Here is a 72,089-nt window from a genome sequence, read left to right as displayed (position 1 = left end):
GTTACAATTAAAGGGAAGGAAAAATGGTTATCCAGTTATAAATTTACCCTTATCACTGGCCTGAGAGAGACCAACTTTCTTCAAGGAAAACTCCTCTAAAAGGGTCCAGGTGTCTGTTTTCCCATCATCCGAAATTAAGGCTTGGTAGGCCACCTCCTCCTCATCAGATAATCTGATGCTACCTGGACTCCCATCTGACACTTTGCAAAAGGGCCTACGGAAGAGTGTGGCCCAATCACCCCCAGCCCAGGTCAGCCTCACAAACTCGTCCCTCCATTTAGGATTATTCTCAACTATGGAATTACTATCGAAGATATGAGGGATTTTGGGCCGTTGACGAATTAAAACCCAACCTGGTTGACTCATGGCGCTATTATAGAATTGGAAAACTTTCCTAAAGACGGCTACGGAAAGAGGAAAATTGTTTCTAAGACAAAGGACCATAAAACATATAATGTTCCTCCAAGCGTTAGGAGGGAGTTGACAAGGGTTAATTTGTACATCTGCAAGTAAGCGAGGAATAAATTCATGGAATGGGAACCTGAGACCCGCGGTCAGGGCTCCTCGATAGATAAACAAAGTATCCCCCTCCCAATTACAAGTCCTATCCCCAGGGGTGGCTGGAGTAATCCTAAGGTGGGGTGGAAGTCTGTACAGGGTGTTCATAGACTCTATCCTACCATCTAACTCATGAAAGGTGTTACCATGATTATACGAATCTAACTCAGATAGAGAGGGATATTCATCACCCCTCGAGTTAATCATATCAAGTAGGGAAGTATATAGAGATTGAATTTGAATGTTTGTACCTCTCTTAGAGACATTCATCTTCTGCAAACGAGCCAAGTCATGATCCGCCATTGATATGCTTCGGTTGAAGGCTTGAAACCCAGAAAAACCTGAGAAAGGTGGAGCTGCGGTGGCTGAGGTCGCCGGAAATCGCCTTCTCAAAGGGAGAGAACTCTAGAGAGGTTTATGAGAGAAAATGAGAGATGTTAGGTGAAATGAGGATTCTCACTTCACACTACACTTATATAGGCGAAAAGCTCAGGATACGAGGCGTTTCTAGGCCCATTTAGCCAGGCCCAACCTAAAAGCCCATCAACCAGAAATATCATGAATAATCTAGAAACTCCTGTGGAATTTGAAAGGTCAAAAATCGACCAAAGTTTTAAATTGGTTCGATCAGAGTCCTGATCGATGTAGAAGAGAGTCCTGATCGATATCTCATTCGAACAGGAGGGAAGAAATCCCCTAAGTTCGATCAGAGTCCTGATCGATGCAGAAGAGAGTCCTGATCGATATCTCATTCGAACAGGAGGGAAGAAATCCCCTAAGTTCGATCAGAGTCCTGATCGACCCAGAAGAGAGTCCTGATCGATATCTCATTCGAACAGGAGGGAAGAAATCCCCTAAGATCGATCAGAGTCCTGATCGACACAGAAGAGAGTCCTGATCGATATTCTATTCGATCAGAATGGTAGAAAGCCACTTAATTCGATCAGAATCCTGATCGAAATCGATCAAGAATCCTGGTCGATTAAGCCCATGTATCAGTCGACTAGGGTGTCACTTTGAAGGCCAATTCGATCAGAGTCTTGATCGAAATCGATCAGGAATCCTGTCGACCAGAATGTAAGTTCCTGAGCTAATTCGATCAGAATCCTGATCGAAATCGGTTAAGAATCCTGATCGATTTTGTATACATCCTGATCGATTTTTTATACATCCTGATCGATTTTAAGGCAGAAAATTAGGGGAAAATCCAGAAATTAAGGATAAATCCCAGAAAATTAGGGAAAAACCCAGAAAATTAGGGAAAATCCAGAAATTAAGGATAAATCCCAGAAAATTAGGATAAATCCCAGAAAATAAGGGAAAATCCAGAAAATTAGGGACAAATCCCAGAAAATTAGGGGAAAATCCAGAAATAAAGGAAAAATTGTTGTAAATGTGTAGGTCGCTCCACACTTTACACAAAAACGAAACTCTGTAAGGGAATGAATAGACTTAACTTCTGCAAAACCTAATCAATGTTTCCCAAAAGTTGGGGGGCAAATGATAGGGATAAATAAATCCTGATTGTATAAATAAATATTGCAAGGTGTGGGCTGCTAGGCCCAATAAGAAGATATATGACATTCAGACCAAGAAGGTCAACACATTGATCAGGCCAGATGGACCAGATCAGGCCTGATGGAACAAAGAAGGCCCAAAAACCCTGATTATTTATTAATTTCATAATTAATAAATAAAGGAGGAAAACAGCTATTAAGATAAGTCCTAGTGGGGATATAAATCCTTGTAGATTGGCCTCAAGGGGACCCTAAAGGATAAGGAATCAGTTTCCTACTATCTAGGACTCCAAAGTCCATTCTAATTATGAGACTTACCCACCAAGTTTCCTATACCAAGTCCAATTCAAGGACTCTCAACATCTATATAAGGGGTCTCACCCCACAAATCAGAACTATGTTTTTTGGCTTGATTCTCTAATTCACAGAGATACGTAGGCATCTCGTAAAGGCAGAGTTGAGCTATGAAACACGAGAGCAGCCATTAAAGGCCTTGAGCTCCCGAATCTTAGTAATAAATATAGCAAATAATAACCTTAGTTTTTTATCCATAACAGGAGGTAAAGAGTTTATATTCTTATTCTTCCTGTAAAAAGAAGCAAGATGGTTAGAGTTTCCACAATTATAACATTTCTTTCTAGGAGCATTAGGAACAGGCATATAATTATTGCTTTTATTCACACCTTCCTTTCCATTCCTATTTTTCCTAGCTGCCTTTACCTTGTTGACATTCCTTATTTCTTTCAGCTTATGCTTCAGCTGCTTCTTTGTCATTAAGCCCATATTAACTTCAGCTGGTGTATCCTCTTCTAATTTGTCAGAAGTTGACTTTTCCTTAACTTCTGCTATAGACTCTTTCATCTTTTCAGAATCAGACTTTACAGTTTTAGCTACAAACTTAACAGGATTCACCTTTGGTTTAGCAGTCTGTTTAACAACACTTGGCTCAATTTGTTCAGTTCCTTTTTCACTTTTATCAACTCCATAACCTAAGCCCTCTTTCCAGTTTCCACTACTTAATAAATTCTGAGTTATTCTACCAGAGTTAGTCCAAGTCCTGATAATCTCTCTTTCCTTTTCTAACTCAGTTTTTGGAGATTGTTTCAATTTTAGCACTTCATCTCTAACATAAAAAGCATCATCTCTTTCTTTCTAAGTTTGATGGAACTTAACTAACTCATTTTCTAAATAGTCATTCCTTTTCTTATAAGCAAGATTTTCAGAAGTTAATCTTTCACATGTTAAAGTTTGATCTTTGTAACTAATAAACATGGTTTTAAGATATAATCTCAACTCAGTAATATTACCAGTATGAAAAGCATAAGTTGTTTGAGGTACCTTCAATTCAGCAGTTTCAGGGATGCCATCAGCATTTGCCATTAAAGCATAATTCACCTTATCTTCAGAATCTGAAGAGTCTGTCTAGCTTTTCTTCTTTGTGACAAGTGCCTTGCCTTTGTCATTCTTTCCTTTCTTGCAGTCAGGAGATATGTGGCCTCTTTCACCACAATTATAGCATTTGACATTTGAGTTGTCTCCTCTGTCAGACTTCGCACTTTTGCCTTCATACTTTCTGAACCCTTTCTTATTAGTACTTCCACATTTATTGGAAAACTTCTTTCCCCTTCTGAATTTCCTGTAGGCTATCTTTGTGATACCCTTCACCATAAGAGCACACAATTTCATCATCTCTTCATCAACATCTATTTCAAGTAAACTTTCAGTTTCTGAATCATCATCATCAGAACTTGATGATTCTGAATCAGACTATATGATGAGAGCCTTTCCTTTGCCTTTCTTTGAGACAGCCACTTTGGGAGATTCCTCCTCAGCCTTAAGAGAAACTGTCCTTGACTTTCTCCCATGCCTCTTGCTCCTTTGATCCATCTCAAATTCATAAGTCTTGAGCATATCATAAATTTCATCAAGAGTAATTTTATCAAGAGCATAGTTGTCTCTTATAGTAGTAGACTTCAAATCCCAACTTTCAGGAAGAGCTAAAAGGAATTTTAGATTTAAATCTTCAAGATCATATTCCTTGTCCACCAGTGCCAGATCATTCAAGAGTTTAACAAACCTGTCATATAAGTCATTTAATGACTCATAAGCTTTTGAGTCAAAGTGTTCATACTCTTGAGTGAGTATAGTCCTTCTGTTCTTCTTGATTGCATCAGTTCCCTGACATCTTATCTCCAAATCATCCCATATCTCCTTTGCAGTCTTGCAATGAATTACCATGTTTGACATGACATTATCAATGGCACTATGCAGCAAATGCCTTATCTTTGCATCCTTGGCAATAGATGAGATATCTTCAGCTATATACTCACTTTTCTCCTTTGGTATGGTCTTTGCTAGCTGATGTGCAACTACAACAGAGAGCTTGGTTGGCTTATGTGGTCCTTCATTAATTCCGTCAAGGTATTCTGGATCTGTAGCTTCCAGAAACATAGCCATCTTCACTTTCCATATGGGATACTCAGAAGGTCTCAGTATGGGAACCCTAATAGTCTCATATCGACTGTGGATTTGAGTGTTTTTAGTTTCTTCAGTTTTGGTGGGCTTGGTTGGATTTTCTGCTTCTTCAGACATGATTTTTTGGATCTTTACTGTATGTGTGTTAACAGATAGGCTCTTATACCAATTGTTAGGTCACACAACACTGTAGAAGGGGGTTGAATACAGTATTTAATACAATCAAATTGATTTCAAACACAAGTAACATTAAAGATATATATTCAATATAATAAACACTGTTACAAGGGAAATGTTCTCTCTCAGTGATGAACAAATATCATGAGAGCTGTTAGGTTACAATGTATGATCTTCTCGATAATGATAACATATATAGTGTAAACCTATGTTTGTGTTTATATAGTACACAGTTACAAGATAACTTCTAATTAATATGGAATATAATTCTGTCTCTTAAAATATATCAATCAGATATCTTATACAAGTCTTCTTATCTTCTAACTCTTTCCATGCATATCTTCTTTTGTATTAGTCTCGATCTTCTTTCCTGTAAATCAGCTTCCTTCCTTAACTGTAAGTCCTCCCGTACTTAAGTTCTGATATCTATCTTCTGATATTTATCTTCTGATAAGCTAAGTTCTGATATCCTTAAGTTCTGACTTCCAGTAAGTACTGATTCCAGTAAGTACTGATATTTCATGTTTGTTAAGATCTAAAAACTAAACATGAAACATATTAGACATGACATCTCAAATATATCTAACATATCATGATTACATAAGGAAAGTAAGATGGTTAAAATTACCTATGAATCATGTATATCACATACATGAACCTATGCTAGCATGACAAGTTCTAAACCCTTAAATTCACTTTCACTTCATTAAAGATTAACACACTATCTTATAAGTTCGCGACGCGCATAAGACGAATAAGTGCAACCAATACTAGGTTATCATACAATCACCACACATTAAGGCATCGAAACGTATTAACTAAAGAAATCCATTAATAAATCCGTTAGAACCCCACGATAACGATTAGCCCATAATCGGACTCATCATCAACGTGGGTTCCGATGAAAACATGGTATAATAAATGTAGTATTTATACTTAAATAAATAATAAACCAAGTAAGAAAAAAAAGTGAAGGTTCCAGAATTAGAAAACTAGCATCCAAAGTTACAACTTAAAACAAAGAATCACAAGAATAAACTAGATCTTCTTCGCCTTGGTTGAATTGTGCTCTACGGTCTTCTTACACCTTCTCCTTAAGCTCTGGTACGCCTCCTTATGAAAAATGAGCATAAGTTATGTATATATAGCAGCCCATGCAGAGTAGAAGTCCCACGGATCAAAATTCCATAAGAAATAGGATTTTATTTCCCGACCTGGCGCGGCCGCGCGCTATTTCAGTAGGAGCGCACTGACATTCTGCCATCCTGGCACGGCCGCGCGCTTCTTCAGCGCGGGCTCGCCGTGTCTCTGTAGATATTTTCTGACTTCTTCTTTTCTTGCTGAATTGAGTTGGTCTTTTCACGAGCTTTTATTCTAGACACCATCCTAACACCAAACAAGCATCAAAACCATGCTAATGTACCTATATTCCTGATAAATGCCTGAAACGCAAAAACACGTTAAAAACAACTCGAGTACAAAACATCATTTCAAAGCTTTATGGACCGTTATAAAGTGTCATAAATGCCACTCAACATACCCCAAAACTTGAATCGATGCTTGTCCTCAAGCATATACAGACTCAGAGAACAAGAAATAAAAAAGCATGAATGCAAACTACATGAATGCAACGATCCCCATAGAATAACTAAACTAATCAACAAGCAACATCTCAACAAATGCAGTTATTCGCACAAAGATCAATCAACCCCACAAATCAACTTACAAGCCAGAAATGTGCGTGTGTGCAAATGCTTACAGATATACCATCGCAACTAGATCAATAATCATGACTCACTACTCATTAGAGCAATCGCAAGGTTATAAATAGAATGAAAGCTAGACTCAAAATAACTTATAACACTTCTATTCTTATATCAGAATTTTACATGGATTCATGCTTTTATTCTCAACACAAAATGACACAAATATGTTTATTTGACCGTGCAATCAGTGAGGTCCACAAAAGACTTATACAATAATACCCATGTAGCGAGCGTTAGGTTAGCGGATCCCAGACTATAAAAAGCCTTAGATCACTAGGCACAAAGTCCCCTAAGAACTTAATAACTCGAGTATTAAAGAGCCCACTCGTGATCAATTATGCATAAACACATATTTTTTTTCTTTCTTGTTTTTTACTTTTTTCTCTTTTTTTTTCTTTTTTTTCATAAATTTCTGAACGAGTGCGTTTCGCTCCATCTCGTTCAACCCTAGACTACTCATATAAAATGAGCCAGCTACTAGCCATTTGACACCTAGCCATAACAACTAGCAATGAAATTCAATTTTCTCCAATTTTTAAATATCCTTGTTATTTTATTATTAAGAGAATATCCTAAATTCAAAATATAAACAAGCGATTAAACTTCGACAAACAAATAAACCATGACCATGATCTAGCCCTCCAGCAACCTATAAGACTTAGTGAAATACAATTGTCTCTAGCATGCAAATCAACTCAATAAGACTTAACATCACTAAACACGACATCACTACACTAGCATCAATATCATAAATCAATCGGCAAAATCATCTAAGGGATCATGTTATTATATAATGCATGAAACTATATGAATAAACTATCAATAAAAACTACAAAAATAAAAAACTACTACATGGAAAATATGCAACTACATGAACTAAACTAGCATGATTATGTAACTATATGCGACTCACACAAAACACATAAATACTTAACTACTACCCCCAAACTTAATACCTTCACTATCCTCAGTGAAGGTAATAACAAGAAATCGGGCATACCTAATTAGAACCGGAATCATCACCCTCGAGGGGTGGAGTGTCAGGAATGTCTGGAGGCGGAAACACTGAGTCCTCACCGAATACAGGCCACTGAATGTCAATTCATGTGGCTCTGAAAGCAGTCCCCAATGCCTAGGTGAGGTCATGTGCAAACCTGCTATGAATGCCATGCATCGCATCCATCCTCCTAGCTAAACGCTTATACTACGTCGTACTCAAACCAGCACTGCCCTGTGCTTCCTCCTCCTGCTGCTGCTGTGATCCCGAAGGACCAGCCTCCTCTCCCAATTGAGCTCTCCAAGCTGCTCGACGAGCCTGCGAAGTCCCACCAACATATGTCTGATCCACTGGCCTTCCACCTAGAAGATGGTCATATGAATAACCAAGCCCCTTAGGATCGGGCTTCCCACCATACCACTCTGTCATGTTCAACAGCATCGAACTATCAATTGGAGCACTAGGGAGCTGCAACTGCTCATGTGGGGGCCAACGAACGCCAACCGCCACGCATAACTTCATCACAATGGATGCATATGGTATCAAACCTGTAGTACTCCCTCACAAAAACCTCAGAATAACCTGATGGATCACCATCCCAAGATCCACATAGTCTCCCTGCAGAATACCCTACAACAAACACGCACGCTTCACAGTAATCTCATGCACGTGAGAAGATGACATGATATTAGCATAAATAAAAGAATTCCATACACGTGCAAACCTGTTCATGCACGAAGTAGGGAAGGCCTTGACCATCTCAACTTCAATTTTCCAGGAAAAAATACGGAGATGAGAGTTAAATAACAGATATCGTTGTCCCGACACAAATGACTTGAGAACTAAACCCCTATCGTGCCACCTCTTGACTTTCTTCTTGTACATTTTATTGTTTTTATAAGCTTGAAGCCGAAATTCGTTGAGTTCATTCAATTGAAGCATTCTCTTCTTACCAGCTACATCTAAATCAAGGTTCAACTTCTTCAAAGCCCAATATGCTTTATGCTCGAGCTCCACAGGCAAATGACACCCCTTACCATAAACCAACTGAAATGGCGACATTTCCAACGGAGTCTTGTATGCTGTCCTATACGCCCAAACAGCTTCATCAAGCTTCAAAGACCAATCCTTCCATGATGGAAACACAACTTTCTCTAAAATGCGCTTGATCTCCTTGTTTGACACATCAGCTTGACCATTAGTCTGAGGATGGTAGGCTGTTGCAATACGATGATTCATATTATATCTTTACATCATGGCAGTGAACTCGCGATTGCAAAAATGTGATCCCTCATCACTGACTATGACTCTTGGAGTCCTAAATCGTTTGAATATCTTCTTATAAAGAAAATTAAGTACAACCTTCGCATCATTTATCGGAAAAACCTTGACTTCAACCCATTTCGACACATAATCGACCGCCAACAAGATATACTGGTTATTGCAAGATGAGACAAACAGACCCATGAAGTCGATTCCCCAAACATCGAAGACCTCAACCTCGAGAAGCACATTAAGGGGCATCTCATCCCTCTTGGACATATTACCACACGCTGGCATCGATCACACTTCAAAACAAAGTAATGTACATCCTTAAATAATGTAGGCCAGAAGAATTCTGCTTGAAGGACCCGAGCTGCTGTCTTCTCTCCACCATAGTGGCCTCCATAAATAGTCGAATGACAGTCTCACAAGATCCCCTCATTTCGCTGTACGGAATACATCTCCTGGTGATTTGGTCAGCTCCTTGCCTAAACAAATATGGTTCATTCCACATGTACCACTTCACCTCATGAAGAAACTTCTTCCTTTGAGCGTACGACAAGTCTAGAGGCATGATATTACTCACAAGGTAGTTCACAATGTTTGCAAATCATGGTTCTTCCTCTTGCACTCCAAACAACTGCTCATCGAGAAAAGACTCATTTATCAATGTCTTATCTTGTGATGTTGCACTTAGATCTTACAAACATGAGAGATGATCATCGACTTGATTCTCAGTACCTTTTCTGTCCTTGATCTCTAATTCAAACTTCTGAAGCAAAAGAACCCATCTAATCAATCTAGGCTTCGAGTCCTTCTTCGAGACGAGATATCAAATTGCAGCGTGATCAGTGAAAACTGTCACCTTCGTCCCACGTAAATAAGATCGAAATTTCTCAAAACCGTAGACGATGGCCAGAAGTTCTTTCTCAGTAGTAGTATAATTCAGTTGAGCACCATTGAGGGTCTTAGTACCATAGTAGACCACATGAAATATGTTGTTCTTTCTCTGCTCAAGAACTACTCCAACCGCATAGTCGCTTGCATCACACATCATCTCAAAAGGTTCATTCTAATCAGGTGCAGTTATGATAGGTGCCTTGATTAAACTCTTCTTCAAGAACTCAAAAGCAGCTAGGCACTTATCATCAAACTTATAACGCCCTCCAAACCCGGGGTCTAGATTTGGGGGTCACTGACCGATAAACCAAAATATAATAGACACAGCGGAATAAGATAATATATATGTCCCCTTAATTGCAACTGGATCGATCACAGGTTATAGTATGAAACATGCACTAAAACAAACCAAGTATTATTACAAGCCATAAGTCTATTCAGTTATACAAACTATTTAAATTTTATTACAAACCTCTAGACTACTCAAGCGTCCCAAAATAGTCTAACTGGAAATATACCAACTATTTACAAGTACACCTCTCCTGGTGAAACCTGGATCTCAAGCTTGATCTGGTTTAGCTGAAAGATCAGAATAATAAACAAGTATGAGCGAAGAAATGCTCAGCAAGCAGTATATAGTTTATAAGTGAACATAAATAACAATATCCGAGTAAAACCAGAAGCTGATATAAACTTTAACGTTTAAGCGACATTTTACCAAAACACAATTATGCACTATGATGTTCCTGATGATCAATCATGAAACATCACCGCAATACCGCAACCATACCGTAAATATAGGTATCAATATCCCGCAGCCATACCGTACCTATTGGATATCCATAAAAGGCATATACTCGCCTTGCAAGATATTACACTTTCGTATAATAGCTCACGCTAGACCGGTGCCTCGGCCTCTTACGCTAACCAATAATCAATTCACAAAATAATTTTTTTTATCAAAGGAGTCGTATCAATGACATCCTTATATATTTAACTCCTTATTTCATATGGTTCAGAGTTATCTCAACAACCGATGGCGAAATAACTAGAACAATTAGTTATTCGCTAATCTCAACTCAATGTTCCACTGTATAGAGTAATTTGTAGCGATATGTAAAAATGTTTAACTATTCTGAACTTAGAATAATATAGAAACTAATATAATAGATTTCAGAATCAATATCACTTGAATGATAAGTGAGGATATAGATACTTGTATAACGGGATTCATAATAAACATCACTTGAAAAATAAGTTAAGGTTGGGATACTTGCCTGGTATGTCAATAACTTTTTATTATAACTCTGGCATATATCTGCTGGCTATCAATTCCCTCTAACAATGAACTGCGCTCCTTGCAACTCAATTCTTTAAACAAAAGGACTATCTTAATTGATAGATTCAAACTTAATTGACGTAACTATATGTCTTGACATCTACCCGATCATTTATAACTAATTATGGCATTTTAAAACTATAAACAGATAGCATGCATATCACATAACACGTAATCATGTTATTCATATAACACGTAATCATATACTTCATGCAACACATAAATCTGATAATCAACAGATAGGTCTCAGTACATTTAGAATTGAAATCAGGTCAATAACAGTGTTTATTGATCAGATAGCGACTCAGAATGATACACACTTCAAATGACATTGAATTACAAAAGAAATTAGGCCTCAAAAGTATTTTTATTAAAAGCATAATATTTTTCTGAGTCTATACGCATTCATTTCGTATTATACGAACGAACAGTGTATTTATTACGAATATAATAAGAATAAATAGGAATAAATCAATTAATAATAATATTAATTGATTTTTAAATACCAAAATATAATTTTTAAAAGTTTAAAAGTGATTTTTAGGAATTATTTGAAATAATTATAAATAATTTATATTATATTTAACTAATTATAAATAAAATTAATTGATTAAATGATTTAATCAATTAATTAGATCTATAAATAATTAACTAAAAGAAATCATAAATAATTAAATCAAATTAGATTTTAAAAATAATAAAATAAACTAATTATTGGAATTTAAAATAATCAGGTAAATAATTTTTAGAATTTAAAATAATAAGTAAATGATTTTCGAAATTAAAATAAATAATAAAAGAAATAATTTTTAAAAAAAAAATATAAAAGAATTATGATTTATTTTTCAAAAAGGAAAATCAGAAACAGATTACTGAACTTGGAATTGGAATTCAGGAATCAAAACCGGGTCGGGAAAGAAATAAAAACGGGTCAAACAAGAACGAACCGGGTCGGGTAAGAACCCTACCGGAAACTGGGGAAGGAGCCCAGAATCCGGCAACCCTACCCGGCGCCTGTGGGTTCTCCGATCAACATAAAATGATCCTGTTTTACCCATTTCTTAGCTGGGTTATGTTTTAAATCAAATCAACAACACGACTGAATCAACAACTACTGAAATCGACGTTCTAATCGTCGATTCCGTCGAGTCTCAGCCGAACGCCGGCGAACTCGAAGAATCCGGCGAACTCAAATCAACAGATTTTCAACATCAATACATACCTAGCTTGCCCAGAAATATAAATACTCTAACAAACAGGCCCTATCAAATCAGAACAAGAAACCCCGATCAAATATCAACGAATTTCCGATGAACCAATCGGAAACTTCGATTTTAATGAATCTTCAACCAATTTAAACATACTATATATCAAAATGGAGCTCTGGGCATCTAGATTCATTCCCTATATTCAAAATCATTCAACGCATCAACAATGATTCAGAAAATTCAAAAATTAAAACGGACTATATAATTCGATTTTACAAAATATCCAATCTTAAATCGAGATTATTATACTGAAAGAACGGCCGTGAAGTGCTCTTTGATTTGGTATAAAGTTCATCAACAAACGGTCTATGCAATTGGTTCAATCGATTGAATTTGTTCAAGAACAAACCCTCACCCCAATTATAATTTTTTATTCTTATATTATTTTTATTAATTTCTGAAGACAAAATAAAATAATTATAATATGCTATTTATATTAATCAGAAATTATACCCTCAAAATTAATTAAGGATGTTTTTATCCCTTAATAAAAATATTTATGCCCAAAAATAATAATTGTGGGGAATAATTTTAAAAATAATAAAATATAAAATTTATGTCAAAATTCCCCAAAAATTGTGAATAATCCAAAAATACAAAAATAATGGGTATTTGAAATACGAACTATTTTATAAAAATAAAAACGTGAATTCTGTGGGCTTTGACGTCCCGGTGGGGTCCCAGTCCGTTTATTTTTGAAAAACAGAAATGATACTCAAATTAACTGAAAACCCCGAAAACACATAAAATACATTCAAACGCACATAAAACGAAATAAAACGAGTACCTCGATAAAGACGCTAATAAACACATGTCCCGATTACTGATCGATTCATATAATTGCAGTTTAAACACATATTAACTACCCGAAAATATTTCTGGTTCATATGGGAATACGAATAGCATTTATAACACGTAATATCATGGAAATGAATATTATAAACTTATACAAACACATAAAATTTATTTATTTAACATATAATATTCACATAATTTTCCCGGATATTACATCCTTCCCCCTTTAACAGGATTCTGTCCTCAGAATCAGCCTAGGAAAACAAGTGAGGATATTTGGTTCGTATTTCGCTTTCCAACTCCCAGGTTGACTCTTCAACCTTGAGATTCCTCCAAAAGACTCGCACTAAAGACACAGACTTATTCCTAAGCACTCTTTCTTTCTTATCTAAAATCTGCACCGGTTGCTCTACAAAAGACAAGTCTGGCTGAATCTCAATTGGCTCATATTCTATCATATGATTCGAATCTGGCAAATAACGCTTCAACATTGACACATGGAACATGTTGTGGATATGCTGCATGTGAGGTGATAAAGCTAGCTCGTAAGCGACTTTTCCCACACGCCTTAGAATCTCAAAAGGGCCAACATAATGCGGACTTAGCTTTCCTTTCTTTCCAAATCTTGATAAACCTTTCCAAGTTGAAACCTTTAATAGCACTGCTTCTCCAACTTCAAATTCCATATCCTTTCTGGCAGGATCAGTATATTTGCGTTGACGATCTTGAGCTGCCACTAATCTTTTCAGTATGAGTTCTACTTTCTCTTTTGTCTACTAGATCAATTCTGGACCCAAAATATTTCTCTCACCAACTTCATCCCAACAGATTGGGGATCTACATCATCTCCCGTACAAAGCTTCGTAAGGCGGCATTCCAATACTGGCATGATAACTATTATTGTAGGAGAATTTAACTAATGGCATATGTTCATCCCAACTTCCTTCAAAATCTAGTGCACATACTCTTAGCATGTCTTCAATAGTCTGAATCGTCCTTTCACTTTGACCATCTGTCTGCGGATGATACGCGGTACTCTTATTCAGCTTCGTTTCGAGACAATCTTGAAAACTTCTCTAAAACCTTGAATTAAACAGAGGATCTCTATCTGAAATTATGGATATTGGAACTCCATGTCGAACTATTATTTCCTTCAGGTATAGTTGAACCAATTTATCCAATGAGAATCTTTCGTTGATAGGAAGAAAATGCGCTGACTTCGTCAATCTGTCAATAATAACCCAAATAGCATCATGATTTGCCTTGGTCCTCGGTAATCCCACTACAAAATCCATCTCAATATGTTCCCACTTCCATTCTAGAATGTCCAATGGCTGTAACAGCCCATTGGGTCTTTGATGTTCCGCTTTGACTCGCTGACAAGTATAACACTTACTTACCCATTCAACAATTTCTTTCTTCATGCTTGGCCACCAAAAGTTTTATCTTAAGTCTCTGTACATCTTCGTACTCCCAGGATGAATTGAATATCTGGAGTTATGAGCGTCTCGAAGAATTTCATCTTTCAGTTCGGCTACGTTGGGTATCCATATTCTAGAAGAAAATCTTAAGATTCCTTTATCATCCTTTTGACTCCCTTTCTCTTCTCCTGTCAACTCTTCTTGTTCATGGCTCATTACTTCTTCCTGACATCTTCTTATCTTCTCTAATAATTCTGGTTGAAAAGACATTGCACATAATATATCTGTAGACATGCTTGAAATAATGACCTCTATTTCATGCTTCTCAAATTCCTTAATCAATTCCTCAGATGAAGTGATCATATTTAACCTTTATTTTCTGTTCAGAGCATCTGCCACCACATTTGCTTTTCTTGGATGATAGTTGATGGTACAGTCATAGTCCTTGATCAGTTCTAGCCACCTTCTCTGCCTCATCTTCAATTCCTTCTGGGTGAAGACATACTTCAAACTCTTGTGGTCCGTGTAGATGTCACACTTTTCTCCATAAAGATAGTGCCTCCATATCTTCAATGCAAATACTATAGCTTCCAATTCAAGATCATAGGTTGGATACTTCTCTTCATGTGGTTTCAGTTGTCTTGAAGCGTAGGCTATCCCTTTATACGATGCGTCACTATAGATCACAAAGTTTCCTTGATCATCTGGTAAGACTAGAACTGGAGAAGATACTAATCTGTTCTTCAATTCCTGGAAGCTCTCCTCACATTTCTCATCCCATTTAAATTTCTTGTTCTTCCTGGTGAGCTTTGTCAATGGTGTGGCTATCTTCGCAAAATCTTGTACAAATCTCCTGTAGTAACCTACCAATCCCATGAAACTTCTTACTTCTGTTGGTGTTTTTGGCCTCTCCCAGTTGAATATAGCTTCAATATTTGATGGATCTACTTCCACTCCTTTAGTGCTAATCACGTGCCCAATAAATCATACTTCTTTTAACCAAAATTCACACTTGGAAAACTTTGCGTACAATTTCTCCTATCGCAGTGTCTCTAAAACTATCCTCAAATGCTTTGCATGCTCTTCTTCCATCTTGGTATAGATTAAAATGTCGTCTATGAATATAATCATGAATTTATCCAAATACTTTTTGAATGCTCGATTCATTAGATCCATAAAAGCTGGTGGTGCATTGGTAAATATAAATGCCATTACCAAAAACTCATAATGCCCATATCTGGTCCTGAATGCTGTCTTCAGAATGTCTTCTAGGTTAATCTTCAGTTGATGGTATCCATATCTTAAATCAATCTTAAAAAACCATACAACGCCTTTCAGTTGGTCAAACAAAGCATCGATCCTTGGCAGTGGATACTTGTTCTTAATGGTCAGCTTATTCAATTCTCAATAATCAATACACAGTCGCATACTTCTGTCTTTCTTCTTGACAAACAACACTGGTGTGCCCCACGGGGATACACTGGGTCTTATAACTCCTTTCTCCAAAAGATCTTGTAACTGAGTTGCCAATTCTTTCATCACCACTGGTGCCATTCGATACGGAGCTTTTGGAAACTGGTTCTGTTCTGGGTGCTAAATCAATCGCAAACTCAATCTCTCTATCTGGAGGTAATCCTGGAAGATCATCTAAAAAGACATCTTGGAACTCATTAACAACTGGAATTGCTTTTGGTGCTGGAACTTCTTTGCTGGTGTCTATCACATGGGCCAAATATGCTTCACAATTCTGACACAATAACTTCTTCGCTTGAGTTATCGTTAAGAACTTCTTTTCCTGTTTACTCCCTCGAAATATCACTTTCTTCTTACTATAACGCCCTCTAAACCTGGGGTCTAGATATGGGGGTCACTGACCGATAAACCAAAATATAATAGACATAGTGGAATAAGATAATAAATATGACCCCTTACTTGCAACTGGATCGATCACATATTATAGTATGAAACAGGCACTAAAACAAACCAAGTATTATTACAAGCCATAAGTCTATTCGGTTTTACAAACTATTCAAATTTAATTACAAACCTCTAGACTAGTCAAGCATCCCAAAATAGTCTAACTGGAAATACACCAACTATTTACAAGTACACATCTCCTGGTGAAACCTGGATCTCAAGCCTGATCTGGTTTAGCTGAAAGATCAGAATAATAAACAAGTATGAGTGAAGAAATGCTCAGCAAGTAGTATATAGTTTATAAGTGAACAACAATAACAATATCTGAGTAAAACCAGAAGCTGATATAAACTTTAACGTTTAAGCGACATTTTAACAAAACACAATTATGCACTATGATGTTCCTGATGACCAGTCATGAAACAGCACCGCTATCCCGCAGCCATACCGTAAATATAGGTATCAATATCCCGCAGCTATACCGTACCTATTGGATATCCATAAAAAGGCATATACTCGCCTTGCAAGATATTACACTTTCGTATAATAGCTCACGCTGGACCGGTGCCTCGGCCTCTTACGCTAACCAATAATTAATTCATAAAATAATTTTTTTTATCAAAGGAGTCTTTCAATGACATCCATATATATTTAACTCCTCGTTTCATATAGTTCGGAGTTATCTCAATAACTGATGGGGAAATAACTAGAACAATTAGTTATTCGCTTATCTGAACTCAACATTCCACTTTATAGAGTAATTTGTAGCGATATGTAAAAACGTTTAACTATTCCGAACTTAGAATAGTATAGAAATCGGTATAATAGATTTCAGAATCAATATCACTTGAATGATAAGTGAGGATATAGATACTTGTATAACAGGATTTATAATAAACATCACTTAAACAATAAGTGAAGGTTGGGATACTTGCCTGGTATGCTCAATAACTTTTTATTATAACTCTGGCTTATATCTGCTGGCTATCAATTCCGTCTAACACCGAACTGCGCTCCGTGCAACTCGATTCTATAAACAAAAGGACTATCTTAATTGACAGATACAAACTTAATCAACATAACTATACGTCTTGACGTCACCCCGATCGTTTATAACTAATCATGGAATTTTAAAACTGTAAATAGATAGCATGCATATCACATAACACGTAATCATGTTATTCATATAACACGTAATCATATACTTCATGCAACACATAAATCAGATAATTAACAGATAGGTCTCAGTATGTTTAGAATTAAAATCAGGTCAATAATAGTGTTTATTGATCAGATATCGACTCATAATGATACACACTTCAAATGACATTGCATTACAAAAGAAATTAGGCCTTAAAAGTATTTTATTGGAAGCGTAATGTTTTTCTGAATCTATACGTGTTCGTTTCGTATTAAACCGGCGAACAATTTATTTATTACGAATAAAATAAGAATAAATAGGATTAAATCAAATAATAATAATATTAATTGATTTTTGAATACCAAAATATAATTTTTAAAAGTTTAAAAGTGATTTTTAGGAATTATTTGAATTAATTATAAATAATTTACATTTTATTTAACTAACTATAAATAAAATCAATTGATTAGATGATTTAATCAATTATTTAGCTCTATAAATAACTAACTAAAACAAATCATAAATAATTAAATCAAATTAGATTTTAAAAATAATGAAAGAAACTGATTTTTGGAATTTAAAATAATCAGGTAAATAATTTTTAGAATTTAAAATAATAAATAAATGATTTTCAAAATGAAAATAAATAATAAAAGAAATGATTTTAAAAATATATATATAAATAAATTTTGATTTATTTTTAAAAAAGAAAATCAGAAACAGATTACTGAATTTGGAATTGGGATTCAGGAATCAATACCGGGTCGTGAAAGAAATAAAAACGGGTCAAACAAGAACGAACAGGGTCGAGTAAGAATTCTACCGAAAACTGGGGAAGGAGCCCAGAATCCGGCAGCCCTTCCCGGCGCCGGTGGGTTCTCCGATCAACCCCAAAATGATCCCGTTTTACCCGTTTCTGAGCTGGGTTATGTTTTAAATCATATCAACAACACGACTGAATCAACAACTACTGAAATCGACGTTCTAATCGTCGATTCTGTCGAGTCTCAGCCGAACGCCGATGAACTCGAAGAATTCGGCGAACTCAAATCAACGCCAATCAACAGATTTTCAACATCAATCCATACCTAGCTTGCCCAGAAATATAAATACTCTAACAAACAGGCCCTATCAACTCAGAACAAGAAACTCCGATCAAATATCAACGAATTTTTGATGAACCAATCGGAAACTTCGATTTTAATGAATCTTCAACCAATTTAAACATACTATATATCAAAATGAAGTTTTGGGCATCTAGATTCATTCCCTATATTCAAAATCATTCAACGCATCAACAATGATTCATAAAATTCAAAAATTAAAACGGACTATATAAAATTCGATTTTGCAAAATATCCAATCTTAAATCAAGATTATTATACTGAAAGAACAGCCGTGAAGTGCTTTTTGATTTGGTATAAAGTTCATCAACAAACGATCTCTGCAACTGATTCAATCGATTGAATTTGTTCAAGAACAAACCCTCACCCCCAATTATAATTTCTGATTTTTGTATTATTTTTAGTAATTTCTGAAAATAGAATAAAATAAAATAATTATGATATGCTATTTATATTAATCAGAAATTATACCCCCAAAATTAATTAAGGGTGTTTTTATCCCTTAATTAAAATATTTAAGCCCAAAAATAATAATTATGGGGAATAATTTTAGAAATAATAAAATATAAAATTTATGTCTAAATCCCCAAAAATTGCGAATAATTCAAAAATACAAAAATAATGGGTATTTGAAATACGAACGATTTTATAAAAATAAAAACGTGAATTTTGTGGGCTTTGATGTCCTGTGGGGTCCCAGCCCGTTTATTTTTGAAAACAAGAAACGACACTCAAATTAACAGAAAACCCCGAAAATACATAAAATACATTCAAACGCACATAAAATGAAATAAAACGAGTACGATAAAGACGCTAATAAACATGCGTCCTGATTACTGATCGATTCATATAATTGCAATTTAAACACATATTAACTACTCAAAAAAATTTCTGGTTCACATGGGAATACGAATAGCATTTATAACACGTAATATCATGGCAATGAACATTATAAACTTATACAAGCACATAATATTTATTTATTTAACATATAATATTCACATAATTTTCCCGGATATTATAAAACTTGAACGGGACATCCTTCTCCAAAAGATTGCACAAAGGTTTAGAAATTTTTTAGAAATCCTTTATGAACTGCCTATAGAAACCCGCATGATCAAGAAAGCTGTTGCCCAGTAAAGATACAATTGTTTAAGGGGGTTGGATACAATTATATAAATATTTCGAACAAGTAAAAAATATAACAGCTCTTTATATTTCTGATAAAAACTGTTACAAACTCTCTCAAGAAATACTGATGTTCTTGAGAGCTGCTCGGTCATACAATGCTCGAGTTTTTTTCACTATGTGATGACCTAAACTGTGTTTATATAATACACAGCTGCTACAAATCAGTCTAGGATATGTATTATCAAATACTAACAGAAAATTATATATATCTCTAACTGAATATACAAAATCATATCACTCAGAACGAACAGATATCCGTCCTTCAAAATAAGGAACAGACTTAATCTTCAAAACAGACTATCTTCAAATACTGATGTTTCTGCAGATACTGATGAGCATCAAATCCTGATGGCACATCAAATCCTGACGACATCCAGAACAACCAGATCCTGAGCTTCTCCTGATCATTGAGAATCAACACATAACAATCTCCCCCAATTTATGCTTAATATAATGAAGCATAAATTCCATTCTCAATGATGCCAAAACCTAGTTACAAAATTTACAAGGAATAAGGTTTACTTCAGTATCCTAAGATAACTGACAGTTGTCTCCAGAAATTTGCTTAACCTTTCTTCCTCCTTGTCTTGAAGGAGTTTTACAAGCTTTTTCTTCAACTCTTTCTTCTCTTCAGTATCTTCCCTTTTGATTTCTGCCATAGCTCTTTCCTTGAATTCAGAATTCTTTGCACATAGATATTACACGCTTGATCAGCTCTCCTTCTGTCAGTTCTTTCTTGTTCATCGGCCTCTGAATCATGAGAAACAACTATCGTATTAAGAACTGATTCATCCAATACTTTGATCACCTTCTCATCATTATCAAAGTCAGCTTTCAGATTCATAACATCAGAATCTGCCTTTTTCTCAGGATTTGTGTCTACTTCAAGAGAAACATTTGCATTAGTTATATCAACTTGAGCAAAGTTAGCGGTTGACTTCTTCTTTCTGGGGGACAATCGATTCTTCAGTATCCTCAGCTTCTTCTTTTACATCATTTCCTTGTACAGGAATAAAACCTTCTCTGAATAGAACATTCAAAAATGCAGAATCAATTACAGAACCTTGACTCGAATTAGAGATTCTTCTCTTCCTCTTCTTCCTCTGGCTCTTGTAGTTCTTCAACCTCTTTTTCCTCTTCCTTTTGAGTTGTTTGCTTCAGTTTCAATTTGAGCCAATAACTCCTCCTGCTGCATAACTGCTTCTTCAGTTGTTAAATCAGGAAATTCTTCAGTTATCAACCCTAGAGAACTTCTGGCATTCTTTTGCTCAAACCTCTTATCCTTATAATACAGAACAATCTCTTCACCTATTTCCTTGTGTCTGTAAGGAAAAATAATCCTTTAGCATCTGCTAAGTTAGAGATTGTAACATCACCAGTTTCAGGAGCATCAACATTAGTCTTGGGCTTAACTCCATGAGCACCAGTAGACTTTCCTTATCCAGAACCATATTTTCTAGAATGTTGAGGTTGTTGGACAACAAGAGCAATTTGAACATTAGCAAATGGATTCTTATCACCATCATCATCAGTATTTTTATCTTTCAACTGAACAGAGTCAGGTGTACATTTTGTGACATCTATCTTCTCTGTGACGCCCCCAAATCCGGGGTCAGGATTGGGTGTCACTACACAACTTTAAATAAAAATAAAAACCCGTATATTAAAATAAATGTACAGATAACCCCTCATATTCAGGATTGCTTACAGGTTATAGTATAAAACAAGAATCTAACCTTCTAAAATATACATTGTCTAAATACAATTTCATTACCACATTACTAATTTCTTTGTATTGATCACTCTGATATCTCCAAATTTCTTCAGCTGGAATCTAACCAATTTTGTTGTCTATTAAAAGCTATTCACTTTGCCCTCATTTGATACTGAAAGAAATAATAGTTCACAAAGCAAGAGTGAGCCAAAAATGCCCAGCAAGTATCATAAATGGTTTCCAGGTATCAGATCAGAAAACTCCTGGAAACGATTGTTGAATGATTTTAAAATGTCTTTATAAATTTAAATAGTTGAGCGAACAAAACATCGGCCCTCATTGGCCTTTAATCATAAATCACATTTTACTGTAAAAGAACAGTGATCGTTTCAATATTTCATCCTTTTAAATCAAATCTCTGTTTGAGTTTGTAATTATGAACTATTCGGGAAGGAATGTCGTTAATGGCGATCAACAATAAATTAGACTGGACACTAGAAACCAACATATGCACTATAACCTGCTGATCAGTCAGGAGATAGTGCGGATCTATACCCAACTGCATAGACCCAACCAACATACGGGGCACCCAGGCAACTATGGCCTAAAGGGGTCCGGTCCAACCCTGACCCATAGGATCCAGCTCATCACTGGTCATCATAATAACCGTCCAGCCCGTAGAGTATTTTGATATCAAATCATTTTGAATTCAAAACATCCCAACTCAGGGTTCGCAAATAACCCGAAAGAATGGGTATTTGCTCAAGAGAGCAATCGAATTATAAGAACAATAATGAAAAGAACCGGCATAATAAGAGTAATTGCAGCGAAATATAAAACAGTTAACTATTCTGAACTTAGAATAGGAGCGAATAAATATTTGCAGTATTTAAGGAGAAAAGTTAGGAATACTTGCCTCAATTGATAATCCTCTGATCTTTAACTAGCTGCCATATCACTCAGTCATGTCGCATCTATATTACCCTTGACGGCTACTTGACCTTTCTTATCATTTATCCTCTTAGGTTTATTTTTATTCTGAATCCTCTCATTTCAGTACTACACGCAATCAGGCTTTACTTCTACAATCTCTATCTGGCTTTGAATGTCTCGCACTATACGGATTTGATGTTTATGCAGTGATATAGATTGTAGAACTTGATTGTATTCGTCGAGAGCTTCATTTTGATATATCGCACGCTTGAACTGGAGTTCGGTAACGCCTTCGTTCGTGCGTTCGATTCTCAAGAACGTATCGTTTTTAGGGTTTTTCTCTGTAATTACTATATTTTTACTGGTTGTAAATGAATAAATGAATAAAATGAAATAAGAAATATGCTATTTATATTTACGGAATATTGGTTCGTTCCGGATCATTTTGGATCGTTAAATTAGTTGCTTAGCCGCTAAGTAACTGCAATAACGATCCGATTTGATATCAGTTTTGGATAATTATCCCAACCGGGCTTTTTATAAAACACTCTATACGAAAATAATGTAATAATATCTCATCTTTCGAGAATATGGGTTTCGTTGATTCACGAAAATGATTATCGTATCAAAAATCTTGCGCCGGGCCGCGCACGGGTCAAACCGTAATCCGGATCGAAAAAGTCAAAACACGGAAAATGTCCAGAATTACCAGATTAGGTTAAGAAGGAGTTTTCGGAAGATTTTTGGGTTGTAAAAACATAAAAACGGTTTAAGTCGGACGATTCCCAGCTTTATAAAATAATTTTATAATTATTCAGAAAATAATTAATAATTCATAATTCATTATAAAATCATCTAACACTCCAAAAATTACTAGAAAAATACCTTAATTATCTATATTTTATTCCGGGCATATTAAAATTAACATATTCACATTTTATTACATACAAACATCCAAATATTATTATCAATCATCAGATAATTCACCAAAAATTTATATAATATTCACATCATATATTGATACAAATAATTATACGATATTTCCCGGATGTTACATCCTTCCCCCTTAAAAGGATTATGTCCTCAGAATCACACTAAGGAATAGTACTGATACTTTTCAAGTATATCACTTTCATTTTCTCATGTGAATCTTTCAACCTTATAATTTTTCATAATTTTAATGCATAATATCAATCTTTCCTTAATAGCCTCTCGCTAACAACATATTCTATTTGTTGCTTGTATATCTCAATTCAAATCTCCATCTTCTATATATAATGGAGCTAACTTACTCTTTCTGGATATATACATATAAACGCCCTATGAATTCGCTATACGGGTAGCGATGAAGCCAACTCACTTCTATTTATCCTATCTATTTTACTATTTATGAGGGACCAGCATAACACATCTTAATTCTCTTTTTCTTTCTAATTCTAGTAACTCGTGCTTATGTGCGTTTCCAACTGCTACTCGGTATTGAATCTCGTCCTCATATGTTTCTTTGTTCAAATAACTTAATTTGTAATCGCTTCCCATCGCATTCGAGGCTCTTTAACCGTTCCTGTAATCTTCTTCTTTATTTGTAAATGATGCACTGAGACCAAGGCATATTTTGCTTTCTGTCATTCTCGTAACTCAAATCAACCTTCATTTTATACATAGGGAGCTAAATTACCTTTCTTAGCCATATACATTTGAACATTTTATGAACTCGTTATGCCTGTAACAACCGGGTCAACCCATTCGTAATCGTTCTATCTATCTCATTGTCTCGATGGACCAACTTAATTTATGCTAATATGCTTCTCTTTGTAATTTTAATAATTTGTGTTTATGCACCTTCCATTTTTCTCTGACTGTTCTATTTTACCATCTCGCGTCCCTTTCTGTTTGGTTAGTTTGGCCTATAATCGTTTTCAATAGTATTCGAAAATTTTTAGCTGGTCTCTTGTATTTTCAATCCATCTGCGCCCGATATACTGAATCCATGGCGCCTGATGCTTTGAAATGTTCTAAATCTATTTAAACTAAAAGTTAAAAAAAGATCTCGATAATTGTATTTAATTCACCACTTTGTAGTATACTTCAATTTCTTTTCAATCACTATCAAGTATATTCACTGAGCGAGAATACTTTACTACCGGAAAGGAAATATTAATTTGACATAGAATGAATCATAACTTTATTCAAAGCCGAACTCTTGGTACTAATACTAATTTTGTTGTCATATCAAATTAAATATCAATATGAACTTTGATGCTCACAATATTCCATACTGAAGTTCACATCAATCATCTATATTAATACCACCTTTGATATCGAACAACAAAGTAAGTATCAGTATAATCCAGAAGTCGGATCAAAACCTGTTCTCCATTTCTAACTTTTCCAATTCCTTTATCCACTTCCCAGCAATCTTAGTGATATTCACTCTTTTATTTTTACTCAAGGCATCTGTCTCTGAATGGATCTTGCTTGGTTGGTAATTAACCATACTTCCGTAGCTCATAATTAATTATAACCAGAGTTCATACCTTTGTAGCTTAGAACACATTTGCTAATCTTCCCCCCTTCGTATGCATATCTCTAGGTGTTCAACTTGGTCTTCCTTATTTCTTGAAGGGGCGAGGATGTTATAAATACTATTACACTATCCAATTACTTCTTATACATTATGTTCATTTAATCTTCAGACTTACAATCTCTGATAAGCGATGCGTGACTTCATACCTCCCTTCTCTTTTTTCCATAATCACTTTGGTGTATAGCGCGAAATACTCTTTATTTCATTATTCTTTTGTTCCACATTTCTGAAGTTTTCCTTAACTCAATATCTCATTTCTACTGGGTTATACGATACAGGGCTTTTGACACCAGCTCGACTCGTACAGTAACTGATGAAAATTCTTACCTCATTTCCCGAGGTAACCTTGGTAAATCATTCGTTAGAATCTTTGGGACTTCACTTTAATTATGGGGAATTCTGATATGAGATTCATTATATTATTCTTCTCTAATAGTTTTCCACGAATACTTGTTGTTTAATCTTCCCTGCTTACACGCATTCTTTGAATGAAATTCTTGTCTTCAATTGCCGGTGTTTTACTTCATTCCCCTATTAGTTCTGGCAAATCTGATGTTCACAACATATATCCTGGATTATTTTATAACATTTCTTTATCATTCTTTTGATTTTACTTCTTTTCTTATTTAGTTCTTCATTCTCATTACTCATTAATTCTTCTAACATAAGGAATGTCTTTTTCTTGATAATATTAATATGTGTGTTATTAGATAAACCAGTTATGAAGTTAATAAAAGGCTTTTATTGACAGAATTATCAAATTCATCGATGATTACTTTCTTAGCCTCACTTAAATCATCATTGATCGCATACTTGGCTTTTCCCAATTGATCAACATTTCTTCTTCCCAAGTTCACATGTGTACTTCGTTAGTTTTTGTCTTACATCGGATACTTGGATTTGTGAGCTTTCAAAAACTTTTATTCAATCGCCATTCGATATGGGTATACTTTCAAGTCCTTCCTGGAATGTTATTATAGATGATAGAATCTCTTTGCTTTATCTTGAACCTTCAGTTCTTGAAAATTTTCCTCTTACTAGCATGTACCAATTACTTTCTGTTCCTCTTGTTTATCAAAAAGAGCGTATTTATCTAGATAAAGTCTCGCACATGTCTATGGTAACATCACGCTAATTTTACTAAACTTTCGATTCCTGCTAATGCCATCACTTCCTTCAACTTGCTAACCACTTTGATTTTTGGATCTGAAAATCATGTTAGGGCTTGACTCAATCTAATTGGAATCGATCTCCATTTAGTTAACCATTAGTTGGTAAACTTGATCAATTAACTCTTTTAACTGATCACTTAAACCAAGTGAAGACTTGCTAACTAGAATCAAAGACCAATTTACATAAAGTCAGTTTGATCATAACATTCTTTCTCAAGAACCGAAATCACAACCGTTTGGAGTACAACTGGGAGTGAGAATATACTCATTTATCCTTACATGTAGGGTAATTCCTGAAAATTTGGGCAGCATCTCCCCTATACCATCGACTACCAGTCGGACACAAGCCGACACCATCAATCTACCAAATCATCTACAATCACATCCATCCACTTCCATCCACCATAGCTCGAACTATATCATTTTGATTAGTATAGGTATGATTAACTAGCATAACATATATCTTTTGAAATGAGACTTAAGGTCTGAAATTAACAAGGATTAATATAACCACACCCTTCCCAGCTCTTTCAGAATATTACAAAATTTTATCAATAAGCTTTAAAATTTATCTCGTGTCTCAAAATTTTATTTCGCGAGTATTTTGACTTATTTATTGTCGTTACTAATTGTGTATAGTTACTTTTTAAAAATTATACCGCATCCTTCCATTGGTCACATCAATCATCTATTGTTGACGATACGCACTTAATTTCATTAACTAATCTGTTTATCTTTTAATAACTACGCATGGTTTTCATTATTATCGCCACAGTCTGGTGGAAACTCAATTGTCAAATCATTATTTCTTAAAAGGTTTCACAGTCGAGTCACCATTTATTCATCTCCACTTATGTTCCCGTATCGAACCTTCGTCTCTGGCCCACTTATGGGTATTAAATTCACCATAACTTATTTACTCAAGGTAGAGAACTTCACAATTTCTGGAAAAACACGTTCAGAATTTGTTTGCAATTAAGATTTCTTCGATCTTGAATCTTCACGATAAATATCTTTCCGCGACGAAAGGATCTTTCATGTATTGATTGCCTTTCTGAGTCAGTGTTCAGAATTCCCTTGATCTCCGATTGTTGTCCCGACATTTGTTCGCTTGCATACAGCCTTACTTCCTTAGTTTATGACTAATTTATTTGTTACGGTTCGCTAACCATTCATTTCACGTCGAAATCCTCTGATTTGATGCGCGTCATATTACCGCAATCTATCATACTGATGAGATCCTCATAACACGAACAACGGTCTTACTTGATGTCTTCGCCACGTCCACGTTATTGATGAATTTCTTCTTCCTTACCTGCAGATATCCACCATTTATCGGTTTGCAGTCATATCTATGTTTGTTGTATGATTCCACGTGCCACACTATTTCATTTCTTTTGAAATCGTCAAAGAACAGACTTTACGCAAAAAGAGAGTTTGCGAATATGATTTTGATTGAAAACTGAATAAGGAATAACAATGCCATAAACGATTTGGAGAATTTGTAATTCATAAAGTTGAAGGGAGAAGAATGAGTGAAGATTTAGATGTGAATGAGAAAACCATATTCGTACTCAAGATGGCCAGTCTTTCATACTATATGGCATACAACACATGATTAGGTGGCGTCCCACCCGACTCTTCATCATTTTGACAAAGCGTCATACCACAATACTGTTTGTCTCAATCAGAAATCAGTGATTTGAGGAGAGAAACAATTCAGAAGGAATATAAAAAAATTTCTTTCATCCTCACCTCATATGATTTATCCACAGAAGAAACTTATACGTATCCACGAATCAAGAAGAACATATGCTATCGTGTTAAGAAGAGGAATTTTGATGTTGATCACCTTCCATGCTTCACCTAATTTTGCCTTCAAAACCAATCGAATGAGAGATTCACAATTTAGGTCACATTATAACTTGAAATGTCGTCTGGAAAAGCCTCCACATTAAATGCTTCAATGATTTGCTCATAATTGCGTCCTTGTGAAATTTATAACTACTGCTTCGGATTTCTATTTATGCCGCATAAAATAACCATTGATCACGCATTGCCTCAACTTCGACGATCAGGATTATTATTTTTTCACCAATCTTCTGGAAGAGTCTTCCATTTCCTTCAATCATCCTCGGTCCGTTCGAATCACAATTTTTGTTAAGTTTTAATAATTTCACGAATAATGTTTTAACATGTTGATTCAATTATTGATATTATTTAAACAAAGATTACTCTCGTCTTTCACGAAAACTTTAAACTTTCTCCCTGCTGGGGGGAGTCTACTTAGTCCCTCGAACTAACAACACTGAGTCTATATCCATTCTTCTTTTTAGGTCATTTTCTGTTTATAATAACAGGAACATAAATAGTAATTTGACAAACAAATTGTAGAATTCATTTCATACAAAAATCTTCTGAAAGCTGATTAAGAAAATCTTCTCCGAAATCTCATTTTAAAATTTTGAAAATCAATATTTGGTCGTCATTACCATATAAGTTACTTGCTATTCTCTTAATCCGTTAATGAAATAACTAACTGAAGGAATGCCTATATAAGGGTCTCTCCATTTTGGTACATCATCTACTTTTCCTTGGATTCTGCTCGCACTTATTAGTCGACGAAACTTCATTTACCGTCGTATATCATTTTATTCGCAATCCTACCGCAATGCTGACATCTAGTACTATTTTTGACATTCTTGTCGTCGTCCTTGACGTTATGATTGCAACCACGCATGCGACTCGATGTTCGATCTATAGATAGGTTCGTATCTTCTTGCTAGTCTTACCTATACCTAGTAAGGTAGATATCATTCCTTGCGCAGCTCCCGATAAGCGATAGGAATCTTCTCGTAGCGGTAGCGTCTTCAAAACGTGCAACGTTGGTTCTTCATCAGCTTCCATTAACTTGTTGCCTCCAGCGTGAAGCTCGTCCTACTACCTAATCCTAAGTTAAATTGTACCCAAAACTTACCTAGCCTCTCTTACGCGAAGTTCTCACAAGTCTCAATCGCATCTTCTTCAAAACCGTATGAAACGCAAGGTAACATATTCAGTCTTCGTCAATCTATCGATTCTTCATTACTGTAGGATCGGAGAACTCAATATACCTATAGCGTTGCGATATTCGCCGTACACCTCCCTCAACAATACTGGCTTACCAATTCCGTATCGGACTTGCTAGTCCTCATTCGCACTCAACTCGAACTTAAAATGAGTATGCCTAGGATCTTTCCTATCTCATATGACCTATCACTCCTATCTTACCCTCACCTATTCTTATTTCAGCGACCAATAAACTGTAGCTCTGATACCAACTGTGATGCCCCCAAATCCGGGGTCAGGATTGGGTGTCACTACACAACTTTAAATAAAAATAAAAACATGTATATTAAAATAAATATACAGATAACCGCTCATATTCAGGATCGCTTACAGGTTATAGTATGAAACAAGAATCTAACCTTCTAAAATTTACATTGTCTAAATACAATTTCATTACCTCATTAATAATTTCTTTGTATTGATCACCATGACATCTCCAAATTTCTTCAGCTGGAATCTCACCAATTTTGTTGTCTATTAAAAGCTATTCACTTCGCCCTCATTTGATACTGAAAGAAATAAGAGTTCACAAAGCAAGAGTGAGCCAAAAATGCCCAGCAAGTATCATAAATGGTTTCCAGGTATCAGATCAGAAAACTCCTTGAAACGATTGTTGAATGATTTTAAAATGTCTTTATAAATTTAAATAGTTGAGCGAACAAAACATCGGCCCTCATTGGCCTTTAATTATAAATCACATTTTACTGTAAAAGAACAGTGATCGTTTCAATATTTCATCCTTTTAAATCAAATCTCTATTTGAGTTCGTAATTATGAACTATTCAGGAAGGAACGCCGTTAATGGCGATCAACAATAAATTAGACTGGACACTAGAAATCAACATATGCACTATAACCTGTTGATCAGTCAGGAGATAGTGCGGATCTATACCCAACTGCATAGACCCAACCAACATATGTGGTACCCAGGAAACTATGGCCTAAAGGGGTCCGGTCCATCCCTGACCCATAGGATCCAGCTCATCACTGGTCCTCATAATAACCGTCCAGCCCATAGAGTATTTTGATATCAAATCATTTTGAATTCAAAACATCCCAACTCAGGGTTCGCAAATAACCCGAAAGAATGGGTATTTGCTCAAGAGAGCAATCGAATTATAGGAACAATAATGAAAAGAACTGGCATAAAAAGAGTAATTGCAGTAAAATATGAAACAGTTAACTATTCTGAACTTAGAATAGGAACGAATAAATATTTGCAGTATTTAAGGAGAAAGGTTAGGAATACTTGCCTCAATTGATAATCCTCTGATCTTTAACTAGCTGTCATATCACTTAGTCCTGTCGCATCTGTATTACCCTTGACGGCTACTTGACCTTTCTTATCATTTACCCTCTTAGGTTTATCTTTATTCTGAATCCACTCGTTTCAGTACTACACGCAATCAGGCTTTACTTTTACAATCTATATCTGGATTTGAACGTCTCGCACTATGGGGATTTGATATTTCTGCAGTGATATATATTCTAGAATTCGATTGTATTCATCCAGAGCTTCGTTTTGATATATCGCACGCTTGAATCGAAGTTCGGTAACGCCTTCGTTCGTGCGTTTGATTTTCAAGAACGTATCATTTTTAGGGTTTTTCTCTGTAATTACTATATTTTTACTGGTTGTAAATGAAAAAATGAATAAAATGAAATAAGAAATATGCTATTTATATTTACGGAATATTGGTTCATTCTGGATCGTTTTGGATCATTAAATTAGTTGCTTAGCCGCTAAGTAACTGCAATAACGATCCGATTTGATATCAGTTTTGGATAATTATCCCAACTGGGCTTTTTATAAAACACTCTATATGAAAATAATGTAATAATATCTCGTCTTTCGAGAATACGGGTTTCGTTGATTCACCGAAATGATTATCGTATCGAAAATTTTGCGTCGGGCCGCGCACGGGTCAAACCGTAATCCGGATCGAAAAAGTCAAAACACGGAAAATGTCCGGAATTATCAGATTAGGTTAGGAAGGAGTTTTCGGAAGAGTTTCGGGTTGTAAAAACGTAAAAATGGTTGAAGTCGGACGATTCCCGGCTTTATAAAATAATTTTATAATTATTCAGAAAATAATTAATAATTCATAATTCATTATAAAATCATCTAACACTCCAAAAATTACCAGAAAAATACCTTAATTATCTATATTTTTTTCTGGGCATATTAAAATTAACATACTCAAATTTTATTACATACAAACATCCAAATATTATTATCAATCATCAGATAATTCACCAAAAATTCATATAATATTCACATCATATATTGATACAAATAATTATACGATTTTTCCCGGATGTTACATTCTCCCCCTTTTTGGCATCAGGATTTGAAAGAAGAGAAAACATGGCATCCAGTTTATCAGCCATTTAGGACACTTTATCTTCCAAGGAAGAAAATCGAGTATCCATGCTTTGTTGAGATTGAACCACAGCTCTAACAGCTTTCTTCACACTAATGACTTCAACTGAAGTAAGTGGGTTAACCATAAAAGCATCAATTTTATTCTGTAAAGTGGTATGAGATGTCTTCATAGCACCAATTTCAGAGAGAATTCCTTTCACAGAGATGGTAGAAGCCTTGAGATGCAATTTGAGGTCAGGGTTTTGAAGTCTATCATATGCCCTTTGAATATGTTCCATACCAACAGCTGAGGAGATAGAAGTATGTGCATCTCTCCATGCAAAATCCCATTCAGCCTTCCGAAAATGCTCAACATCAGCATTGTAATAAGAGGGATCAGCATTGAAATGTGAAGAAGAACCAATATTGGACTTCTTAGATGCATCAATAGCAGTCTTCAGCTGAGCTGTGTCAGGATCATCAGAATCACTGTCTTCATCAGAATCAGGGCAAGACAGACCCTCAGAAGAATTTGTAGAGCTTGGCAGAATTGCTTTGCCTTTCAGAGAATCCTTAGCAATAATTATCTGGTTCTGATGAGATCCTAAATAAAAAACAATGTCACACCTAAATCTCTCTTTTCTTTTTAAGTGATCTCATCACTTCTCACACAATATATTACTTTGAATAGTAATATGTTTCTCACATAAGAAAGTTTATAAGAAAAGAAAAACTTATAAAATTCTTTTCTCAAGACTACCTCTCCTTTTGCCAGTATAGGAGACTTCCACTCAGAATTATGATTTTCTCATATAGTATTTTCACACAGTCTCACAGAAAGGCACAGTCACACATTTTGCAAAGAAATAAGTGAGGGCTGAGATGAGTAGTATGCTTGTCATATAAATAGAGGTAACCTCAAATAAGAGACTATTTATAATCATACAAACATTGAGAACAACAGAGGAAAATAAGCAGTACCTGAATGTGAGTCCTCAAGTGGCAGTGATGACAGTGGAGGGACAAATAATGCATCAGGATGCTTTGATAAACTAGCTAGCAACAATGAGTTATCAGTAGGAGCTGCTTGAATGGAAAGTTGGTCAGCATCAGGATTTGTTGTAGGATCAGGATTTGATTTTTCAGGAGAATGCACTAGACCAGCATCAGTACTTTGAACTGATGGTTCTTGTGGGGTCGGAGGAATTTGAGCAGCTTCAGCAATCATTGGTGAAGGTTCTTGTGTACTCTCCTCTAACATAAGATCATTAATAACTGCATCCACCTTTGACAATACATCTTGATGAGCCTTCTTTTCTTGCAACAGTTGTTCAGAATCAGCAAGAAGATCACCTTGTGCAAAATCAATAATTATTTGTGCAACCTCTTTATCTTCATTTTCCCTTTGAGAAGACGGTTCTTGTGGGACTGGATGTTCCTCAGTTACTAAGTCCCTTTGAGACTTAGGTTTTTGTGAACTGACATCCATAGCAGAGGACTGAGTCTTTTTCTTCTTTCTGATGTACCTAACCACATCTTCACCTTTTCTAGTCTGCATCTCTTGGCAGTGTTCTTGGACCCAACAGTTTCTTTGTTCATTTGAACCTTTTTATCAGAGCACTAGCATCGGTAGTTGGCTCTTTAGTTCCAGTTGTGTCAACAGAGTCATCAGGAATTGCTACTGTTGATTTCTTTGTCTTCATTCTTGGCCCAATGGGTATCTGATCATCAGAGTTAGAATTATCTTGCATGATCAGCCTTCTTTTTTGATCTGGAAAACATTCTTCTTTATTCTCACTCTCAGTCAGTGAGGCTTGTTGAGCTCTCTGTTTAAATTGAACAGATTTCTTAACCAGCCTTTTCTTTATTACAACTGATGTCTTTTGGGAGACATTAGAGGAGGCTAATTTAGGAACTGGAGTGGAGTTATGTTTGGTAGAAGGAATGCTTGGGTTAGAAACAAGATGGGTAGTGTCTTGTTCCATAGCGTCAGGAATTGTAACAGAGGTTCCAGCATTAGGATTTGCAGGCACTTGTGAAGGAGTAGGTCTATTTCTTAATAGCAAATTGCCTGACCTCCTGAGGCAGGAAGGGAAGTCCTGAAAACTTATTCTTTTCATCTCTTTTGATATGATCTGTAATAGCTTTCTCAGAAATTTGAAATACAAGAAGCAATTCATCATTATCAAATTCAACATTAGGTCATAGAAAATTAAAAATCAGTTGAAGAAATCTAGTATACCCTATGACACCTGATGCGTCTGTTCTCCTAGCAATTATGAATTGAAGAATTGTGTTACCATAGTCAAAATTACCAGAATGGAGAAGAGAATACCCAATTTTCAGAGAAGTGGAGGGAAGAGCATCAAAATTAGTTGTCCTATTCAAGAAACATCTGCTGATGCAATCAAAGAAGAAATTCCATTCTCTCTTTAACTTTGTTCTTGTTAATTTCCCAATTGTTGTGATATAACCTATGTAGTTCAGAGTTCTGAGCATATCAAACAGCTGATCAGTTGTATAATTGTCAGGAGCACCATCACAGGAAGGCAATCTTAGTGCTTGAACAAGAACATCAGCATCCACTTCATACCTGTGTCCCTGTCATCAGTATTTGGTTCCTCTTATCTGTCAGGATTTGACATCGTCAAGATTTGATGATTCAAATTCATCAGTGTTTGCCAAAAACACTTAAGCTTATCAGAAGACCATAATTTTAATCTCAAGAATCATAAAAATATATGTTAATAGTGTGATGTTGAGATTAACATACAACAAAAAAACATTCACATGCATACACAACCAAGATCATAGACTAAATCTTAGTGTAATGGTTGTAGAACCAGTTGAGATGCACCATCATTTGAGAAGAGAGAGATATGAGAAATATAGATGAGGAGAGTGTTTTGTGTATATCAAGAGATGATTTGACGGAATGAGAATATGGTTTAAGTAATCGAGATAGAAAAGGAATATCAAAGGACTAGGAGACTGATCAATTATTAAGTGTAGAGTTAACTTAATGATTTAACCAAAAGATGTCTTGTTAAGGCACGTCTCCCTAGACTGATTGCAATGATGACAATTATATATATTCATACATGCATATTTAGCAACTAAATTCACTTAATTCATCATGCATATAATAAAATACATCAAAAATTCCTGGTTTAATATCTTGAACAACATTTAGGACATATCAGGATTTGATCACTATACATCAGGATTTGATCAAATATAAATTTAAAAGAATTTATTTGTCTCAACTAACCATACCAAGTTCATTGACAAGCTTTGTAAATGTTGCCTCAGGTAATGGCTTCGTGAAGATATCAGCCAATTGCTACTCAGTGGGAACAAAATGAAGCTCAATTGTTCCTTCCATGATATGATCTCTTATAAATGATATCTGATGCTGGTATGTTTAGTAAGAGAGTGTTGCACTGGGTTTCCTGTCATAACAATAGCACTTTGATTATCACAATAAATAGGAATTTTATAAAATGATAATCCATAGTCCATGAGCTGATTTCTCATCCACAATAACTGAGCACAGCAACTCCCAGCTGCAATATATTCAGCTTCAGCAGTTGAAGTAGAGATAGATTTATGCTTCTTGCTGAACCATGAGACTAATCTGCCTCCCAAAAACTAGCAGTTCCCTGATGTACTCTTCCTGTCTATTTTGCAGCTAGCAAAGTCAGCGTCTGAATAACCACATAATTCAAAATCAGCTTCCCTTGTATACCAAAGACCAAGTTATACAGTACCCTTGAGGTATCTGAAAATTCTCTTTAATGCAATAAGATGTGGCTCCCTTGCATTTGCCTGAAATCTTGCACATAGACAGGTGGAAAACATAATGTCTGGCCTACTAGCTGTTAGGTACAAAAGAGAACCAATCATACCTCTGTAATTTGAGACATCAACTGCTGTACCTTCATGAGGATCAAGCTTTGTAGCAGTTGCCATTAGAGTAGTTATTGTTGCACTATCTTGCATATTAAACCTTTTCAGCAGATTCTTTGTATACTTTGAATGATTAATGCAGATTTAATGTAGATGCCATTATCAGTCTGTTTAATTTGCAATCCCAAGAAGTAACTCATCTCTCCCATCATGCTCATTTGATATCTTAACTGCATCAACTTTGAGAACTTATCACCCAGTTTTTGATTAGTTGATCCAAAAATGATATCATCCACATAAATTGAACTAAAAGCAGATCCTTACCTTGATTCAGATAAAATAAAGTTTTATCTATTGTACCTCTTTTGAATCCACTTTCCAGCAGAAACTGGGCAAGAGTCTCATACCATGCCCTAGGTGTTTGCTTTAGTCCATAGAGTGCTTTGTCATGTCTATAAACATAATCAGGATGTTTAGGATCCACAAAACCTGGTGGCTATTCAACATAGACTTCCTCTTCAAGTTCTCCATTGAGAAATACACTCTTGACATCCATCTGAAAGACTTTAAATTTCTTATGTGCAGCATATGCCAAGAAAATTCTAATTGCTTCCAGCCTAGCAACAGGAGCAAATGTTTCATCATAGTCAATACCTTCCTGTTGGGAATATCCTTTAGCCACCAATCTTGCCTTGTTTCTGATAATTGTTCCATTAGAATCAGTCTTATTTCTAAAGACCCACTTTGTGCCTACAATTGACCTGTTTTTAGGTCTAGGCACCATCTTCCAAACTTCATTTCTTTCGAACTCATTCACCTCTTCTTGCATAGCCATGACTCAATCGGCATCCTTAAGTAAATCTTCTACTTTCTTTGGTTCCTCTTTTGAAAGTAGATTGTGATATAAACATTCATTTTGAGTTGCACTCCTTGTCTTTACACCTTCATCAGGATTTCCAATGATCAGATCAGGAGTATAATCTTTAGTCCATTTTATGGTACTGAGAAGTGTCCTTCTGGAACTAGATGCTCCCCCTGAATTGTATGCCTCATCAAATGTATTTGAGGCTCCCCCTGAATCTGTGATGTTATCTCCTGATGAATTTTTGGGACTTGAATCATGTCCATCTGATGTTGAATCAGCATTGGATTCTGAATAATCAGATTGAGAAGAACCTTGAGTTAATTCTTCACTGTTAGTACCATTAGCTGAACATTGTTGTTGCTCCCCCTCAACATGTGTAGGTTCATTAGTACAATGATTATCTTCAGAATCTGAAGGAGTATCAGGATTTGGATCATCAGGATTTGACAGTTCATTAGAGTTTGATCCAGATTCCAACAATGCATTTTCATTTTCAAAGATTAGACTTTCATGAGTGTCTTCTTCAAAAACCAGGAATCTTCTTATCATCAAAAGATACATTTATGGAGACAACTACAGTATTTGTTCTCAGATTGAAAACTCTGTATGCTCTTGATGGTGAGTATCCAACAAAGATTCCTTCATCAGCTTTTGATTCAAACTTTCTTAGCTGATCAGTATGAGTTCTCAAAACAAAGCACTTACATCCAAATACATGAAGATGTTTGAGAATGGGCTTCTTTTCTTTCAGCATCTGATAAGGAGTAATACCATGTCTGTTTATCAGAGTGATATTCTAAGTATAACATGTTGTGTTTACTGCTTCAGCCCAAAAGTAAGTGGGTAGTTTTGCTTCTTCCAGCAGAGTCCTGCCAGCTTCAATCAAGGTTCTGTTCTTCCTCTCAATAACACCATTTTGTTAAGGTGTGCCAGGAGCTGAGAATTGTTGTTGTATGCCTTTGTACTTGCAGACTTCCTCCATCTTTGAGTTCTTGAACTCATTGCCATTATCACTTCTCAGAATTTTCACTTTGTGGGTGGATCCATTTTCAATTTGCCTTATGTGATCCAGAAGAACTTCTGGAGTTTCATCCTTCCTGTGTAGAAAATAAACCGAAGTATATCTAGTGAAATCTTCAATAATTACAAGTGTGTACCTTTTCTTGTTGATGGACATTATGTTCACTGGTCCAAATAGATCTAAGTGTAACATGTGATATGGCTCTGAAATAGAGAATTCTGTTTTTGTAAAGCATAATGTAATGTAACATGTAATCGAGGATTTATAACTCAACATGAAAATAGAAATAGATAAATAATATTAAACTATGAAGCACAGGAACCCTTCAGATGAAGACAGGATAAACATAAAGAACCAAATGATGTGATTGATTCATTAAGTCCTCCAACAGATCATGGGAAGAAGTTCATTGTTATGTTCAAGCAGCCATGAAGAATAAGACATCAAGGGGCTTTAGACATCAGTTGCATGTATTGATTTCAAGTGTTACAGATCAAGGGTTCAGTGAAAGAGGCAATGGATAAACATCAGTCTGTATCAACTCAGAAACACAAGACAAATTGAATTAGGATCCTCACAATGCTAGTTATTTGTGAACCAGACCAGTGCACCAAACATCAGCATTCAAGAAAGTATTTTGATTCAATTAACAGAAGAAAAATGATTGATACATTGAAGAATGGTTTGACAAAGAGCTAAAATATTCTAAGTCATGACAGCTCTCTTTATACTAGTCACCACAGAAGTTCTTGTCGCCATAGAGGTGATAGTACAAATGCTCAAGGCATCTGTCGCCACAGAGCCTGTCGCCACAGAGGTGTTTGTACAATTGCTCAAGGCAACTGTCGCCATAGAGCCTGTCACCACAGAGGTGTTAACAGATGCTCAAGGCAACTGTCGCCATAGAGCTTGTCGCCACAGAGGTTGTCACCACAGATGAACACAAGACAACTCTATCGCCACGGAGCTGTCGCCACAGAGGAGGCACAGGGGAAAGCTTGTCACCACAGAGCTGTTGCCATAGATGAGTTATTCACAAAATTGCATGCAGCAAAATTAATGAATTGTGTGGACAAGAATTGGCCACCTGTCCATTGAATTTTGAAAGACTACAAATCAAATTGAATGAATGTTTATTCAGTTTGTTATCTTCTCCAGCAACACATTTCTGTTTACGAGAGCTCCATTAAAGCTTCACATTTATTATCCTTGTAAACATATTGATATGCTGCTGAATTTATTATAGATAATCAATACTTTGATTAGATTGTAGCAACATCAAGGTTTATATTAATAAAACAATATATTCCTCGAATTGTTTTGTGTTATTTTTGATTCTGTACTTTTAACGAAGAACTTGAAACGAATCGAAAAAGATTTTAGGTATCATATTCAACCCCCCCTTCTACGATACTTTGGGACTAACAGTTTTACTTTTGAAGGATACTCTTCTCTGTTTGGACTTTTGGCAAACATCACAAAGACCATCAGATGAGTATAGCATATTTGGTAATCCTCTTACTAGCTCCTTATTGGCAAGTTCATTGATTGAATTGAAGTTGAGATGTGAGAGCTTCTTGTGCTAGTTCCAGCTCTCAACTAATTATGCCTTTGAGATAAGGCAAGTAGCTTCTTTCTGAAGACTTTTATGCTGCCTTGCTTCATATATGTTGCCATGTATGTATCCTATTAAGACAATTTTCTTTGACTTGTTATGAACAACTTCATAGTGTGAGCCATAGAATACCACATGATAACCTCTGTCAGTGAGTTGACTGATGCTGAGAAGATTGTGATTCAGTCCTTCCACCAGAGCTACATTCTCTATTTCTACTTTTCCAATTATCAATTTTCCATATCCCAGAGTGTGTCCTACATTTTCATCTCCATAAGATACATCTGGTCCAACCTTCTTCTCAAATTCTGATAGCAGGGATTTATTTCTAGTCATGTGTCCTGAACATCCACTATCCAAGACAAGAGTAATTTTCTTGTTACCCTGCAGTCAGAAGAATAATTAATTAAAAGGATTTTTAAGGACCCACACTTATTTGGGCCCTCTTTTTGGACAACTTAAGCCTTTGTGATTCAGGAATACTTCTGACAGTTTTTCCTTTGTCAGGATTTGTCTTGTCAGAAGCAGATTTAGTGGAACTAGAAGAATTGAGCACACAAGCAACTTTATTAAATTTAGGCAGAGGTTCATAATAGTTGTGATACAACTTATGATAGGAACTACAAGTATAAATCGAATGTCAGCTACTACCACAATGAAAAAAAGGATTTTGTGGTTTATAAAATACTGATCTACCCCTAACATCAGACTTAGGAATAGCAGTTTTCATTTTCTTACTCCTCCTGTAATCATTAGCAAGATGATTAGTATTACCGCAGTTAAAACAAGTTTTTCTAGGAGCACTAGGAACAGCCTTATAATTAGAATCCTTAAAAATACCTTGCTTACCATTTCTATTTCTTTTAGGACTTTTTACTTGAGGTTTTTCAGTAACCTCAGATAATTTCTTTTTCAATTGTCTTTTAGACAAAAGTCCTATGTTCTTTTCTTTCTTAACAGTCTTAATGGTTTCCTTATTTTCCTTTCTTTGAGATTTATCACTTACTAATTTTTCTTGTGATGATGATGTTGAACCCTTTTCATAGATGGATTTGGGTTCATCAGCTTCTGAAGAAATAAACTTAACAGGAGTTTTAAGGGTAGTCTTATTCTCAGTGTCAACATCCTTAATTCCATCTACATAACCAATATATTATTTCCAGTTTTTCTTAGATATCATCTCATGAACCTTTTTGCCTAAAACAGTCCAGGCATTAAGAGTTTTCCTTTCATTTTCTAATTCATTTTATAACATACTGTACTTAGCTTCTAGTACCTTTGTTATGTGTTTAGCTTTCTCACATTCTTTCTGAATTTCAATCTGATTTACTAAGTCAGACTCCAACTGATCATTCCTAGACTTTAACATTTCATTTTCAGTTAACAGTCTATTGTTCTATAGAATCTTATTTTTAAAATTACCATGGAGAGACTTAAGAATAGATTTCAGTTTAGTTATATCTTCAGTATCAAAGGAGAAGAAAGGAGTTGATACCTTAGAATCAGAGGAAGCAGGATCATCAAAGCTCCATCAGTGCATAACATGTATCTTTATTTTCAGAATCAGAGGAGTCCATCCAATTCTTGTTTGATGTAATCAGGGCTTTGTTCTTCCCTTTGTCATGCTTTGTCTTCTTACACTCTGTAGCAAAGTGACCAGGTTCATCACAGTTGTAGCACTTGATTTTCGACCTGTCTACTTTTCCAGCTTTAGAGTCCTTTCCATCTCTTCTTCCAGTTGACTTCCTTTCCCCTCCAGTGAACTTCTTCCTGAAGCTTCTATTCTTCTGGGACTTCCTATTGCATTCTCTTGAAGCCCTTAACCAGCAATACAGCCATTTGCATGACATCAGAATCTGTCACGTTCTCATCAGTTTCAGAATAGGTATCATCATCAGGATTTGATGATGAATCATCAGTATCTGATTCTGGAAGATTGTTCTTTTTCCTTGCAACTTCAATAAACCTTTCTTTTGAAGTTTTAGCATTCGCTTTCAAAGCAATTGATTTTCCCTTGCTGCTTTTCCTTTCCTTCCTTTGCTGGACTTCCAAGTCATGAATTCTTAGCATGCCATACACTTCATCCATAGAGATTATTTCCAAATCATACTGATGTCGTATGATTGAAGTCTGAGTCTCCCATTCTTCATTCAAGGTTCTCAGAAACTTAGTGTTTGAATCCTCTCGATCATACACCTTTCCCACCAAAGACAGATTGTTGAGCAGGGTGAGAAATCTGTCATAGATGTCAGTGAGATTTTCATCAGGCTTGGCCTCAAAGTGTTCATATTCTTGAATTAGAACATCCCTTCTGTTCTTCTTGATGGCCATGGTTCCTTGACATTGAGTTTCAAGAGCGTCCCAGATCTCCTTGGCAGTCTTGTAGGCTATAACCCTATTTGACATCACAGAATCAAGACTGTTATGCAAAATGTTTCTTACCTTTGCATCTTTCAGCACAACTACTTTCTCTTCTAGTGTCCACTCACTCTTCTCCTTCAACTGATAGTGTTCAGCAACAGTAGGAGTTGGAAGCATCAGTTTTGTTGGCATGTAGGGTCCATCATTAATTACGTCGAGATAGTCTGGATCTGTAGCGTCCAGCTGCATGAGCATCTTCACCTTCCATGTAGGATACTTTCATATTTGACCTTTCATACTTGTTCATAGACATGTTTAGATCGCTTCTGACTGTAACTTTATCAGTGAGCTCTGATACCAATTGTTGCCTAGTAAAGATACAATTGTTTAAGGGGGGTTGGATACAATTGTATAAATGTTTCGAACAAGTATAAGAATATAAAAGTTCTTTATATTTCTGATAAAAACTGTTATATACTCTTTCAAGAAATACTGATATTCTTGAGAGCTGCTAGGTCGTACTATGCTCGAGTTTTTTTTACTATGTGATGACCTAAACTGTGTTTATATAATACACAGCTACTACAAATCAGTCTAGGATATGTATTATCAAATACTAACAAAAAATGATACATATCTCCACCTAAATATACAAAATCATATCACTTAGAACGAACAGATATTCATCCCTCAAAATAAGGAACAAACTTAATCTTCAAAACAGGATGTCTTCAAATACTGATATTTTTGCAGATACTGATGAGCATCAAATCCTGATGGCACATCAAATCCTGACAACATCCAGAATAACCAGATCCTGAGCTTCTCCTGATCATTAAGAATCAGCACGTAACAAAAGCTGCGAACTCCCTTAATAGAAATTAGTGGAGGAAGATTTTCAATGACCCCCGCCTTGGCTTTGTCCACCTCAAGACCCTTGTTAGAGACCTTGTGACCAAGAATAATGCCCTATCGCACCATAAAGTGACATTTCTCCCAGTTGAGAACCAAGTTGGTCTCAACACACCTCTTAAGAACGTCGTCCAGATTCTGCAAGCACACATCAAATGAATCACCAAACACAGAGAAATCGTCCATAAACACCTCCACATTCTGACCAATCATGTCAGAGAAGATAGCCATCATGCATCTCTGAAATATGGCAGGTGCCCCACACAAACCAAAAGAAACTCTTCTGAAGGCGAAAGTACCAAATGGACAAGTGAAATTAGTTTTTTCCTGGTCTTCCAGAGCAATGGAAATCTGATTATAGCCCGAATAGCCATCCAGAAGACAGTAGTACTCATGCCCAGCCAATCTGTTAAACATCTGATCAATAAACAGCAGAGGGAAGTGATCATTTCTTATGGCCTTGTTCAGCTTCCTGTAATCCATGCAAACTCTCCACCCCATGACTATTCGAGCAGGAATGAGCTCATTCTTCTCATTAGCAATAACGGTGATACCTCATTTCTTTGGCACACTCTGAACTGGACTCACCCAAGAACTGTCAAAAATGAGATAGATGATCCATGCATCCAGCCATTTGTGAATTTCCTTCTTCACAACTTCTTTCATGATCGGATTTAGCCTTCTTTGTTGCTCAACAGTAGGCTTGCTACCTTCCTTTAGCAGAATTTTATGCATACAATAAGAAGGGCTGATTGCCTTAATATCTGTTATCGTCCATCCAATTGCTGATTTGAATTCTCTTAGAATTCTTAAGAGTTTTTCCTCATCACTACCTGAAAGATCAGATGCAATAATAACAGGCAAATTAGATGTATCACCTAAAAAAGCATACCTTAAGTGCTCGGGCAATGGTTTAAGCTCAAGTGTAGGAGCTTCCTCAATAGATGGCTTGAGGCGCTTGAGAGATTTGTTTAGCTCCTCCATTCCAAAAGATTCAAAAGGCATATCCATCTTCCACTTCCAGGGAGAAGCATTCAAATATTGCAACTACTCATCACCTTCATTATGTTCACTATTAGAATTCCCCAACAAGGCCTTTTCTAAGGCATCAGACCTTAGCAATTGATCAAGTTCTGAAGTAACCGCAGAATCGGCCAACTCCACTTTTAAGCACTCCTCAGTTTCCGTAGGGAATTTCATGGCATTGAACACATTAAAAGTTACATCCTGATCCAGCACTCGCATGGTGAGCTCACCCTTCTGCATATCTATCAAGGTTCGTCCAGTAGCCAAGAAAGGTCTTCTCAAGATTATGGGAATCTTCTTATCCTCTTTGAAATCAAGAATTACAAAATCAACATGAAAGATGAGTTTATCCACCTTGACCAAAACATCCTCAACAATACCTCGTGGATATGTAATAGAACGATCGGCCAATTGCAAGGTCATATAAGTAGGTTTTGGATTAGGTAAGTCCAACTTCTTGAAGATTGACAAAGGCATCATATTGATGCTAGCTCCCAATTCACATAAGCATTTGTCAAATGACACTTTTCCAATGGTGCAAGGAATAGTGAAGCTTCCGATATCTTTAAGCTTCGGAGGCAACTTCTGTTGTAGCACGACACAACATTCCTCCGTGAGAGCAACTGTCTCTAAATCAACAAGCTTCACCTTCCGAGAGAGTATACTCTTCATAAATTTTGCATAACTAGGCATTTGTTCAAGAGTTTCAGCGAAAGGTATGTTGATATGAAGTTTCTTGAACACCTCCAGAAACTTCTCAAACTGCTTATCCAGCTTTTTCTTCTGCAGCCTCTTAGGAAAGGGAGGTGAAGTATAGATCTGTTTCTCCCCTGTATTACCCTCAAGAGGAGTGTGTTCAACAGTAGTCTTCCTTGGTTCCACTTCAGCTTCCTTCTGCACTTCTTTTTCAGCTACGACTTCTTCATCCGAAACTTGAGAGTGTTCGGGATTTGCAACCTTCCCAGACCTTAATGTAATTACCTTTACCTGCTCCTTAGCTTCCCTCTTTCCTGGTACTTCAGTGTCGCTAGGAAGTGTACCAGGTTGCTGATTTAACAAGGCATTGACAATTTTTCCAATTTGATTTTCCAAGGTCTTGATAGAAACCACTTGGCTCTTACACATGAGACTCAACTCTTCCAATTCAGATTTTTCATTAGACTGTTGGAGCTGGAGTTATTTCTTTGGTGCATATTGCGATTGCTGAAAACCAGGGAGGTTGTACTGCTTTGCTGGATACTGCTGATAAGGCTGCTGAACCGCATTCTGAGTGTTGTTCCAGCTAAAGTTAGGATGATTGCAGTTTTTAGGATGATATGTGGCTGGAACAGGTTGCTGCGACCTCTGAAAGTTGCTTACGAACAGAGCTGATTCACTAGAAATTATACACTGATCAGCCTCATGGGCACCAGCACAAAGTTTACAGACTAGTGATCTGATTAACTCCATAATTAGACAGAGATTCTACCTTCATCGTCAAAGCCTTAAGCTGAGCAGCTATAGAAGTAGCTACACCCAACTCCAGAATTCCTGCTACCTTACCCTGAGATAGTCTCTGAGTAGGATTCTGGTATTCATTAGCAGCCATCAGTTCAATTAACTTATAAGCTTCATCGTAGCTTTTAGCCCACAAGGCTCCTCCTGATGCTGTATCAAACATGGGTATAGAAGTAGCAACCAAACTATTATAGAAACAGTTAATGATCATCCAGTTACGCATCCCATGATGAGGACACTTCCTAAGCATCTCCTTACATCGATCCCAAGCCTCGCATAAAGATTCTCCAAATTGCTGAGCAAATTGAGTAAGTGTGTTTCTGATTGCAGCTGTCTTCACCATGGGAAGTATTTAGTTAAGAACTTTTGCGCAAGATCCTCCCATTTGGTGATAGACCCTGGTGGTAGAGAATGTAACCAACACTTAGCTTTATCCCGCAGAGAGAATGGGAAAAGCCTCAACTTAATAGCATCTTCAGAAACTCCATTGAACTTGGAAGTGTCGCAGATCTTGATGAAATCTTTGATGTGCATGTTGGGGTCTTCTGTCGGAGAACCCCCAAACTGAACTGAGTTCTGTATCATCTGAATCATGCTCGACTTGTTCTCAAAGGTATTAGCCGAGATGGCTGGTCGAACAATGCTAGACTGAATATCATTGATCTTCGGTTGAGAGTAGTCCATCAAAACCTTTGGATTTGCATCTGGTTCTCCCATTGCAATAAGAACCTCTTCTTCTTTCTCAACTAAGATCTCTTCTTCAACTTTCTCCTCGACTACAACTTATTCCTCATCTTGATCCAGTGTTCTCTTACGAGACCGAGAACGCGTATGCATACATGCTCGCTAGAGTACCCGAAACACGATAAGGAATTAAGTAAGTAATAATGTCCGGGTCACTGAACTTTAACGACCAATGATGACAAACACATAAACTAAAAATTAACACCAATATCATCGGCAGCGGAGCCAAAATTTGTTAGGGCTAGAACACGCGCTAATATTCACGCAAGTATACGCGATCGCAAGTAATATATAATAAATTCTAGTTCGTTCCCACAAGGATATGTTTAGGTTAATTTCAATCAATGTATTTATGCAACACTAGTATGGTTATTATCCAATGCTAAGACAAATAATAATTTGAGACTGATTATAACTAAGATTAACTAAGAGATTATACTAAAGAACATAAACTAGGAGATTAAAGAGATTTGAATAATATATGACACAAACATGGGATTCTAACTTCATTAAATACTTCATTCAATAGTCTCTTTGTCCTTAACCTTAGCATGTAATGGTGATGACACTAATCAGATAACACGAAAATGATAAACGCCAACTTTCGTTGCACGAATACCATACTACCAGACATCCACAAAAGAGATAGAAGCTGAATAGACACCAATTATATTGAGACCCTATATGTCTATAGAATTTGACAACATAACGGTTTAATGCACAAGTTATCTATCATGATTACATAGGACAAGTAAGATGGTTAAAATTACCTAAGAATCATGCATATCACATACATGAACCTATGCTAGCATGGCAAGTTCTAAACCCTTAAATTTACTTTCGCTTCATTAAAGATTGACACACTATATTATAAGTTCACGATGCTCATAAGATGAATAAGTACAACCAATACTAGGTTATCATACAATCACAACACACTAAGGCATCGAAACGAATTAACTAAAGAAATCCATAAATAAATCTGTTAGAACCCCACGATAACGATTAACCCATAACCGGACTCATCATCAACGTGGGTTCCGATAAAAATATGGTATAATAAACGTAGACTTTATACTTAAATAAATAATAAACCAAGTAAGAAATAAAAGTGAAGTTTCACGAATAAGAAAACTAGCATCCAAAGTTACAACTTAAAATAAAAAATCACAAGAATAAACTAGATCTTCTTCGTCTTGGTTGAATTGTGCTCTACGGTCTTCTTACACCTTCTCCTTAAGCTCTGGTACGTCTCCTTATGAAAAACGAGCATAAGTTATGTATATATAGCAGCCTATGCAGAGTAGAAGTCCAACGGATCAAAATTTCATAAGAAACAAGATTTTATTTCCCGACCTGGTGCTGCCTCGCACTGCTTCAGCGCGGGCGCGCTGACATTATGCCATCCTGGCGAGGCCGCGCGCTTCTTCTGCGCGCGCGCGCCGTGTCTCTGTAGAAATTTTCTGACTTCTTCTTTTCTTGCTGAATTGAGTTGGTATTTTCACGAGATTTTATTCTAGATACAATCCTAAAACCAAATTAGCATCAAAACCATCCTAATGTACCTGTATTCCTGATAAATGCCTGAAATACAAAAACACTACAAAAACACGTTAAAAACACTAACAACTCGAGTACAAAATATCAATTCAAAGCTTTGTGGAGCGTTATAAAGTGTCATAAATGCCACTCAATAAAGAAATTAGTAGAGAAAGGATTATAAATACCCAAATAGCAGAAGAGAGGTAAGAACATGCGCAAAAAAACCTAATAAATGATTATACACATGGTTCACCGATTTAAAATTTATTATAATAAAATTTTCTAGTTTACAATTTTGTTTTACTTAAATCACATGAATATTTTATTTTAAACAAGTAATATGATTTATTAATTTAAAAATAGATATTTTAACATCTGAGTAAATGTACCGCAAAGTCTAATATGAGCTATGGCGTGAAGTCTCAACAGAGCTATGCACGTATTCTCAAAATGAACTATATCGATTATTCATCGTATAGCAAAGTCACAAAGTTATATCGTAAAGTCTCATACAGTAAACTCCAATAAAACTATATGAGAAGTTTAGACTCTAAAACTCAAATAGTGAAGCCTCTTGTACTTATATTCAAGTATTCGTATAGCCGAGAGAAAGGTTAGTGAGAGAGTAGTAGAGAGAGAGATAGAGAGAGGGAGAGAACAGAATCGAGAGAGCTTTGTTGTGTGCGTGAGTTTTTTTCCGGCGTATGAGGCACCACCGATGCGGTGGTGGCGATGGTGAGGCTACGGTGATAGCCGAGAGAGACAGAGGAAGGGAGGGAGGGAGAGAAAGAAAGAGAGAGTTGGGGTGCAGTGGGGGGGTGAGTCGCTGCCGACGATTTTCCGGCCGGTGACCATCATGACCGAGAGGTTGTGATGGTGATGACGGGATGATGTAGTAAAAAGGAAAGTAAAGGAAATTAAAATGAATTTTATGTTTGATTCATTCGTGCCTTTATTAAAGGTTTTATTTGTGCTTTTAATGGGTTCATTAGTGACTTGATTGAAGGTTTTATTTGTAATTTTTATGGGTGGTCTTTTGGTGGCAAAATATTTGGCCTTTTAGAGGAAATTGTGTGTCAAATTGTTTTGACTTATTTGTGTCTAACTAAATATTTTCTTTGGTGAGATTTTATGTATTTCATTTCCTTTTTGAATAATTTATCGAATCTGATTTTAATATATTTTTTTCTTTTAATTTACTTGTTTTATTTTCAGAATGCTGAAAAGAGTTTTAATGGCTACTTCTCTTATCAAAGATTTAAAGCATAATTAATTATTCAGGGACCACGAATCCGAAGAATTTTTCAGAATGTAATAGATGGTTGTAAGAGATTTAATGGAGGTTCTCTTATCATATTTAAAGCTCAATTATCAATCAAGATCTCGGATTACAAGATAATTTTGATTATATGCGAGATTGTCCACGCAACAATCATACACTAATTTACTTAGTTTTGTATAAAATATATTTTTAATGGGTACTGTTTTTCCTCTTCTAAGTTTTTCCCATAGGGTTTTACTCTTGTGGGGTTTTAAGGAGACTTTTTTTTGTGGGTAATCTGATCGGACATTTGGACGATATTGTCTAAGTTTTGGGAGCACTTGTCTGCTTTTCAGTTAGATGATATACTCTGATGAATAAATGAAATTTTGTCCATGCGATTCGTATCTTGATATTTATCAATGGAAGTATATATATATATATATATATATATATATATATATTTCTGGAAAAAAAGTATTCATATAGCAAACTACCGACTGTAACGTGTAATTTATTTGACCACAAGTAAAACTGTTATATTGAGAAGTCACATTATGTGGTAAAGTGCTTTATTTCGCATAGTCAAGTAGCTAAGTTTAGAATTCACGATATTTGGACTTAGGCAAAATCAAACGGTAGCAACATACAATATTTTGGAATTCGAAGATCCAAAGATCAAGAACCTGTGTTTCTGTGATTTGTTTCATATTGCAGAGTGTACATGAAAATGATATAAAGAAGTTTGCAGAGATACGCAGAAGAACATGAATTAAGAATGAACGTGACATTGCATTTGATATATGGAACGGACATTATAAAAAGCATTTTGAAATGGTGTAGACATTATAGGTCAAGTTTGTTATTTACTAGTTTAGGTTTCATTTGTAACCAAGTAGATTTTGCACCGCCAACATAATGTATTATCCACCTCTTGATTCTGTGTACTTAAATTATAATTTCTTGTATCACTCTCAAGAAAACAACGGCAGAGAATTTAACTTTAGAATTTACAGTTTGTAGCAACTCTTTTGTACTAATACAAATAAGCGTATTGAAGGTTATATTATGTGTTCTTTATATTTCCGCACAAACAGTTTTACACAACACACAATTAGGCTACACCAATATAATTTTCAAGAAAAAGAATCAAGATATATACACAATACATTCAACCTCCACTTCGCATTTTAACGATAACATGACAAAAATTGACAGGAAGATGCTGTTTTAAAGTTAAGGGGATGAAGTGTCATTAAAAAAGTATGAGTACTTAAACGTCTTTTTGCAAAATATGGAGTTTCTGCCTCTCGATACAGTTTTATCAGAGATCACTATATTGAATCAGAATTGCAGAATTTGATCCATGCATCAGCCTCTCAAACCAGATATTTTGATGGCCAATCAATACATATTGAATCACAAACAATAAGAAGCGTACACAAGTTTTAGTATATACAACATTCCCTGCAACTTCTACAGAATACAAACTGCCAGTCCAAAGCTACAAAAGATCATCCATGTACTCTATTATAAATCTCTAACATGACCGAGCAATTCTAAGTTCTTGACACTAGTGATTGAAGAAAGCTTTTCTCCTTGAATTCTTATAATCCACCCCCAAGCCTTATACATAGACTATGGCCAGGGTTTGATTACATTTACCAAGCCAATGTGATCCATTCTTGTACTGCCAGATTTTTCAGGAACAAACAGAAATCAGGCAGCTAAATGTAGATTAGTATCCTTTGACACTTTGTCAATCTTCAATGTGCCGAGCACCTTTCAAGTTATCAAAGTGTATATGAATGATCGCATGTGCAGATTTTTAAACCGTTCTTGATCTTTTACATTCTCGCTTAACTATCTGAGCATGTCTCCTGAAAGTAGTTGCAGACCACTCAGTGCTGGAGACATACTAAAATTATTGGCGTCCTTATAAGCTGAAGGATGCGCAAGAGACATTGGCCTATCCGGAATTGTAGGAACCTCGATATCTCCCTCTAACATCTTCAGTGCATCAGATATAGTGGGCCTTAAAGCCACCATTACATGAGCACACAGTATTCCAACCAGAATAAATCTTTCCATTATCCCTTTCGGATTTAAAGTATCTGAATCTCCATCACCTAACAAAGTAGCATCCAGAGCTTGTTCAAGCTTTCCTGCTTTAACAAGTGACCAAGCCCAGTCTGTGATTAGAAATGCACGGGGAGATCCTGATGCAGACAAATCAAGAGCTTTTCTACCACACATAATCTCCAGTACAACGACTCCAAAGCTGTAGACGTCACTCTTCTCCGTCAATTGCCCGTACAAGGCATATTCGGGGGCTAAGTATCCATGCGTTCCTGCCACTCTTGTAGTGAGATGAGACTGCCCTTCCCTATTTTGTTTTGCTAATCCAAAATCTGCAACTCTAGCTCTCATATGTTCGTCAAGAAGTATATTTGTTGCTTTTATGTCTCTATGAAATATTGCAGGCTTCACACCGTAATGAAGATAAACTAACCCCTTAGCCACATCCAAAATTATGCTTTTCCTTTGAGGCCATGTCAGTGGCTGTTTAAGAAATCCACTTTTACTCGTAGAAGCAGGAAACAAATGATCATCAAGATTTCCATTAGGCATGTAATCATAAACAAGATACCTATCCTCATCCCCCATTTCAATATCTTCGTTTTTATCTTTATCATCACCGGTAATACAACACCCTCTTAGTGGCACAAGATTTCTATGCTTTAAATTACTAATAATCTCAACTTCATTACAGAACTCAGCATTTCCCTGAAAATCTGATTCTATAATCTTCTTGACCGCAACCACACTTCCATCATATAATGTCCCTTTATAAACAAGTCCAAATCCACCTCTCCCAATAAAATTCTTTTCCGAAAAATTATCAGTAGCTATCTCAAGTTCATGAAACTTGTACCATATTGAACCAGTATTAGGCCTCATTCGCGATCTAGATTCCATTTCCCCTGACCCTCCCCAACGAGATGTTTTACCTATATCCCTTCTCCTCTTTCTCTCAAACCAAAAGTACAATCCTACTAACAATGACATTACTAAAATTGCAACCAACCCACCAGTTAGTCCAAAAACAAGAGCAGACTTGCTCTTTCCTTTCGAACCATCTGTAGCCTTAAGCCCAAATATGCAAGAAACAGACCCTTCACTTTCAGGCCCCAACTGATTAACTATACCAGCAGCATACAAAATTGTAAAGTAAAAACAATCAGTGGAATGAGATGAATTACCATCAATCCCAATCAAATCTGCCTGAACTCTTAACCCGGCCGCCACGCAAGCTCCACAAGCAGATAGATCAGTAAGGTCTGGCCTGCAAGAAGAATCAACAGGAGTTGATGAACCAAGTTTGTCTAACCAATCATGAGTGGACTGAATTTCAGCACAAATATTTGGGGTGGTTACAAACTGAAAAGGATCAAAGCAACCAAGAGCAAGGCTAGGTGATAAAGATAAAGAATTGAGATTTGATTGAAAATCAGCTAAACAAGAAACTGAAGTTGGTATATTGGGTAGCTGAAAAAGAGAAGTGTTTTTGAGGTACTTTGACAATCCAATACCAAAAAGACTTAGTAAAGTTTGACAACACTGACTATTATTATGATTTTTCTGGAAATCATTGCAATCAGAACTAGGCCACTGCACTTTTGTGACATAACCAAAATCAATAGGACATGTGTTTGACGAGTTTGTTGATGGTGAAGAAGATGGGCTGGCTGAAACTGGAGCAATACATACAAATATTGACAAAGATTGTAGTAAAGAGAAAATCAAGAAACCAGTTTTCATGTTCTTGAACTTCAGAATGAACATATAAAATTTAGTGAACACTGCAACTTTCTTGATTTCTGGTCCAAAATCTTTACTGGGGATTTTCAACTTCACAAGAAAGTCATAAAATTCAGTAAAGATTGCAACTTTCTTGATCCTTGATCCAAAAACTTTACTGGGTATTTTCAACTTGACAAGAAAGACATGAAATTTAGTAAAGATTGCAACTTTCTTGATATGGAATCTTTTGAGAATCTGAGAGAAATGAGAAAAGGGTTTGAGGTTTGTGCAATAATGAAATGATTAGAAGAAGAGTCAAAGTTAAAATCGTGTCTTATGATTCTGGCGGCTGAGATTAGTGTTGAAATGTGAGGTAGATGATATGGTCAGGTAAAGTGAATGTAGGATTTTTCATGAGTTTGAAAATTCCAAATTGTCAGCTACTCTTGGACTTATTTTCATATGCATCCAACAACTGGTGTGCTGTAAAGAGGTCACGGTAGTTAATCTATTGTGTTATTTTATAGTATATGGATTAACGATACACCATGCAACCATGTTGATCCCTCCTGCTACTAGGGGTGACCACTTGTGTGGGTTCGAATCGCCCGTCCGGGACCGGCTTGACCTAAAACCCGGATTTATTCGGCCCGGTTTGGTCCGATTCAAAACCGTACAAATCGGTTAACGTCACAATCCTGCTACGAGTTGATTAACAAGAAACCGGGACGGAGCCCGTACGGATCGCACAGGAACCCGCAGCCTGCGAGTAACCATACAGCCCGCAAACCCCCAAATCTCACTACTCCATCTCTACAAAGCAATGAGATGAATATCTAACCAAACTTGGCATATCAACACAAAGTAACATTGAGTTTTCAAGTAATTCATATATTGAACAAGAATGAGATAAAACATTCTTTTCTTTTTCATTATACACGTTTTTTTCTTGATTTTTTTTCTAACTACCATATTTATATCATATAATTATAAATAAAAATTAATTTAATTTACAAACTACACCTCATTCAAGAAAGCTTAGTCTGCATAAGGGTTATAAATTTAAATTTATAAATTTAAACTAATAAAATTTATATGAGGTATCGTTCTCTTTCAACTAAAATAATTAAAATAATAAAATTATTTAACCAAATAAGACAGGCATAATGGTTATAAAATTATAAATTAAGATGGACACTACTCGGAGTCCAGGCCAACAGTAGTCTACTCCTGCCTGTCACTTGACTGCACTGCACTAAAAATATAATAATAGTTATAAATTATTATATCAAACTATCAAAATAATGGACAGAGAGATTGGGAGTGCACGTATGGAAGCCCGCGGGTTAACCGCACGAGCCCGCACGAACCGTGTGCTGTTATTCGTCTATACCGATTACGATTTCAGTTTTTACGATTCAAACCCGACCCGAGCCCGGTTCATTCATTCACAGGCCGGTTCAGTGTAATTATTTCTAATGCCCAACCCGTGTGCGGTCCGGCCCGGCACGCACGAACCGCACAAGTGGCCAGGTCTACTGCTACCCACATATAATATCATTATCATACATTCATACTCTGAAGTTTATATATTCCTAGTGTAGGATGGTATGGAATAAATAACTCAAGTGTTTAAAGAGTTATTAATTTTTTTGTGTTTTTTTTTAAAAAAAATAGAAAATTTACTTGATTTTAAGGTTTGTAAAAAGAAAAGACAAACTTATACGTGCATAAAAGTAATATTGGATGTAGATAATTGTATACAGAAGATTAACCGAGAACATTTGTTAGAAATATATATCTTTTATTTGGATGCAAAAAATATTTATATTTGGGATAAAATTATGAAAATTCCTCACGTTTATAAAACTAGAAATTATGTTAATACCGTATTCGGTGACTAACTAGTATTTTGTATACACGCATCTAGAAGAATGCATTATGCATGTGATTAAGAATATAGTACGAATTAATGCTGAAATATTCTGTAAATTTAAGTTGACTGTATTTTATATTATATAATTGTGAAGGAGATTGTGGCAGGTGAACTTTTATGCTGTTTTTTCAATTATTTTCTTCCACTTATTAAATTGGATTTGTTGCTTTTGTATTAGAGCTGGGGCCACTCCGTATTTTTCTTTTGTCTCTGTTTCTTTTGGTTAGTAGTTAATTTATTGAAGTGCGGTCACGTTAGTCCCCTGCCAAGTGCCAATGCTAAAACATAGGAGTATCCCATTGCAAGCATTAAAAAATTACATTTCATTATAAATTATTTAACAATAAAACTAGATTTTAAGTTGTTTAATTAGCTTTTCTTAAAGAGAAATTATCAAAAAAATTAATTTTTTAAAAAAAATTGCGATTTTACTTTCTTCTGGTTTTTTTTGCAAAAATATAAAATCAACCATATATGCAACTAGTTAAATAAAGTTATTTTGGTTGCATTTGAAATTCTATTTAGTTGCAGAAACTCGTCAAAGGTTGCATACAACAGTTGATTCCAGTTGTCAAAAACCGTATTTTTACAAAACAAATCGAAAATTAGTATTTTTGCAAATTAAAAAGTGTTTTTGCACAATATTTTTGCAAAAATATTTTTAGACTTGGCTATTTTTCAAAAAAACCCTTTCTTAAATTCATTGTTTCATTATAATAATTTTGAGAGTATAAACCCACATTTAGCATAAAAAGATATTATAAATATACACGATGATTTATATATATCAAATTGCTCTGTATAAAATATACTCCCTCCGTCCCAAAATGTTATTCCCGTTTTAACTTTTTATGTTGTTTATGGTAAACGATTGACTACTAATTTACGTCTAATCTATAATATCAAACATAACCATGAGTGATTTTGTTAGATTCGTATTTATGAGTACTTTAATACAATGAAATTTTGTATTTAATACTAATATACTAATACAAAATAAAAAATATTAACAATTAAAAGTGTGCATTGACAAATGTATCTCCCACAAATAGTAAATGTTTTTAGGGACGGAGGGAGTACATAGCAATGCAAATTGCTCGACACCAAATATACTTGATGCACAGAAATCCAGGTTCGGTAAAGTGGCCAGTCTGATCGGCCTAGGCGGAGGACTTTCGAGATGCTCCATATGGCTAGTCTGATCGGCCTAGGCGGATGACTTGGCTACAGTCAAGTTTTTCGAAAAATCTGGGCTTCGGCCTGATCAGGATAAATACCTATTTCGATTACATAATGAATTTAACTTTTATTATTATTATATATAAAATAAAAAATATGATACATAATTAATTATTATTATTGTGGATACAAATCTGAGGTGTATTTATTACATATAATTAATATTAGGATTTGAGAGTTTCGGCCTTTAATAGCTACGCTTGTATTTTGTGGCTTGAATATGCCCTCACAAGATGCCTACGTACATTGGTGTATTCCAAGGATGAAACCAATATGTAGTTTTTAGTGATGCCCTCGGAGCTATAGCAGCAAGAGCTCACCAAGGACGTAGTGAGTTATTCGTCCTTCTTCGAGAATAAAATCTAAAACGTCGCTTGTGGCTTGTAGAGCCTTCTCGGGCGTTGTGACGCTTGTAGTTGTGCTCCAAAACGTAGTATCGTGGTGGTGCCGTATGGAGCTCTTGTCCAAAACGTGATTCTGGTTTGTGGGGTGAGACCCTTTATATAGGCGTTAGGAGCCTGTGTTTTAGGATTAGGAGACTTGGTGGACAAGTCTCCATGTTTGATTGGACTTAGAAATTTAAAAAAGAAGGGATTTGCTTCCTTATAAGATTGTGTTGTTTGGGACTACTCTTTTAAGAGTTTGAGTCTGATTCTGACTTATTTTCTCAGCTGTAATTTTGGCTGATTTATGACCTACGAATTTAATAATATGTTAGAAGAAATTGATGATATCAGTATATAAACTATCAGAGTTTATTATCAGTATTTGATATCAGGATTTACTGAAGGTGACGTCATCAGTACCTGTCTATCAGTATTTGATGATCAGTACTTATTCACATCAGTAGATATCAAAGAAAGAAAGGGATTGCAGAATTTAAGGCGGTGAAGGACTTTACTTACAGAAGAAATCATACATGGATATGTATTAGGATTCTTTATTGTAATAGAATATGATTCCTTATTAATTTTGTAACTGTGCACTATATAAGCACAAATTAGGTTTACACTATAGGTGTAACGAATTGTTATATCTTTCTGATAACCTAGCAGCTCTCAAGGATAATTGTTCATCCTGAGAGAGTACTTCTGTAACAGTTTTTATCTGATAAATATAAAAACTGTTGATTCTGTTAAGTTTTATCGAATTATTTGCATAAACTGTATTCGCCCTATTTACAGTTATATTACGAACCTAACAATTGGTATCAGAGTTTGTTGTTGATATACAACAGTTTATGATCTGAAAATCAATCTTTAGTGGCAGACAAAGACCACAACAGAATTCAACACCACCCCAGCCACACCACAGATTAACAATAATATGAGTAGGTATGAGGCTATCAAGGTTCTAATCCTAAAGATATATGAATATCCAATCTGGAAGGTTAAGATTGTAACACCCCCAAATCCGGGGTCGGGGATCCGGGTTGTCACGAGTTCCATTTCCCTTAATAACACCTAATTCTAAATAAACAATCATCTACTACGTACTGTGACCCCACAATATACATACACCAAGTTATAGTCTCAGAGATGAATATCCAAAAATAACACAAGTCATTTTATTCCACAATTATAAACCATTACACCTTAAAAGGGTTTCTGAATAAATTTACATATTCTTTGCCATTGTTACAATTCATAAGTATACATAAGTCTGGTACATCAAAAGTTGAAAGCCTAGCCTATTGGTAGTTCCTACCTCAGCTACAACGGCATCAACGCCTACAGAAAACTGCAGAATATTTCCTATCCGCTCACGAATTGGGAGCTTGGTCCTGTTCCTCTTGTCTATCTGTTGTTGTGTGATGAAAGAAGAAAGCAAGGGTGAGCAACAAGCCCACCGAAATAATATGTATAATAAGCAACAATATATGAGCATTCTCATAGTACTCATGAAAGTCTTGGTCAAGTAAAAATGAACCAAGTTTGTTATTTTAATGCGACGAAGTCGCAAAATATTCAGTATATATATATATATATATATATACTTTTCACAATCTTTGAAATCCTCTGACATGTATAAGATACACAGAGTTCCAGTTCATAACAGTATAAAATATCGTTGCAAGGTGATCTCATATATCTAAACTTGTCTCAACGTTTTTCTGAAAATCTTTGTCATGCATAAGATAATCATTTACTAGATATAAGTTGAAAAGAGAAGTTACAAGATACTCCAATATACTTATATCTTTTCCGAATACTACTTGAACTACCACTGTTCAAGTTATAATTAGTTTCAAAAGTTCATCACACAGATGAGACTACAAGATAAGACTTGAATAGATTCAATCTTTGAAATATTATTGAATGAAATGAAGTTACGAGATACTTCATTAAGTCCCGATATATATATCCATATATATCTCTCATACATTTCCTGAAAACCTCTGTCATGTAAAGTATGAACAGAGTTGCAATATCCAATGAATTTGGAAAGAAAAGAATTTTGGCATAAACCCGATATCTTGCTGATCAGGCATAGATACTAATAAGTAACCTTTTCTACTAGTAGATGGATGAATCCCCCACCGGTCATCACCCTGGCCTCATTAGGACCTTGTGCTGGACCGCCACCCGGCCTCTTACGCGTTGATGGGCTGCCACCCAGCCACTTACACTTTGATAGACCGTACCCCGGCCTATCGCTTATGCCGACTCAATTAGATGGACTTACTTCCCGAACGTTGGGTAAGTAATCAATTCATTTATCAAAACATCAACCTCCTTGCGAATATAAAATACACCACAGAGCCGGATACCTTAATTTAAAAGCGAGTATTTAAATCCCCTTCGAAAGGAATATCTTAAATTTGAAAACGAGTTTTGGGATCCGCTCTAACTTTTAAAATCATTTTGAAGACTCGAAAATATTTTTAAGAATGTTTGGAGTAATGCTGATTTAATGAAATAAATCAGTCCTGATATATTAGAAAATATCTGAATATTATTATTTAAATAATATTCCCACAAGGATAATCCTTATAAAAATAATTGAAGTAGAAGTTTGAAAACTTATACTTGAAATGAATAATAAATAACCAAATATATACTTATACGAAAGTACGATCTTTATTTGAATAATCGAAAATAAGTTTGATTATCGAAACATTATTCTTTAATAAAATAAAGAATATTATTTAGTAAAAGAAGCGGAGTCATAAGTCCTCGAATGAATATTCAAAATAATATTCATTTAATAAAATAATCGGAGTCATAAGTCCTCGAATGAATATTCAAAATAATATTCATTAAATAAAATAAAGTTATCGAATAAACCTTATTCGATTAATAGTTTTGAAAACTATATATATATATATATATATATATATATATATTATACTCGGGAACATCGACTCCCGGTTTAGAAAATGTTCACCTTTGGGTCCCCTATACTAAGGGTATACGTAACTACTGCTTATCTCTAGCATAGGTATTATGCAACTTATAAGCATTTGAATCAACAATTAGATATCAAGATTACGAAACAAACATGCATATATACCATATCAGCATACTCCAATATATCGCAAAATTTGCTAATAACAATCATGCACTTATCACAAGATAATGCATATACATATATCTACATCACAACAACAGTATAACGGGTAGAAAACTTGCCTGAGTGTTCCCGGTTAGACTTAAGCTTAGAGTGGGTCCGATAACCTATGAACAACAACATAAGTCGGAATTAAACCACGGTCGCTTAAGAAACTAGACTTTAACCAATTGAACCCTAACGTTTGCTTATGGTCACTTCTACGCTTAACAAATCACATAAGTCGTTCGAGTACCCTTGGCTCCACGATTTTTAATAAATTAACCATTAAGAATTTTAAGGCAATACTTTCGCGAGTACTCTACCAACTTCCTAATACACTTTACATAATTGTTTCATACTCCAATTAGTCATTTAAGGGCCTTAACCAAGGTTTCAAAGTAAGGCGAGGGGTAATGGTTCGTTCGCGAAACGCCGTTACTTAAAACGGTCGTTTCTCCTAAACCGTACATCAGATTCAAGCGAACCACATATCAAAACGAATCTCGTAACATGAACTATCGAATCAAGGCAATGGTCAAAACCTAAAAGTGAGTTCACGGGTCCTGATGTTAAGGACAAAAACAGTCTAAAGTAAATCGGGCATTACGACGGCTATGTTTACGCGATTACCAAATTTTATACTACTCCAAATCAATCCACAATCAACCCACAATCATTATTACAACCAACCTCCATCCATACACTACTACAACAGCCCCAACATCTCAAGATTTCCAATTTATACTACTTCTCAATCATGAACTAAAAGCTTATAATTAAGTTTATTAACCAATAATCAAGATTTACAACTCCAAAAACATTACAAAACCAACCAATCTCTAAATATTCAATAACCATGCTTCTCATGAACTATACTACTCATAACAAGCTCTTAACATTCAATAATAATGCTAGGTTAAGAGATTATACCTTCCTTGAGAGTAGGAGTAACTAATGAGCTTGAAACAACCTTGGAAAATCCTTACTAAAGCTTTATCTAAGCAAAAACACATGATCAAAATTTCAAGTTCTTGAAAAACACTATTCACTCTCTTCTTCCATGAATTATTGGAAGAGATTGTGAAGGAATTGGAAACTTAGATTCATAGGATATCTATATCTATGTATAAGGAACCTTGGATAATTACCTCATGAATTATTGGAAGAGATTGTGAAGGAATTGGAAGCTTAGATTCATAGGATATCTATATCTATATATAAGGAACCTTGGATAATTACCTCATGATTTAACAAAGCTTGGATCTTGGTTTTGGATTTTTTTTTCCTTAAAATGGAAGGAAGGCCGAGAGCTTGATGTTCTTGAAAGTGAAAGTCAACTTGTGTTTTGTGTTTTTGATTTGTTTTGGCTTGGTTGCTTTGTTTTTGTTGTTAATTAACCTTTTACCATGGTAAAATTTTTGTGGCTTATAATCAACCAACAATTCCTTCCCATTGTGTCATGCTTATGTCATCCTCTTATGTCATCTTCCCACACTTGTCTTCTTCTTGTTGGTGCGATGACATCATCATCACTAACCTCTTTGATTAATTCCTAATTACTTGGCTAATGATCGCTGATCTGTTATACGGTTCGCTTAACTTTCGTTTTCGTTTATCATTTGAGGGATCATACCCGGGATCTTATTACTTGGGTTCCCTTAACCTTTCTCAATACATTATATTCCTTTTATGATCCTCACTTATAATCCTTGAATTTAAATCCTTTTTATCTTGTTACCTCATACTCAATTCTTTCTGTATTTGGTAGATTTTTCGGGAAAAATTAAAGTGTTCGAATTTGGATTCTAACGATCTTTATATATACTTATATACCATATAGAGTACTAATAAGATCTCAGAATAACAATAAAAGAACCTATAGAAGGTGATGCATGAAAAGTTTTCTTATTCAGCATAATCAGCAAAATCACTATTCATAAGGGTTACAAAAAGTCCAAATTTTGGGGTTATTACAGTCTCCCCTCCTTAAAAGGATTCCGTCCTGGAATCAGATAGAAAAGAATAGGGATACTCTCTTAGCATTGCACTTTCTAACTATCCAGTAAATTTTCCCATATTGTGGTTCTATCATCAAACTCTGACTAGTTTGATAACCCTTCTCCTAAGCACTTGTTCCTTTTCAATCTATAACCTTTCCCGGTTTCTCCATATAGGTTACGTCTGGTTGCATGTCTATACGCTTATATGCCCCTATTTGTCTGGCATCCGGATTACACTTCCTTAACATCGATATGTGGAACACGTTATGAACATGCTACAGGTTCGGGGGTGGGGCTAGCTCATATGCTAACTTCCCAATACGTCTTAATATCTCCAAGGGTCCAACAATTCGTGGGCTTAGCTTTCCTTTCTTTCTGAACCTCATCCATCCTTTCCAAGGGATACCTTTAATATTACTAGGTCCCCTATTTCATACTCTTTGTCCTTTCGAGTCAAATCAGCATACCTCTTTTATCCATCCTGGGGTTGTTGTCATCCATCTTTTGATTAGATCCACTAAGTCTTTGGTCCATTGGACCACTTCGGGTCCGAGCATCTTGTGCTCTATAACTTCATACTAACATAAGGGAGATCGACATTGTCTTCCCTCAAGGATCTCATTAGGTGATATCTCGATAATGACATATGATCTAATGTCGTAAGAAAACTCAATCCGTGCTAAGTGACCATTCTAAATTCTTTTAAGTCTATTGCACAGACTCTCATCATAGCTTCTAGCACTATAGCTTTTACTTCACAATACTCCATCTTTTCTTGTTCGTAGTCATTACTATCTTCCGTACATAATACTACACTGGTTATACTTTTGCTCGTTAGCGTTCTATAACCTTTTAATAACCACGTCAACCTTAGTATCACGAACGTGTTAGATTTGGAATACCACCGCACTGATACTACTCCTTTCTAGCTGCTTCAACCTTACTTGGGTTCCCTTAACCTTTCTCAATACATTATATTCCTTTTATGATCCTCTCTTATAATCCTTGAATTTAAATCCTTTTTATCTTATTACCTCATACTCAATTCTTTCTGTATTTGGTGGATTTTTCGGGAAAAATCAAAGTGTTCGAATTTGGATTCTGACGATCTTTACATACACTTATATACCATATAGAGTACTAATAAGATCTCAGAATAAAAGAACCTCTACAAGGTGAGGTATGAAAAGTTTTCTTATTCAGCATAATCAGCAAAATCACTATTCATAAGGGTTACAAAAAGTCCAAAATTTTGGGGTTATTACAAAGATGGCCATGTGTTTGGAAGCTACAGATCCTAAATATCTAAAAAGGATTTATGATGGTCATTATAGGCCAATGAAGTTGGCAGTAGCAGTTGCTGGTCAAGAAGAAAAGATGGTTGATAAACCAAAGAAGGACTATACTGCTGAGGATCTATCATCAATCATGAAAGATGCATAAGTAAAACATATCTTGCATAGCAGTCTTGATAGTGTTATGTCCAATAGGGTTATTGGATGTAAAACATCAAAGGAAATTTGGGATGCCTTAGAAGCAAAATGTCAAGGTACTTTTAATATCAAGAAAAACAGGAGAACAATACTTATTCAGGAATATGAGCACTTTGACTCAAGAGACAATGAGTCCTTAAATGAGATCTATGATAGATTTCTAAAGCTGTTGAATGACTTATCTCTTGTCAACAAGGAATATGACTTAGAGGACTTAAACTTGAAGTTTCTACTTGCACTCCCTGAAAAGCGGGACTTTAATGTCACATCAATAAGGGATAATTATGAACTTGAAGAATTATCTCTAGATGAGATCTATGGCATGTTGAAGACTAATGAACTGGAGATGGAGTAAAGAAGCAAGAGAAAAGGATCAAAGTCTAGACCAGTTGTACTTAAAGTTAAAGAGAAGCCAAAAAAGAAAGCTAGGAGAAAAGGTCATTCCAAAGGAAAAGCTATGATTGCAAAGTCTGATACTGAGTCATCAAACTATGATGATGATTCAAACACTGATAGTGAATCGGATACTGATAGTTATCATGACAACAATGAAGATATTGAATAAATGGCTGCTCTATTGGTTAAAAGCTTCAAAAAGATGGTCTACAAGAACTTCAAGAAAGGGAAAAGGTTTTCAAGAAAGGGTTCCAGTTCCTTAAACTCTGATAAGAGGAATGACAGAAGAAATACTGATTGGAAGGAATCAAAGACTGAAAAATTTGACAATTCAAATGAAAGGTGCTATAACTGTGATGGGATTGGACACTTTACAACTGACTGCAGAAAACCAAAGACTGAGAAGAAATATGCCTTGATCACAAAGAAGAAAAACTGGGATGATTCATCAGATTCAGATGATGGTGTTAAGTATGCCCTCATGGAAAATGCTGAAACTGAGGATGACACTTCTGACTTAAAGGTACCTCAAACCGCACTTGCTTTTGATATTGATGATATTTATGAATTAAGATTTTTTCTGAAATCTCTGCATGTTAGTTATAGAGATCAAACTTTAGAGAATAATAGAATCAAGAGTGAAAACTCTGAGTTAAAGAAAAGAAATGATCACCTAGAAATTGAATTACTTTCTATACTAGAAATTTAAAAAGAAAGAGATAATGTTATTTATGGTAAAGAAATACTGTTAGAAAAAGCATGCTTATCTTGAAAAGGAGTTAGCTAAAGAAATAGAGGTTATTAAACTGTGGACTAACTCAGGAAATTTTAGAAAATGGCTGTTGGGGATCAGGATTAGGATATACAAATAGATCTAATTATGATAAGAAGAATGGAAAAGAAACTGAGAATGTTAAACCAACAAATACTGATCATAAGGTAATACTGAACAAAGTTCAGCTGAAGCCCATTAACTTTAATTCAAGTGCTGATGCTGTTAAGTCAATTCATGATGTACGTTCAACCTCAGCACCTAAAGCAAACTTAAATACTGATAAGAGTGAACAAGTTCACACAAGATCAGTAAATATTGGTTCAATGACCCAAAATCAGCTTAAGCAAAAACTGAAGGAATTACACATGAAAGACCAAGAGAAAAAGCCTAGGAAAAACTTGAATGGTAAAATGGGTGTTAATGAAAATGATACTTATAAAACTATTCCCAATGCACCTAGAAAGACATGCTTGAATTTTGGTAGTACTAATCATCTTGCTAATTCTTGCAGGAAAAATAAAGAGATAAATATTGTTTCTCCCAAATCAGAGTTTAGGAATAGAACAGGTAAATATAAACCACAGAATCCTTGTTTTCATTGTGGTAGCGTGTGGCACTCTATTTATACATGTAAAGAGTATCACAGTTTATATTATAATTATTATGAACTGAAACCCTCTTTAAATAAAGCAAAAACTATTTCTCGATGTGTAAATACTGATAGTAGAATGTTAACATAAACTCTGATATGAAGTCTTCCGCTGCATATGTTAACAAACTTAAAAAAGCCAAAGGATCCAAGCAAGTATGGATCCTTAAAAACACTAATTGATTTAAAAATTAATTGCAGGGTAACAGGAGAAATTCTCTAGTCTTGGATTGTGGATGCTCAGGACACATGACTGATTATAAGTCTCTGCTATCAGAGTTTAAGGAGAAGGCTGGCCCAAGTGTTTCTTATGGAGATGGAAACTTAGAAAAAATCTTGGGATGTGGCAAAACCAAACTTGGTAATGTCATCATTGAAGATGTAGCTCTGGTTGCAGGACTCAAGTATAATTTGATCAGTGTGAGTCAAAACTGTGACAGAGGTTACCATGTGAATTTTTATGAGGAACATTGTGAAATTGTCAGTAAGTCTGATGGCAAGATTGCAATGACTGGTGTAAGACATGGTAACTTATATGAAGCCATGGTCTCTACAAATACTAATGGATCAGAAGTTTTTCTACTTAGTAGAGCATCTATGGAGGACAACTAGAATTGGCATAAAAGACTTTCTCATCTCAAATTCAACAACATCAATGAACTTGTGAGTAAAGATATTGTAAGAGGATTGCACAATACAATATTTACTCCTTATGACTTATGTGACTCATGCCAGAAAGCCAAGAAAAGGAAAACATCTTTCAAGAGTAAAATTGAATCCTCTATTCTTGAACCATATCATCTACTTCATATTGATCTCTGTGATCCGGTCAATGTAATGTCAATTTCCAAGAAGAAGTATGCACTTGTAATTGTTGATGAATATACAAGATACACATGGGTGTATTTTTTGCACACCAAGGATGAAAATCCATCCATTCTTCTTGATCATGTGAGAGAATTGGAAAAAGGATCAACATACAAAGTGAAGATCATTAGAAGTGATAATAGAACTGAATTCAAGAACAATGCTATTGAAGAGTTCTGCAAATATAAGGGGATAAAATAAGAATTTTCTGCCCCTGGAACTCCACAACAAAATGGAGTTGTTGAAAGAAAGAATGGAACTCTCATAGAAGCTGCAAGAACCATGCTAGAGGAAGCAAGATTGCCTACCTACTTCTTGGTTGAGGCTGTGCAAATTGCTTGCTTCACACAAAATGCAACATTGATCAGCAAGCATAGAAAAACACCATTCGATATGGTGAAAGGAAAGAAGCCAAATTTGAAGTACTTTCACATTTTTGGTTGCAAGTGTTTTATTCTCAAAACTCATCCAGAATAAAATTGATCAAAAACTTGATGAAGGCATTTTGGTTGGCTATTTATTGTCAACAAAAGCTTTCAGAGTGTATAATTTGAGAACAAAGTTAGTCATGGAATCTAGGATGACAAGAAAAATCAAAGGTCTAGAAGATGCAGATGACCATGTTGAGTTGAGATTTGAAAATGAAGTACCATATGCTGAACAATTATGTTAGGAGATGTTAGGTCACAAACACTGTAGAGGGGGTGAATACAGTGTAAAGTACAATCAAATCAAACTCTAATAACTCAAGTAACAGAAAACAAACTTTATTGAAACAATAAACTCTGTTACAGTATGGAACTGTTACCTCTCAGTGATGAACAAATATCACGAGAGCTGCTAGGGTTATATGAATAATCTTCTCGAATATGATAACACTTATAGTGTAAACCCTATGTATGTGTTTATATACTACACAGTTACAAAATAATCGCTAATTGATATGGAATATAATTCTGCTTTCTAAAATATATCAATCAGATATCTTTTCTTCCAAGTATTCTATTCTTCATAAAATTCCTTCTTCATGCATATCTCTTCTTATGTTTATCTCGATCTTCTTTCCTTTAATCAGCTACTGTCCTTATCTGAACGTCCTTCAGCACTTAAGTTCTGATATCCATCTTCTGATGATTATCTCCTGATAATATAAATATTGGTATCCTTAAGTCCTGACCTCCAGTAAGTACTGATTTATCCTATTTAAGTAAGATCTGTAAACTAAATATAAATCATATTAGCCATGACATTATCAAATATATCTAACAATCTCCCCCAACTTGTAAATTAGCATAATATACAAGTTCAATAAATATTTGATGATGTCAAAAACATTAAGTACAAATGCATGAGAATTAGACTAGATAACTATAACTTACAGTCCTTAAAGCTTTACCAATATTTAACTTCTGATAACAGCTTCAGTCTGTACAAATATCAGAATTTAATCAGTTGTAGATCTTGACTTGGCTTCATCTTCTGATCTCTCTGATGTCAGGAGTTGTTCTGAGATAGTTCTTCAACAAACATCTCTCAGCATATCTAAGTTCATCAATCATCCTCCTTTTAGCATCTTTAAGCTCTACGGTATCTTCACCAATTTGAAAAATTGCAGCCCTGAGATCATTAATCTTAGCTTTTCTTATATCCTGATCCAGTCTGATCAAATATGCCTTATCAGACTCAAGATTGAATTCCACAGCCCTGTAACCCAGAAAGGTAGTTACAATCTTAGCAGTGTTGGGCTTCATTTCAACTATTTCACCCTTGTGATCTCTGTACTTTGGAACATATGTGTTTTCAGACTTAACAGAATAAAGCCTTTTCTGTCTCTGAATCTGATCCTTCAAATAGTTTGCAGCACTTCCTGTCAATCTGTCATCCACTTGAAGTAAGAATAGTACATGCTCCAATTCTTCAAAATACTTCAATGGAATGGCATTTTGCCTTATATGATAAACCCTACCATCTATCATGAAGTACAACAAGATGTGTTCTTTCAAGTAGGTATGGTAGACCATTTGTACAGATTCCAGTTGATTCCATCTCTCAGGAGTTGCTCCAATACCTGGTTCACTCAAGGAAGTTGGATCATTGGTAGTGTTCTGTATTCTTCTTTCATCAGCACTTCCCAATCGAGTTTTATCTCTTGCTTCCTTTCCAGTAACTACTCTTGCTTCAAAACCACTTGCAGCAGTCTTCAAAGGTTGAGTCTGTTTTGCTTTAGTAAATCATGGTAGGAGTTTCTTTGATCTATCTTCTGATATCAAGTTAACTTGAGCTGTGTCAGAGGTTACTTGCTTCTTCAAAATATCAGAGTTTACAGTCTCTTGACTCTGAACAACTTGAGCCATGTCAGAGGTTGTTTTAAGAACTTTTCTTGAAGTCAGAGCAAGATCATCCTTTTCATCAGTGATTTCTTCATTCTCAGGAGGTACATAAACCTTGATAGGTTCACCAACCTTTTCTTTACCCTTGGATCTTGGATCTATCTGCGATTGTGATTTAGCCAATGTTGCTTCAGTATTTGTCCTTTCTTTTATCACTATGCCTTTGAGTTTTGGAAGTGTCTTTTCACCAGAAGCTTCAGATTTAGATGTGACTTTCTCTGATTTAAGTCTGGCTTCTTCTTCCATTACACTCTCCAAGTCCATTCCTGGATTTTCCTGAAAAAATAACTGTCTTGACATCTCTTCATCAAGATCTAAAAGTTCATCAGAACTTATCCTTTTACCAGTAGCAGAACTAATTCTTTTCCCAGTATCAGAACTTGTCCTGTGACTTGTGATTTCAGCTTTTCTTGATGAGAAACCTCTACCTTGACTATGACCTCTACCCATTCCAGAGTTTCCTCGATCATCCCTTTCATCATCCTTCCCTTTCAGTGTCTTATCAGTTTGGCATTTGGACTTAATTACTTTCTCCCCCTTTTTGGCATCAGCAGGTAATAGAAGAGAGACAAGCAATTCCACTGAGGCTTGGATTTCATTAAGTTGAGATTGCTGAGAAGCTTGATTTTTCATAATATCATCAATCTGAGCTTGTTGAGTCTCTTGAGTCTTCTCAATATAAGCAATCCTGTCAAAGGTAGGTTGGAAGAACTTTTTCTTATCAATCTTTTGAATTTGTTCCTGTTTGATGAATTTTTCCTGAATCTTGTGTAGCTCTGCATGAGTAGTAGAATGAAGACCTTGTAGATGTTTAGTACTCAATGTAGTGACTCTAAGCTGTGTTTTGAAAACATCAGTATTTAACATCTCATCAGCTTTTGTCAATTGCTCAGCCAGATTCTTTACAGATGGAACACAAGTAATTGAGTTCCATTCCTTAGTCCACTCCTGTCCTGCAGGAGTTTCACTCCAAGGCACTGGTGGTTCTCTTATAACAAACTTCTTAACAAGTTCAGATTTAAGAACAGTTTGTTGAGGGGCATGTCCTGAAGGACCTGCTTCATCAGCATCTGCATTTGGAGCAACATCACCAGTATCTCTAGCATTTGCAGCATCAGAACTTATAGAATCAGTATCTTCTGATAAAACAATAGTATGAGTAGCAATGGAGGCTTCAGCATCCTCTAATTGCTGATCAGGTTCCAAGTTCTGATCAACAGCCATATCCTGATGCTCACCTATATTCTGATCATCAGCATCTAGATGCAGAGAAGGTGTAGTAGATAATTCAGGAGTTTGAGCAGCATCAGGAACATGTGTTGTTGATGGATTAGTTGCTGTTGGAGCTTCTAAGCAAATTACTTCAGGCACAACCAAGGTCTGGATATCTATATTAGCACTTGTGCCTGTATTAACAGGAGATGTAGTCTTAGGAGACACAGATGATGTGTTGGCATTTTCAGTAACAGCTTCCTGAGTTAGAGTTGATGGAGAAACAGTGGCTTTAGCAGATTCTGGTTCTTGTGAGATCAGAGATTCCTGAACTCCTTCCTTAGCTACTGCTTCCTCATCATCTGAAATTGGCCTTTTTGCCCTCTGTTTCTTGTATCTCTTTGAAGATATGGATTCCTTGGGAGTTTCAGCAACAGTCATTCTTCTAAGCCTTTTGAGAAGCTTAGATCCCCCAATTCCAGAATCCTTATGAGAAGTCACTTTCTCAGCTTCTTTGACAATAGGTTCTGATGTAGAAACCTATTCCTCACTGTCTGACTCATCTCTCAAAGCAATCCTCCTTCTCTTTTGAGGTGTTTGAGGAACAATCTTTGTCCTCTTAGGCTTGGAAGATGAAGTCTTCACAGTAGGTTCTGAGCATGAAGATTAAACTTTCTGTGAAGTGGTGAGATATGATTTGATATATTGCCTGAGGGTTGGTTGAGTAGTATGGGTGGTATGTTCTGATGGTTGTTGTGGTGTTTGGGAAGTGGTTGTTGGTTGAACATCAGGATAAACAGATCTATAGGATTCAGGATCAGCATTTACTAAGATCTGTTTTACAGACTGAGGAATCTGTAAAGGTCTAACCACTTGTTTCTTAGTGTCAGCATTTACCAGGTCATTAAAGTAATGATTTGCAACTTTGAAAGGTTGAGTTAAGGTACTGGCTAGTCGAGGTTCATCAGTATAAAAAGTATATATAAGTTGACAGAATCTAGCAAAGTAGACAACATTCCTATCCTCTGTTATCCTATCCCCAATAAAACCTATTACAGCAGTTGCAAAATCAAAATGAGTTTGGTTAATGATGGCATACCCGATGTGCTGACTCATTATAGGGATGGCATCAAAATTTGAACACTTGTTCCCAAAAGCTTTAGTGATACAGTCGAAGAAGAAGCTCCATTCCCTCCTGATATGAGCCCGTTTCAACTGCCCAAACTTGGCCAAACTCTGCTCATACCCCAAACTGGCCATTAACTCCTGAAGAGCTGATTCCTCTGGAGTTGAAAAAATACATCCTTCGGGTAGATGTAGAGCCTTGCGTATTGTACCAGGAGTGACTGCATATGGAGAATCACCCACTTCGAAAACAATAATAGGAGTACCATTTTGACCACCATTATCAAAGTTTCCTGTCCTCCAAAATGTCAGAACTTGTTGTCTTGAGAAGACTGAAGGTTGGGTCAATGCATACCCGATTTCACTGTGTGCAAGAAGATCTTGCACAAAATGCAATTCAGACGGAGCTTCAGCATTATCAAGAATTGTAGCATAGTTGTTTGGAACAAATTTAGCTAATGATTAAATCCTTAGGTGCCATAAAAATAATCGAGATTTATAAGTGCCTGTTAGGTGTTTGATAGAATGTCTATATGAAAAACCAACGTTAGAAGAAGAAAGAGAGTAAAAGCAAATAGAGAGAAAAAAAATATAAAAGTGAATAAAAGATTAGAAATCCTCTCTCTGTCTTACTTATACCTTTGAAAAAAAAAATGTAACCGTTGGACACCTGTCAGACATGCAGTAATAACGAATAGTTAATGCGCACGGGAAAACAGTATCATTACTTACCCACTTGCAGTTTTTTAAGGAAAAACCGTTCCATTTACCCAGTTATTCCATGAATCAAGGTAAATCAGTTTTAATTCAAAATTGAAACTGTTCCCACTTATTCAATTTTTTTTTCACTGCAACACCAATATTCTGAGAAAAAAAAATTCGAGTGAAAATGACCAAAATAAATCAGATGAGCAAGTACTGATAAAGTAAAATCAGAACTTAATTTAAAACAAAATTTATATGGTCAACAAAATATGAATAGTTATCAGGATTTATCAATGCATTACAAAATATCTCAGAGACAAGATCTTGAAAAAAACAAATTTCATTAATATATCAAGAGAATACATTCATGAAATTTAAATTACATCAGAACTTTTACAAGATTGCCCTAAGCTGCTAAACCTAACGTCAACAGCCTTTGTCCTAGCTCAAGAAGCAGGGCAAGGCTGATGATGAAGAAAAATAGGAAGAAGAAAATAAATCATTTCTTCTTCCTACCCTCGAAAAACAGAATAGCGAGTCGTATGATTCGCTCTTGCTCGCGGAGAGCTTCCAGCCTTTCCTCCTCCAATCGCTCCAGATGGCGATGGTAGTCCATGTAGAAGAACAGGAGGTGGGTGAGTACCTCCTGGGGAACTGAGTCCCATATCTCATCAGGAATGGCAGTGACGTGCCATTCCTACTGCCAATCGGCACAGCTCAGCTCCATGTTGAATGTTTCATAGTTCAAAAATATATTGTAATTGACCATGGTGTTTTTGATATTAAGATTATGAAGGTGAGTTTGTGATAATAGATTTGATGGGAAGGCTGATGTGAAGTGGTTGTTTATATAGGCAAGAGAATGCCAGGAGACGCAAATAAATTTAATGCTGATAGGTAGAATTAATTCTACCTCGTCTCCCCAGACTTGGAAAAAGAAAAACAGTCATTGGAAAGGTAAAACATGGTTTAATGCGCACAAGTAGCAAGTAAAAATTTGACTGTGCATGTACGAGTACCACTATCCCTAAATATAGTGACTGTTAATCTTCCACTTCAACATATTCTGGTTTAAACTGAGACTGTTTGCAAATTTTATCCATAAATAAGTCAAGTAAAGAATCAGAATTTAATATCAGAACTTAGACTTATATCAGAACTTAACAGTCATCAGAACATAATTTCTTAACTTGATAAATGAATGCCTATCTTAGTAAGTCCTCACACAAGTTCTGATATAGGTTCTTCAGAACTTAATTATCAGAATGTGCAATCAGAACTTGTCCTCGGAATTTGTGCAATGTGACAAAATAACTGTTCATCCAAAACAATATAGATCACCACAGTAATGTTCATCATTCATATGGAGTGTTTAGTGTGTGCATTAAGCTAAATATCAGACAAAGAGAAAAGTCTAATTCACTTCAGTACATCTTAGAAATAAGGCATAACTAAAACTTTACTA

At 35.6% G+C, this 72,089-nt stretch overlaps 1 protein-coding gene and 1 non-coding gene across 2 annotated transcripts; one reads left to right on the top strand and one right to left on the bottom strand.

Annotated features, from left to right (window-relative positions):
- The first annotated feature begins 45,155 nt into the window (after positions 1-45,155).
- Positions 45,156-45,262, top strand: LOC141669105 (small nucleolar RNA R71). Its single transcript, XR_012553400.1, has one exon. It is a non-coding gene; the product is annotated as a small nucleolar RNA R71 (small nucleolar RNA).
- Positions 45,263-49,795: 4,533 nt separating this feature from the next.
- Positions 49,796-52,716, bottom strand: LOC141664385 (putative receptor-like protein kinase At1g11050). The gene has a single exon (XM_074470323.1). The coding sequence runs from the start codon at positions 52,325-52,327 to the stop codon at positions 50,345-50,347; it is 1,983 nt and encodes a 660-aa protein (XP_074326424.1). The 5' UTR covers positions 52,328-52,716; the 3' UTR covers positions 49,796-50,344.
- Positions 52,717-72,089: the final 19,373 nt, after the last annotated feature.

This window comes from Apium graveolens, chromosome 6 (assembly GCF_009905375.1).
Source record: "Apium graveolens cultivar Ventura chromosome 6, ASM990537v1, whole genome shotgun sequence".
NCBI lineage: Eukaryota > Viridiplantae > Streptophyta > Magnoliopsida > Apiales > Apiaceae > Apium > Apium graveolens.
This window is presented reverse-complemented; position numbering and strand designations above follow the sequence as displayed.

What these genes read in the sequence shown, in the direction of transcription:
- LOC141664385 (XM_074470323.1), bottom strand. Translation starts at nt 52,327, where the DNA reads ATGTTCATTCTGAAGTTCAAGAACATGAAAACTGGTTTCTTGATTTTC.